The sequence below is a fragment of the Chelonia mydas genome, chromosome 18 (genome assembly GCF_015237465.2).
Source record: "Chelonia mydas isolate rCheMyd1 chromosome 18, rCheMyd1.pri.v2, whole genome shotgun sequence".
In the NCBI taxonomy this organism is placed as follows: domain Eukaryota; kingdom Metazoa; phylum Chordata; order Testudines; family Cheloniidae; genus Chelonia; species Chelonia mydas.
This window is the reverse complement of record NC_051258.2, coordinates 16182628-16252520: the sequence shown is the minus strand read 5'-3', so window position 1 is coordinate 16252520 and position 69893 is coordinate 16182628. Positions and strand designations below refer to the sequence as shown.

Here is a 69893-nt window from a genome sequence, read left to right as displayed (position 1 = left end):
AACTGATCATAGGTTTCGCTGCCCTGGGCATCCCAGAATGGAGCCCCTCCCCAGCTGTGGCCTATGCCAGGTTGCTTGTGTCTCCACTTTGCTCACTTTCTGGAAAGCCAATTGATGAGTAAAATCAAAGGAAGTGACTTGGTGGCCTGCCAAGAACAGATTTGTTAAAGCATCTTGATAGTCTTTGTAACTGACCACTCACTCACTCCCAGAGCTGATACCTGCCCCAGATTCCATCCCACCCCAGACTTTATCAGGGCTATTTACAGGCCCTGTGGATAAACTCCTAGGCATTGGGCATGGCAGGAGCAGAAGAGATCTCCAAGCCCTGGGCTCCATTCTGAACCTTCTCCCCTGGTGTATTGGTAGGGCCCTACCAAATTCACAGTCCATTTTGGTCAATTTCACAGTGACAGGATTAAAAAAAAAAAAAAAAGTAAATTTCATGATTTCAGCTATTTAAATCTGAAATTTCACAGTGTTGTAAGTGTAGGGGTCCTGACCCAAAAAGGAGTTGGGGTGGGGCGGGGGGGGTCACAAGGTTATTGTTGGGGGGTTGCAGTGTTGCCACCCTTACTTCTGCTCTGGCCACCAGCCACCACTCTCCAGCCACCATTCTCTGGCCACCCAGCTCTGAACGCAGTGCAGAAGTAAGGGTGGCAATACTGCGGCCCCCCCCTAAAATAGATTTGCAACCCCCCTGCATCTCCCTTTTGGGTCAGGACCCCCAATTTGAGAAATCTGGTCTCCCCCGTTAAATCTGTACAGTGTAGGGTAAAAGCACACAAAAGACCAGATTTCACAAGGGGAGACCAGATTTCACTGTCCGTGACACGTTTTTCATGGCCATGAATTTGGTAGGGTTCTGTGTATTGGTAAAGAAACAAGGAGTCGCGGGTTTCAGCGAAACGTTGTCACATCAACAACATCATAGAGGAAGATGGATTCAGTGTCATATTCAGCGTCCCTAACACTGCAGGCAGGACGTTCCAAATGGCTCCGATGCCCTGGGGGCTCATTGGAAGCACTGTTAGGCTAGTGCCGAGCCCTTTTGAATATCCCCCTGGGCTCGTCTCCAGATCTTTGTAGCCCTCGTCTTCCTGCTGCCACACTTCCTCGGAGAAACAGGCAGCGTCCGGCCACATTCCTCCCAGGTGACTGGTGTTCAAGCCACTGGTATAAACTCGAAGACGGACAAAGGAGGTTTAAAATTAATGGGCGGAACTGGTTGCTTTATCATCCATGTAATTAGCTCGTTCCATCCTGTTTTCTTTTATAGAGAGGTTTCACTGTATGTTAAGAAATGACTAATAACTTCCCCTGCTGTGCCCAGTAGCCATCATGGTGCCACCTTCTCCTCTCCCCCCGGCTCCTGAGGTTTTTGTTTTGCTTTGTAAGGACAGGTGGCCTCTGACAGCGACGCTCAGTAAGCGGCATTGTTCTGCGCAGATCAAATGTGCAGCCCCATCAAAGCCTCCCTGAGACAGGCTGACCTGTAAGGCAGCAGGTTAAGGCCCTTGGTCTAGGTAGCAGGAGGCCTGGGTTTAAACCCAGCTTGTGTGTTCTCAGCCCAGTTTCCATTGTCAAGGAGTGACAACCAGGGTCAGCTCAGGAGGAGCCTTGTGCAGGTGAAGATGGAAGCCCCTGGCCTAGCACCCACAACTGAATTGGCAGGGGGTGGGAGATGATGAGGACTGCGGTGTATTGGCAGAGCTGCTAAACATTTACCAAGAGGGTTGATGACGCTGGTGGGGGTGGAGAGGCTGGGGGTGGATGTGATGCATTAAATACCTATTCCCAGCACTGCTCACACCCGCTCTGCTACTAAACAGCCATTAGATGGTCTGTAAAGGATGATAAATAAAGAACAACCTCCACTGCATTCCTTACAGCACGGGAGAAAACAGACTTGGCTCTTCCACAGTTCTTGCCATCCGGATCTCCCAAGGGGCCTGGTAAATATCTTAATTCCCATTGCACAATTCGGAAAGCAAAGCCACCGTGAGCGGCACAAGTTGCCCGACAGGCCAGCCTTAGAGCTCGGTCTCCTGGACTGCAATGGTCCCCCTGCGGAGACCCCAGCTGGTCAGGCTGGGTTCATTCTGCTTTGGGTTTTGAACTCTGGAACCGTTTATTGTAACAGGCTTTGCAGCTGGATAGGTGAAAATTGAAGGGTGCCTCCCGCAGGACCCACTGAACTCACACTCCTGTAGGCATAGCTTCCAGTGACTAGCAACCTGGGTGCAGCAGGGTAAGCCCCCGAACGCTACCCGTTCTACCCGTCTCTGAATTCCGCTCTACCCTGATTGCTCCGACATTGATTTCTGAAGTGCTGGGCTGGGGGACCCACGTACGGTATTACAGCAAAGCTTCCTCTGCCTTTGTTTACGAGCATCTTTCCAGCCCTACTGCTGTCCCACTGCCTTGAACGGACTTCCCTGGGTTCTTTGTCAGGCCCGCTGCTTGCATACAAGAGGGCATCATGCGGAGAAGGGGGCGGGGGGGGGGGTTGGAATCGAGACGGGTGCACACAAAAGGTCGCAGCAACAAACTATTCAGCATCTGCAAAGTGGAAGGACACCTGCGCCCTCCAAATCAGTCCCTACACCTGGAGAGACAAGAGACTGCACTGGAGACAAAGGGCTTGTCTAGATGGACAATTAGTCCATGGCAAGCGGGGATGTCAATCTACCCCACACTAGCCTGTTTGCGTGGGCCTTGCTGCTCTTTGAGCTAGTCCAGATTAAAAAAATAAAAAGGGAGTACTTGTGACACCTTAGAGACTGATAAATAGAGACTAAGATGCCACAAGTCCTCCTTTTCTTTTTGCAGCTACAGACTAACACGGCTTCTCCTCTGAATCCAGTTTCAAAGAGGGCTAGATCCAAGCACTAACAAACCAGTAACGGGTGTCAGCAGGGTGCACCTGGACAGTCCGATGGCGGCAGGCTAGTGGCAGGTAGATTCATTCTCCAGTTTGCTGTGGTCTAATTGTTCGGATAGACAAGCCCAGTTCAGTGCAGTCAGAGAGTTGTACTTTACGCATAAGCATTTGTGAAGGGAAACCTGGTCTGCAGGAATAATCACAAGTTGCTCCAATCCTGGCTCTGCCACTGACTGCTGTGGCCTTGAACAAATCCCTTAACCTGCCCACATTTTCCCTTCCTCGGAAAGTGACAATGATACCTACCTGCTTTTTTCCAGCAGCGGGGCTGTTAGTTAATAACTGCAGATGTAAATTGTTGTGTAAATACTCCAGGCCTCCTTCTCATCTCAGATCCTTGGGGTTTACACCAGTATAATTCCATCAGTCTCAGCAGAGCTGCTCCTGATTTACACCAGCATAAGTGAAATCAGAATCAAACCTGGAGTGACCCAGCTTTCACTGGGACAGGAGCAAGAAAACAGAAACATTCTTACAGAAGAGCGTGCCATCAACTCCTTCTCAGTTTTATTAAAAGATGCTTTATCTCCCTTAATTCTGTTTTATTAAATTTCTCATTTGACCGGAAACCAGCATGAATCCCAGCAACTACAGGATGGAGGGGAAAACAAAATCATTAGGTCGACTAACAGGAGAGCAGGCAAAACACCTCGACAACTAGGACTAGCAGAAACTTTACAGGTTTCCAGTGTCTCTCAATAATTTATAAGCCCATTTATAATACATTAAAGTTACAATGCATGAGCAGAAATCACATCTGATTGTTTCCTACTAATTACACAAGGGTTTTCATCATGGTTATTTTTATCAACTTGTTCATTCCATTGTTTATTATGATCCGTGAAGCATTGTCAGTGGACTTGGTGCAGCCCAAGAAATAAAACCCAGACCACCCTTCAGAGCCTCTCATCTAACAGAGAAGGAGCAGACAGGTGGGTCTACCAAGGTTCTACACTACAGCGCTCACTAAGAGATCATAACACTGGGGTCAGGGAGCTGGCAGGACGGAAGGACGGGGCTGTATTAAGTGGCAGAGGCCTGTGTTGACATGCTGAAGGCTCTGCTGATGAACCATGAAGAGGCTTGTTACATATTTGCTCACTCCTTGGCCTGGCAGGAGGAGTGAGTCTTTATGGAGAGGGAAGTGGCTTGTGGAGCAGAGCAGACAGGGTGGTGCTCCATGCTGGGGGGGTAGGAAGGGGCAGAAAGATGGCTGTGGGAGAAATGGACAAGCAGAACATGGAGGGTGAGATCCTGGACAGCGCAGGACAGTGTGAGAGACAGAGTTTTGAGAGATCTTGGCCACATACCCCATAGCAGACCAAGCAATCTCTAGTTTCCCATCGCTTGCCCAGCTTCACAGGAGTGCTGGGAGACCCTTGGTGAAGGAGGAACACCAGCAATGTGCCCAGGCAGAGGAGACGGGAAGGGAGCCTTCACTGAAAGGGCTGGCATTGAGGGAGGCTCAGTCAGGCTCAGACTCTGAACAGCACTAGGCAGAGTTTTCAGCCAGTCCAAAGAGGGAAGAACACAGATGTGCTGGATGTCAGAGCTGGGCCTGATGGAGGCTGATTTCTGAGCGACGGGTCACTGGAGCGAGACTGAAATGAATCAGCACCTAGAGCCGTGGACCGAGCCTTAAGCCTGGTCAAGATCCCTGTTCATCTGCAGATGGCAAAGTAGCAAACTCATCATGGGCTCACACTGGCCAGGGGCCTCTCCCCTGCTGCTCCTTAATCTTCCCTTCCAGTACGGGCAGCCAGCCCGGGGACAGAGCCCTTTGCAGGCTACTCCTGACTGAACTGAGAACACCCCCCCCCCGCCATTGTAATGTGCTGCGGGGTGGGTATCTGAGCCAGTTATTGACTCGAGAAGCTGCTTACTTGAGAACCTAAGCAATGGCCTGAACTCTGCGTCACTGTCTACAGCACTGTGCACTTCTCTAGCCTCTTCTAGCAAAGGATCTCGGTGTGCTTTGCAAACTACAGTTACTGAAGCTTCGATACCTTGGCCTCCTCCCCCAGGAGCTGGTTGTTCTCACTATCCCTATTTCACATGTGGGCAAACTAGAGGCTATGATCATTAAGCGGCTTATCCCAGGTCAGCAGCAGACCTGGCCACAGAGCCCAGGAGTCCTGACACCCAGTCCTGTGTGCAATCACGACAATTTGTTGGCTTGGAGCCACCCCACGTATTTACCCAAATATTAGTTTGCAGAGGACACCCTGGCTAACAGCAGTCACGGGGGGAGAACTCCGTGCCAGAGCACCTCTGCCAGCCAGGACAGTGTTGTCGGAATTCTTCCTCTCCTGCACCGACGTGGCTCTCTAGCAGTTTACATCTTCCACGGTCCAGCCAGGTCACCTTTCCAGTTCAGGCAACAAAGTCCAACTGAAAACTGCAAAACCATCCAAACAAAGGGTTCTTCTGCTGCTCACAGGCGATGCTGAAGTTCTCTGCTCTAGGCCCTGCCAAGTTCTCCTTTGCTCCGTAAGCTGAGCACTATCCGCCAGGGCTTTTCCCCAGAGACTCTTTTCCTCCTGGCAAGTTTCCCACTGCCTCCCCTCCCTGGTTACTCCAGCAGTGTCTCCCAGCATCCTCCCTTGTTCTTACAGCCCCTACCTCAGGGCTCCCACGGGCCCCTAACCTGCTCTCTGCACCTTCTGTCACAAGTTCCTCCCAGCAGTCCTTTCAAGCCTTTATATGGGCCCAGGTGTTCCCCATGCTGTCACCTGACCTCATTGGTTCCACCCCTCTGGCTGGGAGGCAGTTCATTATGGCACAGGTGGGCCTGATTGAATAGGGCTGGCTAGCCCAGGGCCCACCTGGCCCTTGAAGGGGCAGGCTGCCCTCTCACACTAACCCCCTTACTTTCATGAAAACTTTTGTGGGAACTCTAATGATCGCAGGCGACCAGGGTCTGAGTGGTGCCTCTAACCCCGCAGATACCACCCGAAGGAATAGCGCAGCAGTCTCCGACCAAGGAAAGACTGTCCCCCCGGGTTCTTGCAGCACACACAGTTGCCGTGAGACGTCTTGGCTGAGATTTTCAAAAACAGGAGCCTAGAGTTAGACTCCCGGATACATGGCCTGATTTTCAAAAGTGCTGGCCATCCAATGGCCCCCAAGGACTTCAGAGGGAATTTTGGGTTGCTGAGCATGTCTGAAAATAAAACCCTTGTTTAGGAGCCTACACATGGATTTTGGAGCCTAACTTTGGGTTCGTGCTTTTAAATCACTTGGCCCTTCCCTCTGCATACCCATCAGGGTAGATGCTGCTTAGCTTGGGTGAGCCGGTATAAATCTCAGCCCAAGATGGCAGAGCATCTTCCCGAAGCTAACTTACAGCTTTCCTTGAAAAAGGTCCAGGGGAAACAATGAAGCGTGTCTCCTGGAGAAACTGGCAATTGCGCAGTATATTATTATTTGCTGAGTAACCCATTAAGTATCCATCCCAGCTGTTGTTTTTCTTCCCAAGTTATTGTTTCTGCTTTGCTTTGTAAACATTTTGATGCTATTTCTCCCTACACAACCAGATACCCACCCCTCTCTTTTGCAAACATGGCCAAATACCTGTTCAGTGCCCCTGCCCACTGAGAAGATCTGATTTATATCTAGATCTATCTCCATAGGAGGAAAAGCTCCTTTCTGAAAGGCACAAGGAGAATGTTGCAGTCTGCATCAAGTTCAAGGACATGCACAGAAGGAATGTCTTGGGGGTGATTTATTCCCTGCCACAATGTGTAAATCCCACTGGGTTAGTTATGTTTTCCCCACTTTCTATTCCCTGATTGCTTCTGTTATCCCTTGCCTTTGCGTGGAGGAGAATCTGGAGCTAAGCTGCATTGCACAAAACCATTGGCTATAAATCTTGCATAGAGGAGATGGCTGACATGATTAAAAGCGAGGCTAGTAGCTCCTATCTCCAGCAGATTGGCTGCAAGACTGCCTGGATCAGAGAGGCAGAACTTCTGCTGTGTTTTGGGTGGTTTCTTTCTTTCTTTCTTTCTTTCTTTCTTTCTTTCTTTCTTTCTTTCTTTCTTTCTTTCTTTCTTTCTTAAAAACCTTTGAAATTCATGCAGCAAAGACTAAACTCGGTGAAATGCCAGAGAATTTCTCAAAACACAAACCAACGTTTTCAGCGTGAAATTTGGCCCTCTTTCCATTACTCTTGAGCAATTGCTCTTTTCTTCCCATCCCACTCAGCAATATATTTGATGCAGAAGAGCAGAGGTGAGAGCACAAAAGGAAAATAACAGGGAAGGGAGAACGTTATCCAGCCCTTTCAGGGAAGGTTCCAGGAGAATGATGTTCTTGCTGGCTTTGAACCTTCCCTCTACTTACATTTAGAGAGGCAACAGCCACAAGCTGATTGAATTTAGCTTGCAAAGTTGTTCTCTCTCTATGAATTTTGCTCCTTCGGAGGGCCAGTGAGTGTCATGTGTTGCCTTGTGCCAGGATCAGCGCCATGGTTTGATCCCCAGGTCAGGGCAAAAATACATTGGTAGAATATGTCAACTTTAAGAAAAGTGTTTTTTTCTTCCAAGGTCTGTAATTTGGGAATTTCTGGGTCAAATGACCTATAGTACACCTGATGGTCCCCTATAATCTATGGTATTTATTGGCCCCTTTACTGAGCACCTCATAATCTTTAATGTATCTTCACAACCTGCCTGTGAGGCAGGGCAGTGCTGTCACCCCCATTTTACAGATGGGAAACTGAGGCACAGAGAGGCTAAGTGAGTTGGCCAGGGTGGTCTGTTGAAGAGCAGGGAATTGAACCCAAGTCCCAGGCTAGCGTTCCAACCACTTGACCTTCCTTTTTCTCGTGTTGCAGGCATCCCCTTCTCTCTTAAGTTTAAAGGAAAAACAAAACACAGGTGGCCCCTTGGAGTGCGAAGGGAGCTCGGAGCTGTACATTGCTACACCACCACACAGCACCAGCCGCTGCCCAAGTGTCTCTGGCCAAGAGGAGGACTGAAATCCAGACCCACTGGTCTGGCAGCCCCCAGGAGAATGTTCTAGCGCCATCTACCTAGCATCCGAGGAGTGACACTTGGTGACCAAAGCACCAGGATTCCTCTTCCCCTCTGCTCTGTAAGTGGGGTGTTGTCCAGGGGTTAGAGCAGGAGACTGGGATTCAGGGTTCCTGGAATCTGTTTTTGCAGGAAGAGAGTTGAAATGACCACTTCCACTGACCAGTGGCCGTGCTAGACCATCGGGGACCCTAAACAGGAATATCCCCCCCACCCCAACACATAATCAGAAGTGAATAGGGGGCCCCCTTGAGTTGCTTGGGGCCCTAAGTAATTGCTGAGATTGCTTATGCCTAGCGCCGGCTCTCTTCCCGTCTCTAATTTCTATCCCTCTCTGAGTACCAGGGTTTCAGAGAGAGGGTGAAAGTGAAAGTGACCTCTTTTCTGCTTCATGCCACTCTGCTGCCCCTGCGGGTTTCCACGGCCAGGGATGGATTTTGCCATCTTCTTGGCTACAGGGCTTATGTGCGGCTGGGATAAGAAGTTAGAGCAAAGGGGAATGAAGGGAGAAGGAGGGGAGGGAAACCTCAAGGCAGGATATGCCAATGTCCCTGCTCCTGAGAGCTGAGTCTCAAGCTGATGGCAAACAGGGCAGGGGAACATGAAGGTCAAGTTCCTCTTATAACAAGAGGGCAGGAATGGCCTGCCCCTGTGAAAAGAACACTTCCTCAAAATACAGCAGCACTAACCTCCCCTAAGGGAAATGCTGCACTTATCCTACAGAAACAACCGCCCTCTGGTAAAAATACTAAGGGACTGGATAGCAATGACCTCTTCCTCACAGATCAAAGTCTTGCAATCAAGTTGATAAGGAAAGCTGCATCGCTATAGCAACTGAGCCCTGTGTCACCCAGCCTGGGGTGCAAGGCTCCTTCGAGTTGAAAGGCAAGCACCCGCCCTGATTACATGAAACCTGATGAGCACAGTGGTTGATTATGCACTGACAAAATACATCAGAGCCACTTAGGGGTAGTGCAGGCCCTTGATAGTAAATAAGGGAGGGAGGAGCAGTGAGCTAAATGCTAATGGCTGGTAACCATAGCTACCGCCCGCTAGCCAGGCTAACCATTCTGAGACAGTCAAGGGGATTGATGGAAGCACTTTCTTACGTCTAAAAATAATCAGCTGGGCTAACTTTGGACCGACACCTGTCATGAACTGGGTCTGCTCTGTTTCCACTGAAGGCATGTCGAATACACCCAGCACCGTCACCGACTTGCAAATAGGATCAGCCCTTTGGAGAGCTGGGTATCCGGGCTAGTGGAGCCCGGCGAGCATGAATTGGCTGACCACCTACCACCAGGTATTCATTGGCGTCACCTTTGTAGCACCAATGCGAAGATTCCCTTTGACTTCAGCGGCTTTGAATCAGGCCCCTAGTTCTTTGTGAGACTCCAACTGCTGTGCTGGTCAAACCACCCAGACCCTGGGCTCAGGGCATCAGAGTTCCACCATGGTATGGCACTGTGACAAGATCCCACCCTACCTTACAGGGTCCAATCAGTCCAGCGGGGATGGGCGGTGCCTTGCAATCTTGTCTCTCTTCGTCATCCTTGGCTGGGAACTCAGCATAGTTTAATGACATTTGCAAGCGGTTGTGAATCAGGAGTGACTGAATTTTAATCTTGGCCCCAACGCTGTCTCAGCGTGTAGCCTTGGGCATGTCATTTAACCTCTGCATCTCAGTTTGCCCGCCTGTAAAACGGGGATCAGATGGATCTATTTCACAAGGGCCTTGTGGGGATATTAGCTAATGATGGTGCAGATCTTTGAAGATGCAAAGGGCTAAGGCTCATTAGAAAGGTCTGCAGTGCTCAGTTTTATGGCTTAAATTACAATAATAAATACATAATACAGTGAACGAAGCAGGCTTGAAAAGAAGACTCTACCTTGGGTTTTTCCACACAGTAGCCATCAGCACCTGGAAATAGCCTTTTTATAAATTTCCATTTGTCTGTGAGCAAAACCTAATCCAAAGAGGGAACATGGAATTTGCAAGAATAAAAAAATCAAGGGACACTGCTGGATAAAAATCCTACTGAGAAACAAAGCATCCTTATCTTTGTTATTATTAGCAACACCTGAGACAAATGAAAGTGAACATCATATTAAGTCTCATTTACTTTGTGTAATTTGTGTGTATATACACACGAATATTTCATTTTTGCAGTTTGCTTGGCCTGGACAGTGACCTGAGACTGGGCAATTTGACTTTTGTTTCTAGTCACTTTCTGTTTTTCATGCATTATCCCAATCCTGCAATTGTTGGGCTTCCCGTACTTCAGGGGAACGGTCGCATTTCAAAAGGGGGCAGCTGATTTAAAACAAAACCCAGGACAAACAGTACTCTCTTCATATTAGCTTTCAGCCACTCCCTTTTTCCCTGGTGAAAATCTAACTTTTAGGGGCTAAAATTAAACCAGCAGCGTCTGTTGAAGGAACTAGAATCCTGTTTCTATGAAACAAGGGCCTGATCCCAAACCCATTGAAGTCAGTGGGAGCCTTTCCAATCAAGTCAATGGGCTTTGGATCAGGCCGATATAGGAACAAAAGAGGAGAGGAAAAATACAAAAAATACATGAGAGATGTGAACAGAATCATTTCGGGGGCGGGGGAATGCATTTCAAAGTCTTCCATGGTGCGTCAGTGTCCCTCTAATGCTGTGACTCTGAATGACGTGCACGCTTTCATGTTGCAGGGAAATTCAATCCATGCCCAAGCTGCCTACGTGGGATTTTTAAAAGAGTGGCCAAAGAGCCCCCCAAATAGACGTCTCTCTTCTGATGCATTGGGAACGAGAGCGTAAGGCATGAGAAAGCCCTGCCCCAGTGCTTGCGCAGAAGACAGGCAGTACTGAGCTGAGAGTCCGTAGGGAGAGTGCAGGGCCCGGGACAAATCAGCCTGTATGGGTCCCCCTTAACATTTTTTATACAGGTGAAATCTGGTGTGGGGAGGGGACAGCGGCGCTGGGGGGCGAGGGACGATGGAGAGTCACAGGGTGGCACCTGTTCTCGGGGCAATAGGCACCCCTAACCCCACCCCTGGGCTGGCCTAGTGCCCCTGCACAACACACTGAAGCATGGGGCCCCCCAAAGCTTGGGGCCCGGAGCAGTCACCCTGATTTGCCATACCCAAGGGACGGAGCTGCCAACCCATGTGCTTTTAGAGCCTGCTCCAAAGCCCGCTGGAGTTAGCTGGAGTCACTGACTTCCATGAATTTTGGGTTAAGTCTGTAGGGAGAGATTTCCAGCCGCACTCATGGTTGACCCCACTCTGCTCCCATTGAAGTCAACGGTAAAAGTCTATCACAGCCCCCAGGTAAGAAGCCCTGACCCCTTAGCTCATTCTGTAGCAGCACCTGGCTTTTAGCTCTGGAGGCTCCTGGCCCAATCCTGGGCGTGTCGGCCGTCACACTTCCGCAGGAGCAGTTCACTGGCTTTTAAGAAAGCAGTGACAGCGCTTCCCTTGTATGAGCAGCCACTTCACGCACCAGTCGCCGGGATGGCTCTTCCTTGACGGGGATGGGCCCCCTCTAGGCATGAGAGGGGAGCTCAGTCTCCAGGGCGTAGTCAGTCATTGGCCTTTCTGCTGAGCCTGCCGCAAAAAGGCCAGCTGGTGCGGACTGTGACGGTGGCTTTGTGGTGGATGTTTTTCCCACTGAGACCTGGGCTGTGACCCTCCCCGAAGGCGTTCCTCAAAGGCCCACTGAACAGTCCCTCGGTCACAGCCATTTGTTTAAAGTGTCTTGAAACACGGCCTGAGCTTAAGCCCCATTCTGTCAATGGCGAGACTCCAGGGGGCTTTGGCTCAGTCAGGCCCATAGATACTCAGAGGTTTTCTACGTGTTTTTGTGGTTCTCTTGTGCCCAATGCCAGCCTGTCTCACTCCATCACCCATGGCCAGTGAGGTGGGGGTAGTCTGGTGGGAGCTCACCAGATAGTGACTCAGTTTCCCTGGGGTGGGAACTACGGGGGAGGGATGCACAATATCAGCCAGGAGGTGGCAGCTAGAGATTGGGCAGTCTGTAAAAATACCCTCCTTGCTGGTAAGGGGGCTCAATATGCTGGCTGAGACAGCTGGGTGCTCGGGAGTGAATTTCACCCACCTCTGTCGTCTTTGGAACCAGGCTGGTGAATCCCCGTTTGGCTGTCTGATGGGCTTCAACACCCTGTGTGAAATGAGCTGGGTGTGCTTCCACCCTCTTCTGAATGACACCCTGGTTCACGGCCTCCGCAGAGAGACCAGGGGCAGAACAGGCCAGGGGCTCTCCTCTCACTTAGAGGGCTGGCATCTGGGCAGCGATGGTGTGAGTGCCCCGCTGCTGTCTGCAGTGTACCTGCTAGGCAGCGGATTGCAGCCCGCAGAGCTGGGGGCTGAGTGGGTCACGCGGTGCAAACGAAGCGTGGCTGTGAGGAGCTTGACAGCCCCCATCAACCTCCACACTCACTCACATTCAGAAAGCAACAGTGTCTGCAATTCATCTTAACTTCGTCCATTCATCTCCGGGACGTGATGGGGCTGCGAGTGATAGCAGTTCCTGTTTGCTTTACGTGCATCTGCTGTCTAAGAGATTTATAACCCAGCTCTTTGAACCATCGCAGGGTTGGCACTTAATGCACAATGATAACTATGGTTGTCACTTACTATCTAGTACCTTTCATCTGAGCACCCCCCAAATGTCCGAAAAGCACAGTTAACCCTCAGATAACACCTGTGCGCCACCTAAGGGCTCACTGTCCACATTTTACAGACTGGGAAGCTCAGGTACCAAGCAATTTGCCAGAGGAGACACAGATCCACAAAGGGAGTTAGGCGCCTAAATATCTCTGAGGGTCCGTGCCTCAGTTTCCCCATGCCTCAATTTCCCCATCAGTAAATGGGGATAGTAGCACTTCCCTGCCTCACAGGGCTGCTGTGCAAATAAATGCATTAAAGAGCGGAGAAGTGTTCCCCTGCTACAGTAATGGAACCTTCGACAGATAGCCAGACAGTGACCCAGCTGGAAATAGAAGCCAGGAGGAGTACAGACTCCCAGTTCAGGTGCGCTAAGCATTGCACTGCATTGCCTACACAGGGAATGACTTCTTTTCGGCATTTTAAAGGAACAGCGACTGTACTTTAATTGTCTGCTTGGAACCTTGGCAGGGGGTGGGGCAAATCATTATTATTAATTACCACAGAATTTGCACCGGGGACATTTTTCCTGAAAACTCCAAGGCTGTTTATATTTAAGTGACCTTCTTTCTTTGGCTTAGAAATGGCATGAAGGTGCTTCCAGATTTCCCCTAGTTGTGGGCTTTGTGACTAATGAAAAACCATATAATCAAACTGGATGCTGTGCCAATAGCCCTTAAATGAACAAATTTATAATAATACTCGGCTCTCACGTATACCGTTTCATCAGTAGAGCTCAAAGTGCTTTCCAAAGGAGGTCAGTATCATTGTTCCCATTGTACAGATGGAGAAACTGAGGCACAGAGTGGTGACGTGACCTGCCCAAGATCACCCAGCAGACTAGTGGAAGAGCTGGGAATAGGATCCAGGACTCCTAAGTCCCAGTCCACTGCATTACCCACCAGGCACCAACACTACCAGAAGAGATTATTTTTATTTATTTGTATTGCAGTAGTCCCTAGGAGCCCCAGGTTTTGTCCAGGACCCTAATCACAGAATCATAGAACCAGAAGGGACCTTGAGAGGTCATTTAATCCAGTCCCCTGCACTCATGGCAGGACTAAGTATTATCTAGTCCACCCCGACAGGTCTTTGTCTAACTTGCTCTTTAAAATCTCCGATTATGGAGATTCCACAACCTCCCTAGGCAATTTATTCCACCCTGACTGTTAGGAAGTTTTTCCTAATGTCCAACCTAAACCTTCCTTGCTGCAATTTAAGCCTGTTTCTTCTTGTCCTGTCCTCAGAAGTTAAGGAGAATGATTTTTCTCCCACCTCCTTATAACAACCTTTTATGTACTTGAAAACCGTTATCACGTCCCCTTTCTCAGCCTAAACAAACCCCATTTTTTCAATCTTCCCTCAGAGGTCATGTTTTCTAGACCGTTAATCATTTTTGTTGCTCTTCTCTGGGCTTTCTCCAATTTGTCCACATCTTTCCTGAAATGTGGCTCTCAGAACTGGACACAATGTGCTAGACGCTGTACAAACACCAAACAAAGGAACAATCCCTGCCCCAGGGAGCTTACAATCTAATTGTTCACAAGTCCCCAGTGAGGAGTATCCAGTGTTGGCTCTGGCTCTCCTGTCATTATACCAATTTTACCTCAGTGTAACTCTTTCTGACTTCAGTGGAATCATTCCTGATTTATACTGGCACCAGGAGAATCCAATTCCCCCTGTCTATGAAAGAATACAATTTATTTCACTTAACAACATCCCTCCCATGCTGCAGAGAGATGGCTCGTGGTTTCTGATGGATTCATTTCCCCACTGATATTAAAACTCTCTATAAAATAAAACAGTAAATTAAATCAGAGTTGTTTTTATGAACAGGGCTATTTGTCAGGTAACTGCTAATTTATTCTGCATCGCCCAACTAGATTGAAGAATATTGTTTTATAAATCCAATTTGATTAAGTGGCAGGCGAGCAACTGACTCAATAAGCATGTGTTAGTTGCAGTCATTGATCACATACGTGTCTCAGGAACAGGGCCACGGAACACGCTGGGCTAGATCAGAGAACTAACTACAATGTCTGAAAACACACAGGTGCTCTGAGGATCCAGGAACTGATCCTGCTCTCTTGCCGACATTGATGGGTCTGATTCGTAGTTACTCAGGACCTGTGCTTGGGTTAGGAATGGAGAGGGGTAGGTGAAGCCACCTTTGCCATCCCCATATCCGGAGGCTCTCCAAAGCCCTGCTTGGCCGTGGGGGTGAATTAGTAGGTGTACACCATGAGACACAATGCTAGGGTCCAGGGATGTAATATTCCCTGTCATGCAAAGAAACATCCTTTTGTTCTCCCAGTTAGTAACTCTTTACTGCCTTTCTGTATCTAACAGCACCCGCTGTGTTAGTGATCAGTCTGTGTGTGATGGGCAGTCTGCATTGGGAGACTAGAGGGACGCCATGGGCAGGGAGGAAAAGGCTTCAGATGCCTGGTAGAATGGCTGCCGTTCTTGCATGTGTTAGGTGTTGTTTCACGTACCACGTGCTGGATAATAACAAGAGAGGGCTCCACGTTCCTAAAACTAAACTGACTCTTTATTAACTATTTACAGAGGTGATGCAACTGCAGCCAGCATTCCAGCCACGTGCACACAGACTGGCTTCATGGTACCTCCTCCAAACTCACCCCTCCTGCAGACTGTGCTTCTCCCTCCAAGTTCCATGCAGGTTGCTACAGACATGCATAATAGAGTCAAGAGCAAGGCTGCAATCAGCGTCTGAACGCAGGAAAGTCCTGCTGCCGAAAAACCACTTCCTGTTGCTCTGGGAATGTGTAATAACAGGAAGGAGAACCCCCGCAGATGGGGGCACATCTGCCAGGTGTGCTGTAGCAAACAGAACAGTCAGTTATGCTTCTTCCAGGCTGGATCCTGTGTTTAAATTAGAAACAGGCCAGAAATAGAAAATTCAGCTCTAGAGCTGGATTTCAGAAATCCCAGATTTCAGGACTGTAGGTCAGCTTCAGATCAGGTTGGGTCCCTTCCCTACTGCTTCCCGGACCAGTCTGCCCAGATGGTGTTAGCAAACCCTTTGCTGGATATTCACCTGAGTGGTTTATTGGGAACAACCAGCTTCAACGTGACATTTACCTTTGGCCATTCGGTTGAGTTGCAGGCCTTTTATTCCACGCCCAAAGACTGGGGCATCACAGAATATCAGAGTTGGAAGGGACCTCAGGAGATCATCTAGTCCAACCCCAATTTTTTTTTGCCCCAGATCCTTAAATGGCCCCCTCAAGGATTGAACTCACAACCCTGGGTTTAGCAGGCCAATGCACAAACCACTGAGCTATCCCTCCCCCCAGGAACCAGAGCACGGGAAAGCTATGTGAGCGTACCAGACAAATACCACATCACATACTTCAAGGAGGAAGGAAGGAGTGAGGATGTTTCACTATAGATTTTACTTAAACTCTTCCCAGGCTAGTGACGCTGGAAATCACTGTAAACATCTAACAAAAGAAAAGGCAAAGAGGAGATTCTGGCCAGGTGGGCTTCCCCGCCTCTCATAAATTCACTCCAGACCCACCCATCAATGGTGTGGCATAAGGTAGGATTCTTTTGGATAGTCTGTGAGCCCGCTAGTGGCCACTCCCATGTTCGGTGCTTTTAGAAGCCTCTAGAAAGCAGCCCAGACCGCACCAGGTATGTAACTAGGCCTGGCATGTTTGTGTGTCTTTAGTAAACGTGGTTATTTGGGACCCCCAACTGCGGCCTTGTCATTTTTCATGTTATGTTGCTACGTAAACACCAAATAGGCACAACAATGGGCTAATCCAATCCCTATGAACAATGCTTTGATGGAAAAGCAGCACCTAATCAACTGTTGTGCTCTGCTGAGGTTTGCAGCCATGCTTAATACATCTGCCAGCACCCAAGGAGTTAAGGGGCAGAAACCTTCCCCTCTTGTTGCTACTGAGAGCCTAAGGACATAATAATAACAGCTAATCCTGGGAGTTTTGGAACAAATGTGCTATTGTGCAAGGACAGGATGTCTCTAGTTCAAAGGAAACAGGCCTAAGGCAATTCTCCCTTCAGCAACTCTGGATTTGTTTTCCTTTTTTAGTCAGGGTGTCCCTCACCCAGGCTTAATGGTCCTGCGCAAACTCTGGTGCTGCTGAATATCGTGAGAATTATTAAATCAGCTCCTTTCACCCTGGAAGATCCTTCCCAATGTCCCTGAAAAGCATCTGGAAAATTCTTTACAAACTAGAGGCCTGATCCTTCATCTCATATACACCCAAGTCCATGATCACGTCAAAGAATCACTTTACCCATCACAGAAATGCACCCACCTCTGGAGTGGAACATAACTGCTCTTTAGCATTACACAGAAGCATTAAACAACAGTTAGGCCAGGAAGTGACAAATACCATGGCCAGCTGAGCCTGAGGGAGGTCTTTAGGGTGGCAGAATTTAAATACCCAGACAGGATGCTGGCATTAAAGTCCTTACTTGTGAGGAAAGTGTCATGGAAACGTTAGTGACCACAAGTGGTCAGGTTATCGATTTTACATTTCATGCAATAGACAGCATCTCCTGCAGCAGTGCCCCATACTACCCTGCTGAGGTGCTGTCTCAGTTTGATTCAGACAAGGGCATCCCCTGCCAGACTGATAGATTCCCAGATTCTAAGGCCAGTGTGATTAGGAGTCTGACCTCCTGTATAGTCCAAGCCATGGAACTTCCCTGAAGTAACTCCTGTTTGAAGCAGAGCAGTTCTTTCAGAAATGCATCTAATCTTGATTAAAGATTTCCAGTGGATTTCCATGGAGAAGCCACCATGACCCTTGGTAAGTTGTCCCAATTTTTAATTATTCTCACTAAAAAATTGTGCCTTACTTCTAGTCTGAGTTTATCTCGCTTCAAGCTTCCAGCGACTGCATCTGTTACACCTTTGTCTGCTAGTATAAAGAGCCTTCTAATATCGAAGATCCGTTCCCCACGTAAATACTGATAGACTGTGATCAAGTCACCTCTGAACCTTCTCCCTGATAGACTAAACAGACTGAGCGTCTGGAGTCTTTCTCTCTAAAGCGTGTTTTCCCATCCTTTAATCATTCTCACAGCTTCTCGCCAATTTTTCATCAGCCTTGTTGATATTGATCACCAGTATGCTGTTATTAACATCCTCTCCCCGGAGGAGAAGATACACGCAGACTAAGCCGCTGTGCACATTAGAGACACCCACCCCTGGACGGAGCTGTTGTTGAGTCTTCCAAACTCCTGCCGCGTGTATCTCTGGGGAAGCGTTGGTCAAGGACCAAACCACACAGCTGTGCAGCCTGCCCCTCCCCAGCGTGATGCTGTTCTCTGGAATACTGAGGTGACTGGAAAATTGACTGGCGACACCACACTGATCATTAGGAAACAAACTCTCCCTAAGTCGGGCACAAGTCGAGGCAGGATTTGGTGCTGCATATCTATTGTATTTTTTCATGGTTGTTGGTCCCCAAGAATTTTGGAGAAAAAGCTTCATGCCACTATTCGGCTACGTATTTCACTCAGAGAGGTAGGAGACTCTTGTGGTTTGTCATCAGAAACGCTGGACAGGAAAAAGAAAAGGAGTACTTGTGGCACCTTAGAGACTAACCAATTTATTTGAGCATAAGCTTTCATGAGCTACAGCTCACTTCATCAGAGCTTATGCTCAAATAAATTGGTTAGTCTCTAAGGTGCCACAAGTACTCCTTTTCTTTTTGCGAATACAGACTAACACGGTGCTACTCTGAAAGCTGGGTAGGAAATGCAGTCTTATGCTTCGTAGGCGGGGTTTGTTTATTCTCTAAGGGCCACATTCCGAAGCAGTGTTGCAAGATTCCTGGGGAGCGGCAGAGTGATGCCTTAGAAATTGCGTAACGAGGCAAATTTGAACTTGCCCCACAGGAGATGTCCTGAGAGGACCTGGAGGGGCGTGAATTGCACCCGGCTGCCTAACTGGCATGTTGGCTTGTGAGTCCCTCAGGGCCAGAGGCAAAACAACACTAGGAGGCTGTGTGCTGAGGGCAGGCCTAGGGCAGTTAACACCTGCAACTAGGTTCTGAAACATGCACCACCCACCTAGTGTGAAAGTTTTTAATTGTCCCTTTCAGCACAAACTGCGGGTCCTAGGGTCTGCCTCCCATGCGGTATGTGGGGTGGCTGCGACCCAGCGATCGCGGTAACAGATTTGGATAGACGCTGATTGATGTCTCTTTTATACCAATGCTCACTCCGAGGTCAGCCCAGCAGCATGGGCTCCCCCGGCCAGCCTGGCCTGGTATGGTGCAGTGGCTGACGGGGTCTTGCCTTGCGTTCCGCTGCCATGAATGAGACTGACCCACCCGACATGGTGTTACCCAGTTTATCACATTGTCTTCTACCTGCTCTGAGCGTGCCCCAGTCTGGCTGTGTCCAAGCCACACCCTCTTTCTTCAGCGCCACACCGTCCACAGGCTTTTTGCCAGTCCCTCCCTGGCACCCTCTCATGGTGTACATCCTCTCCCATCCGCAACGGCTGCTACCCCTCCTGCAACCAAGTTCTGTGGTGCTTTTAGCCCTTCCTTTCCCAGGGCAATGCTGTTGCTCTGGGCACCAGCAGCATGGAGTGTAGTTCTCTCTCTTCCCATCCTCCTCTGCCGTTTAATTCTGTTCCATGCTGTGGACCAGGTCTAGATGCAGCCAAGACAACAGAAGGGCCAGCCGGCCAGCAGAGGCTAACCCTTTGATCTGCCCTGTGTCTGCTACCATCTGGGCTAGATTGCCCAATTACTCAGTGGGTGTTTTGATTGGATCAGGTGTCCTAGAAATGCCAGAGCCGGCCCATCTCCGTTGACGCAATTAGGCATGGATTAAAGGATTACACCCGGGCTGCAGGATTGACGCTCAGCTGCCTGCAGTGATCTTGCTCTGCTGTGTGCATCTCTTTGGATTCAGGCAAGTAAATTGGAAGCTGGGTTAATAGCTATACAACTGGAGCCCGTGCTGAGTAGAGGGTTCAGGGTTATGGGGGCAACCTGCCTAGGCATTGGTTTAATGCAGCTGCCAGGGTGGGAGGAATCACAATAAAAGCTCGTGGAATGACTCAGCAGAGGAAATACAGAAGCAGCCAGCAAGGTCTTTCTCTCTAGGAATAATAGCTCAGAATGGGGAAGCAAAATAAGTTCACGCTACAAAAAGGAAAGCAGAAAACTCCTCTCCCCCTCCTAGCTAGGGGTTCCTCAGAGTTTTCTCTCCCTATGTGAGGAGCATAAACTTCCCAGGGACCCTCCCCTTTCTGCCATCCAGACAACCCCTCCTCCAGCCCTTCCCCTGAGCAAAAGCAGGAGGCAGCTGAGCTGAGATTAACCTTTGTTCACTGAGGACCCTGCCACCTTGGTGATGGGGAGAAGCATCACTGAAGCACTGACTCGCACAGGAATTGCCAGACTGATACAGCCAGGATCCAGTGTCCTGTCTCTGACAGTGGCCAGCACTGGCTGTTTCACAGTGTGTTCAAGAAACCCTGCAGTAGGCAATTATGGGATGACCTGAGCTCAGTGGAAATGTCCTCCTGACCACCAATAGTTAAAGGCTGGTTTATGCCCTGGAGCATGAGAATTCATAGCCCTTCTAAACCTCTTGTTTATTTGTAATATTAATTATTCTAACTATGGCTCTTCTTGTTTCCCATATCAATGTCCAATTCCATTTTGAATCCTGCTAAACTCTTGTCCTCAATATGTTGCACAGGCCAATGGTAAGAAAACGTATTTCCTTTTCTCTTCTCAATCTAATTGAATGTTCCCTTGTTTTCATACTATGAGCCAGGATTGAATGGAAAATCATGATCCACCTTCTTGATCCCATTCACTATTTGTACTGTTACACTGAAAGCTGCTAATGGCTGCCATCCGTTGGGTCTCTGATCCAAAAACAATTGCAATGGCTGTGCCAAGCACTCTTTCAGACTCCATAGAAGGAAAAATTAAGCCCCTTTATGTACTAGAGACAGCTACAAGCAATGGAGGGACCACTCAAGGCACATGGCAGGTCGCAGCTAAGCTGTGTGGACTGAGAGGGTTGCCCTGATAACCCTGATACAGGGGCTAGGATATTGGTTCTGCAGCCAGTGTGCATTAGAGGCAGAAAGCCAGAGAAAGCCATCAGAAAGCTAGGAGAAGCAGTTGTGAGTGTGACCCTGAGAGGAAGTGGAAAGACAGAGTTTCTTGGGCACAGAGCTCACTGGTGTAGCAGACTTGGGGATTCTGAGCAAGGAAACTTCCTGCTGTTGGTTGTTCCTACTGTGTTCAGGGAAACAGGACTTTGTGTGCATCTTGGGTAAATAAACAAGATCGCCCCAAGAACAGACCTGCCTCAGAGCATCAATTTCTCATCCTTTCATGGAAGCAACCCTGCAAGATCCCGCTTTGTCTAACCTCTGGGGCCAAAGGAGCAACAATTAAAGATAGCCAAAGAAACTTCAGCGGACCCATATTCCATCAGAATACACAGTTCCATTGAAATCAAACCACTTCACAAAATCAGGTCAATTTTACCAGCATTGTGTTTGGGGAAAAAACAGGGGGAAATGTGTTGACATTTTCTGAATGAACCGTTTTGATTGTTTGTTTTGCAACAATTTTCATTTCAAATTTGTAAAAATGTTGTCTGATCTACAAAATGAAACAGACAGAACTGAAAACGCAACATTTCAGCTGACCCAGAGCGGGTGTGTTGGGGGAATTTGCCTTCACGGAGAATTTTGAAAGCTTAAAAATCTCAAAACACTTCACGGAACAGACCTCACAGCCTCCACATTGCTCTCACAGTAATACTTTGATCACGTCCCCTCTTATTCGTCTCCTAAGATCGTCAGTGATCGCTCTTCACCGACAGTTGTTCCAGGCCCCTAGCCATTCTCCTGTAGTGTATTCCTCAGGCGGGACTGGGCCCGGTTGCTGCCCATCTGCTCACCGCCCACATTTGGGGAACTAAGCCTGAGTTTGCCAGGGAATTCCCAATGGCGCTCGCCTTCTCCTGCTGTCCAGTGTTCAGCTGCCACCCCCCTCAGCTTCCCATGGTTACTTTGCTTCCATGGCATTTCCAGGGATGGCCCCAGGGCCTTACGCCCTTAGAATGAAAACCAAAGCCCAGGGAAAATACATAAATTAGTCTTTAATATACAGCGAGGGCTCCAATGGCCCAGTGACATTACAATGGGCATCACACAGAACCACCGGTGCTCAGACAGCGAATGAAGAGCGGCCCCCACGGCAGAGCCCCCAGCATGGGGTTTATTTACACATCAGCAATTGAAATGGTTACAGTGGACAGAAGAACAACGGCGACTGGGGATACACAGCTTCCAGTGGTCAATGGCATCCAGCTCGGAAAGGCCCTCCTCAGGCCTGGTCCAAAGCCAGCTGAAGCCCAGGGAGAGACTCTCCTTGACGTTGCTGGGCAATGGACCAGGCCCTGTGTTAGTTCTCCGGTACCGGGTGAGGATGGGAACCCAGGCTGGATCTCTTGCAGGGGTAGGTTTAGAATGTGTGGCCCCCTCCCCCAGAAACAAACCCCTCGTACGGGTGAAAGGTGCCAGCCGGAGAGCCCTGGAGCATGAAACCCCTTGTGCCTATATGTGCATCTGGGATATCAGTGAGGGCCGCGTCCCTTGCACTGCCCTGCCGACGGGCCTCAGCTCTGCGCTGGGGCGGGGAATGTGGTCTCTGTGGCCCATTCAACCCTTGGCCTGTCTGTGGAGACTGGGCACGAGATGGGTCAGCGAGTGCCAGCTGCCGGAGTGGCTTTTGGCTGCCGAGCCCTGTCCACTAGACTAGTGGTTCCCAACTTTTTACTACGATGACCCGCCAACTGCGTTTTGTCTGTTTTTCAGACCCGCCATTGTGTCGACAAAAGGTCCAGATTCATGGGAGGGGCCCAAAATCAAAGGCAGGGTCCTCCTCCACTGCCGCTGTCTCCTCCCCTCCTCCCCCACCGAGGGGGCACAGACCACCCGCAGTAACCCCTGTCCCCCAGTCTCCCAAACCAAATCCCGGCTGCTTGCGGAGGGGAGGCCCCAAGGGGTGGGGGGCAACGGCTGCTATCCTGCAGGGCTGGGCCCAGCTCCCTGCTCCGGGCCCTGCGACCCTATCCGCCAGTTCGCAGCACCACTCAGGTTTGACTCAGCTGCCCCGCCATCAATGCCCAGAGCGGGGAGCCAGTCCCAGCCTCTGCGGGGTGAGTGTGGGGCGGGGTTTCTCTCCACACACACACACCCCCAAGCCCTCCCTCCGCACCAATCTAGAACCTTCCTGTGACCCAATGGCAGGTGGGGACCCACCGTCTGGGAAACACTGCACTGGACAATACCCAATGTCTAGCAGGCCACTGCGTGGCCATCAGATTTCAATAACCAGCATCAAAGCAGGCAGGGTTCAGGCCAGCACCCTGGGAGGAAGGTACCCACAGCCCGGTAGAGATCCCCCAAGCCACCTGGTCCCCACTAATCACAAAGGAACACAGTAACCATTATCACCTGCTACGAAAGCAGCTGTGCAAAGCGGGACGGACATAGTCAAAGTGCAACAAGGTGACGGCTCCTGAGTGTCGTATAGGCCCAGACTCACAGGTGCATTCGTGGGGCCAGAGACCTGTGTAGCCACAATAGGATTCTAAGTAGGGGGGGGCCACATCCTGGCTGAATGGTTTACAGGGGTCCACTTCTCTGGGACAAAGGACGGAGCTTTTTAAGCACACGGCTAATTTTCCCTTGTGCCTGTAGCACCATCAGCAGCCCCTTCCATCACTGCTCAGTCTAGTCCACGACATAAGGAGATCCCGTGTTCTGAGACCGAGCTGCACGAAGTTGGGAGCCAGGGAAAAGCACAGGGTCTGTCTGTGTCCAGCAGCCTCAATGAAGTATCCCCCTTTCTATGTCAGTGAGTCTTCTCTCTTCGGTACCAGCAGGGACATGACTGGCCCAGCATAAGTAGGAGGAGGGCGAGCCCCTTTGACACGCTTTTGTCCATCACAATGGGGAGAACCTGCTGAGGGTTACAGGCCTAGGTACAGCTACAGGAGAGGGGTTCATTCCAGACCCAGCTACATTCCTCTGGCCCTAGGGACCCTGAGAGCCTATGCCTACGGGGACTCCAGCTGGTGACTTTGTAGGTGCCAAGGGGGGATGTATTGGGGGGAGGGGGCTGGGGGAGCCGCTGCAGCGAGCTCATACCCAGGCCTTGACTTGAGTGCTCCACTCCTTGGCACAGTTGCACAGCCCCCCCTCCTCGTACCAGCGCCACTTCACCCCCTTGTAGACGGCCCGGGCGTAGGGCTGGAAGCACAGGAAGAGGCGAAGGCGCCGTGCCAGGCTGCAGTAGACGGCCATGGCCACCACGATGAGCGGGGACATGATGACGAAGCCGAGGATGATCAGGGCAGAGGAGCTGTTGTCGTCCAGGATGGTTTTGCAGTAGTCGGCGGAGGAGTGCAGCACCTGCAAGAGACGGGAGAAAGGGCAAAGCGGGTCAGAGGCCTGGGGCAGAAGCCAGGCTTCCTTAGCGCCATCGCACTCTTGTGTTCTCAGTCTCCTGGCAGGCTCCCAGTAGGTACTGGCACTGGCCTGAAGTAGGTCTGTCTGTTCTCAGCCGGACAGCTGCTGCCGGCAGCCAGACACTTGGATCGATGGGATTTTAATAGGAATTTCAGAAGATTGTTTGTAAACACAGCTAGCGCCCTTTGTACCAGATACGCAGCCGGAAAACTCAACAGCGAGGGCCCTCGGGACAGCACGATCCATGAAAGCGCTTCAGAAACCAGCACCGTGCCCCAAAGCTGAATAATACCACAACTGAAGGGGTGGAAAAGCACAGGGCTGGGAACCAGGAGATCCGGGCTCTGTGGCCTACATGTATTAGGGGCAAAATGCTCCCTGCAAAAAGCCCATCCCCACTGCAGGTGGGGTCCAACAGAATCCTGTTACTATTTGCAATGGCTCCAAGACGCCCGGCCAAGGTCAGGGTTCCACTGTGCTGAGTAGACACAGAATAAACATCCCTGCCCCAAAGACCTCCCAGGCTAGATAGCTAAAGGAAGTACAGTTAGCTCTGTTCCCAGAAGGGAGCTGAGACACAAGGTGGTGTCCACATTGTACAGTTAGCCCGGGCTGCCTGGGTGTTGCCCCTAAGCCTGCTCCTATCCACACACACAGCCCTTTCCCCTGAATGTTGGGGTGCCCAGCTAGCCTAGAGGTCACGTGCCACTTTATGGACAGAGGCTAACCCACTCCAGTGCTGATAGTCCTCCTGAGCCTTCCCACAATCCCGCCGTGTGTCCGGAAGGGCAGACAGGTTCTTCAGCAATTCACAGGGAAAGAATCCTAGGGGGGCCTCAGTTTACTGCAGCACAGAGCCCCATGGGATATATGCCCCCAGAAGTCCTTGCAACACACACGGGAGAGTGCAGCGCAAGGGAGGACACGGTAGCATAGCAGGGCTTTGCAGTGTGGCTGCTCATCCCCAAGCGAGGCTAACCCAGGTGCTGATCACCTGGACCAATTCTGCAGTGAAGACGCACCGCCCGGATGAAGGGACTTGCCCAAGGTCCCACAGACCAGTAACTGGACTCCTCCTGGGTCTCCATCCAGCGCCTTAGGCCCAAGACCAGCCTTCCTCTCTCTTCCAAGCCAGGCCTGGCAATTTCCAGGCTGCCTCACAGAACCTCTTTAATCAGGCGTTTAGTTAATCAACCATCATTACAAGGCCAGGGCATTGCATGCAGATAATGGAGCAGGAAATGTTAATTGTATTGACTCATCCCTAATAATATACTTTTGTATTTGCTAGTTTTTGGCTACAAAGATCCCTGATGCTACAGTGACGCGGGCTGCAAAAGCACATTGACAGTGATAGAAAAATAAAGAAAATACAGCTAGATCTTAGCTTCTAATGACAGAGAAAGAGGAGGCGGGAGGGGGGAATAGATGTGCTTGTGGTTAAGGCAGCGGTCTGGGACCCCCAGCCAAGCCATCCATTCAGTTCTCAGCCCTGGCACACACTGCCTGCACACATCAGCGCTACCCTAGCTCTCAATCTTCTGCTCACATATCAGATCCCTTTCTCCTACCCAGCACCTCCTCAGACTCGGAGATCTTCAGGGCAAGGACTGTCTCTCACCACGTATTTGTACAGTGCCTTGCACAATGGAACCTCCATCTCAGGGGCTCTAAGCACCATTACAACACTAATAAAAAGAACAGGCGTTCCAAGTGTAGCTACCCGTACACTCTGCATGAGCGGACCACAGCAGTTTCCCCCTGTCTCTTTCCCTTTTACAAGGCTTCTCTTTCTTTCTCAGTGTCCCCACAGCAAACACAACCCATCCGGTTTTAAACAATCCTTATTTGCTCCACGCAGCGTAAAGGGCAACCTATAAGTAAAGGAAAAGCACTGAAAAGCATCAACCCAAAGACAGAAGGAACGTGCTCGCCAAGCTGCTACTGCCTTGCCAGAGCACAGCTCCTTCCTGCACCCGTTCAAAGGCAGAAAATAATTGTGTTCTCCAGCTATGGAAAAGGCAGTCCCTGGCTTTCTCTTCTGATCCGACTGACATACTCACAAAGGGATACAGGGATATTCTCTCAGCTGGAAGCAATTCACTATGCTTACGAACTGGAACTCAAGGCCTTCTAAGCTAATGGTCCAGGCACCGCAGAGTTTAATGGGGGAGCTTAATGTTCCAGTCCTTGCTGTCTCATCTCTCGTGACTTGGGCTCAGTTTGTGGGCTAGGTTTATGATTTCACAGGGAGGCTGTCAAGTCACAGGAGACCCAACATTTAAGGTCAGCACAAAGACTCTTCTATAAAACCTAACTCACACTGCCCCGAAGGGGATGTTGCTCTGCTTATGAGCAGAAAGCGAAGCCATTTTGTTCTCAGAGCTGCTGCACCCGGTTACGGAGGGAACGCACATACTGTGCTCTCTCTCATGGAGACTTTATTATGGCTAATGTTTGTTGTCATTTTTCTTTAATCTAAAACAAAAGTCATTTTGGGTCCGGACCTACCTGATTACCATTTGTATGTAAAAAAACATGACACCCTCCAGCCTAGATGGTTTCAACTAGGCATAATTAATGCATGGCACATACATATTTAGCCAATGGACATTTCTTTATAACTCATACATCTGGAAGAAGGGGCTGTTAGATACCACAGAGGGGTATAGGAAGGAGAGATAGAGAGATAGATACAGAGAGTTTTTCTGCTGCCTTCTCTCCCTAGCATTATTTCGGCAGGGAGTTACAGGGGAGAGGCGGGTTTATCTTTATCAGATTTTTGTATGCATTGTTGCTAACCCATGGTTGGTGCAATTCATCCCTGCTGCACCACCATTAGTGCTCACTCACTTCCCTAGCTCACAAGGGTGTCTTGGCACTTACTCACGCAAAGCACTTTGAAAATGCAAAGTGCTTCATCTGTGCCAAGTAATACCTGCACCGGAGGCTGAACTGCAGCCGAGCAAAGCCCTCTGTCCCTTGCCTTTGCTGCAGCCTGTCCGCACGGCGCTGCCACTCGGGCCCCTAAACTGAGGCAAACACAACAAACAAACAAACAAACAAACGGCAGCCATGCAATCCAACCTCAGCAAAAGCATTCCCCAAAGCTCCCGGAACGAGCGAGGTTTCAATCTGGAGGAAGTCTTGACTGGTCAGTTACAAGCTGTGGGTTTTGTCTGAAAAGCCTTCTTTGGTGCAGACCCTTTGGTTTCAACCTCTGCAGCGCTGACCTCTTTCAATCACTCTCCTAGCTGAGAGCTCATTTTCAAGGGTGTGCCATTTCAAAATGGTTCTCTCTCCCTCCTCCCCGATGCACTGAGCTGAATGGCTGATTTTATGTTTTTAATCTCGCGCCCCCTCCCCCGGCTGGCAACTCTCTTGTACAATTAATGCAGAATTAATAGGAGGTAAGGAGGGGAGCGAGGATGTTTTCTGAGAATAGCTAATGGGGTTGATGTCAAGGTCATTTGATTACTGGTGATGGAAGCAAATGAAAGCTCATGGATATGTTCCCCCTCCCCATCCCACCCCAGCTCGAAAGCGGCTGGCCGCTAGAAAGATCTTAGACCCAGCCAAGCAAGAAATTAAAACTCAACCCAAACTGATTCAGTCAAATGAAGCCATCTCTCAAAAAGGTAAAGCGCCCTGAACTGTTTCACCGGCTGGCTGGTTTTCTGCCAGCTGCCTTTGATGCAGTTTCCACACCTTCCCTCTGGGTTCACATTCCTCCTTCAGGGCCTTTGCATTTCATTTCACACCGGACCCCATTCAGCCCTGGGCTGACCAGGCTTATTTAGAGTATCTCTTGGGCTAGAGAAAAGACAGAATTTGGTGATGGTGAATACAAAGGCGATTGGGGCTGTGGGATATTGACAGACCCTGTGGTTCTCCTGGGCTCCTTAGCTCCCACACTGACTAACACAGTCAATATATAGGCTCTCCCAAAGTTCTGGCCTGGAATAGCCAGTCAGAGAATGCATTACGGAGTAGACAACAGATGTAAATAGAGTCAGTGGAGAGCTCTGTTTTCAATGGAATTGTAACCATTTATACCACGAGCAGAATCTGGAGCAGAACTTGTTAAGCTCACAGTTAAAAGAGTTTCCCACCATGGCAAGTGCACTCCCATGTCCCTAAAGTTGTGAGAATGGGGCCAAAACGAGCCATTCATCCAAACCCAATGAGCTGTGGGTGTCTGGAAAAAACAGGAACAAGTCTAAACAACCTTGCTTTTGATTTTGCTAACATCAAATTCCCACCAGTGAGGTTTTGCAAAACGTAGGCCAAAGCCATCTCTGGTTCTGCCTGTCTCTGATCATTATTAACCAGCCTTCGCCTGGTTGCTTCACGGGTTTAAAACTTAGAATCTTTTACGACACGTTGATTGTCAGAAATTTGTCAATTTCACCAACAAACCTCTCAGGTTTATTAAGAATAAAACCTTAATGTTAAGTACTAAGAAGTTTACTTATTTTTTTGTGCAGTTCATGGCCTTGGGATCAAACTAAACTGCACAATTCAGGCAGCTTTAGCCATAATGAGGAGAAGCAAAATGCAAACAGCAAACCTCTGAAACCTCCTAGGGCAGCCAAAAAAGCTATTTAGAAGCAGGCAGCTTCCCACCACCACAAGTAAATCAGAAGCGTTTATAAAAATCTCATTCAGCATCCTTCTTCCCAAATTTCACTATCTTTGGATTCCCCCCCATACCTCCCGATGGATCCAGCTGCTAAAAGGCAAATGACCTTGTCCAACTTTGTAACCTCATTGTTTTGAAGTTGGAATAAAATCTCTTCAAGCAGAGAAAGGTTCATGCCAGGTTCTCAGCAGAGGGCATGTCAACTTGTTGTGTTGTCTGCCTTCCTACTGGGCCTTTTCCCTTTAGCACAAAGAAAAAGGGTTCTCAGTACATGACACAAGCAATAGATCAGATGCAGAGCCCCCCAACCCATCCTTTTAAGAGAAGAGACCTTGAGGGGTATAAATGCATTTGTACTGTAGCCTGCAAATTAGGTAGGTCTCCTCTCCATCTGTATTCTGTAGTAGTGTGGCTGGGTTCCAGCTAACTTGAAATCCCTGCTGCGGGATGTTTAACATTAACAGTCCATCTTTTAACAATATTTACACGAGCCAGTGCCAGACAAACCTCAGAAGAGAAGAGGCAAATATTTCTGGTAATAACCCCACTGTCATAAGCGCCTGCAAACCCTTCTGTTTCCAGCAGGGAGCTGAAACTGGATGGGTCTGGGCTGCATAGTTTGGCTCTGTGGTTTTGTCTACACGCAACTGCGCAGACGCTTCCACTGCAGCGACGGGAGAGGCAGAGCTTGGTGGACAGAGTCTACACTGGGGGTTAGGCTGGCTTACCTACGTTGCTCAGAGATGTGGATTTTTCACACCCCTGAGCTACATTGCTGGGGCAAACTTATGTTTTAGCGTAGACCTGTCCTGAGTCTGAGCTTTCAAGGAATTTGAGCCCTACTTAGACTGTGAGATCTTTGGAGCAAAGACCGTCTTTTCCTTGTACGTGGGTGGGGCACCTAGCACAATGGGGGTGTGATATCTGCCTGGGGTCTCTAGATGCTATCGCAATGCAAACAAGATGACAATAATGTATTCCGATCCCAGGCTGGGGTTCAGCCCTTTACAGACACAAGCCAGCTGTAAAGTTTGCATTCAGACCTGACAACCTGTTCTAAGAGCTTGTCTTCACTGCAAAGTTAACTCAGGTTCTTACGGTTGGCCCTACCCCGATTCCCGTCTACTCCCCAAAACCTCTCCCTCACTGGTTTGTCCAGGGGTAGAGGCTAATGCCTGAGAGCTACCAACACTTGAGCTGGTAACCCGACAAATCTGCAATGTGGATGTGGACCTAGGCCACTTGAGGGCTGACAGTCCTCTAAGGCTTTCCCACAATTCCACCTGGGAACTATTTTCTCGCCATCTACTTACTCTTTGCCTCCCATTCAACCAGAAGTCACCTGCCCGTTCACAAAGTCTGGTTTGGCCTTTGCACCCCAATTCACATGTGCCCTGCTGTACATGCAATGTTTCTAGCACTTGTACAACTGGTGGTGAACAGATGGCATCTGGGGCACCATCCCCCACCATGCTGCCAGCTGGCTTGAAGCTGTAACTAGGGTGCTAGTGGATCTTCACTGCAAGGCCAGTAAAATCTCAGATTTTGGGACCAGGACCCCAAATCTATAATGCTATGATGCCGTCTCCAAGAAGCTGACAGAGGAAGGGACCCACTGGATGGGATGTTAGTGTGGGGAGAAAATTAACCTCTGAAGAATCTATACTGGCAGACCCTGGGCCACAATGCCTAGTCTGGTGATGCCCCGAGACTGTGCCCACTCTGCCAGAAGCTGGACGGGGTGGAGTTCCTCCCGTGCAGCACTCGGAACCATGGAACACGGAGCCAGGAGGTCTAGAGCGCCTCACACTATTGATTGTCAACCCAACGTGGATGCAGTCACTTGGACAACCTCAAGTCTGACTTTGTGGTGTGGCCGTTATCCCCTGGGCTAAGCCTCCTCCAGTGCTCACACCTGAGCACCAATGATCCAAGTGAACTCAGCAGCGAAGACACCCTGAAGAGCTCTTTGGGTTCAGGCAGCTCAAGTAGAACTTTATGTGAAAATGTCAGTTCTTCCCACCTTCCCACTCGCTACCCGGTGCCTGCCACACAGCAGGGGGGCTGCCTTTGTTGCATCTGAGTCCTAAATCTGCGCCTCTCTTACGTTATTTTATCTCTTTGTCTCTTATCTCATTAGACACCAGAACTAGGGTTTGTTTTGTAGTGTTGGGCTGTGAACAAACTGTGCGGCTTCATGTCACTTTGATTAAAGTCTGACTCAGTTCCTAGTGTGTGCACCAGCGGGGGCGGAATAAGCATGTGTGATGGGAGAGAGGGCACCCAAACCAGTGGTTAAGGCTGTAAGCATGTCAGTTTTCTTTTCAGGATGAAACATTTCTTTGCTTAGCCCTCTCCTCCCACCCCCACCCCGCCAAGTGACGGTAGTTCTCGTGATTGATGCTGAATGGAGAGCCCTAGACCGTGAGATCTTCGGTTTATTCCTGGTCACTGGAGGTTTTTAAGAACAGGCTGGACAAACCCCTGTCAAGGATGGTCTAGGTTTACTTGATCCTGCCACAGTGCAGGGGGCTGGACTTGATGACTTCTTGGGGTCCCTTCCAGCCCTACATTCCTGTGATTCTATGATGCTGTACTATGGAACCAAGGAGGCGTCTTTCTGTTACCTGCCGAGGAGTTTGGATCAGGCCCTAAAGACATTGCCTACTTCCCGCTATGTGGGAACTGACTGTGCTGTGGGAAACCCTGGAAGCTTCTCCCCCAGGAGCTGGACTGAGATCCCTTCCTACCCACCCCTCCATCAAACCAACCTCCTTTCACAGGGGCCTTGTAAAATGACCCAACCTGTCAGATGGCAAAAAATACGTGTTTACCTAAGCAATGGACAGGTCTGCAGAATTACAAGCGAGGGACATGGACATAATGGTCTAATTAAACGTGTAATCTGACAGGTGTTATATCCTTAATAAAACAGGCTCAGCCTGCAGTCTGGAGACTAAATACATCCCCCGATAGGCGGCCTGCTACGAATCAGGAGCATGCTGATACTTTATATTCTTCAATAAAAAACAATAGCGTGTTAATCAGATACTATTAGCCACACCAGTGGTGGGGATGCTGGAGGTTTTGGCACATTCACATTGTGCTTTTCCTGCCAAAAAATGCTTGTCAAGCAGAAATAGGAGCCACAGCTGGAGCAGACCGTGGAAGCTGTTCAGAAAGTGAGCTGGAGTGTTACACAGCCATTTAGGATAGGAAGTAAAGAAGGACATTGTATCAAATTGGAACAGTCAGGGGATGAGCAGAACAGAGTCACCCAGCATGGAATTTGCTCAAGACTGTCTATCTTGGTTTCTAAAAGGTCCCCCACCCCTATGGTATTTGAGACACGTGGGGATAACACCCCTCGTCTTGCCAAAAAAAACGTGTCCTGGAGTTTTTCATGACATGTCATGGCTGGAAAAGGGCCACCAATAAGTCACCAATAGCATGTGCTGTGGACCGAGATCTTGCATGCAAATCATTGATCTACCTCAAGACTGCTTAACCGTGTGAAGCTGAGCAAAACTGCAGCACCGGGAAATAGTCACATCAGGCTGGGCCTCCTTAGCCCTTCCCACACATACGTGATCTCCGCTCGGAAAACAGGCCGAGAGACCAAGCCAGACCCACAACAGAACTTCAGCGTAATCCCCCCAGCACTGCAGCAGCATTTCAAAGAGCATCGCTATCACGAGGGGCGGAAGGAGTGCTCGAAATGTGCGATATTGCCATTGACATGACTGGGAAATGACTCTGACTTGGTGAGAACAGCTGACCCCACTGGAGGATATAATAGTATCCCCGTTAGACAGCCCTGCTCCGCTATTTTCCCCTCTGGTTTTTGAACTCTTCACTCTTCTCCCTCCTCAGCTAGTGTAATGTACTCGCTTCACATCCCAAGCACAGTCTGATTATCCTATTTGAATGTAAGTGATAAATATGCAAATGATCATTCGCTGACTCCTACTGCAGAATGTTTTCAGCTGATTCATCTTAGGGTCTGTAGGTCTAATAGGAATTGGCTTTTAATGTCTCTGTATTAATTCCACGCAGTTCAGAACCCTCTGCGGAAGAAACAGGGAAAGCTATGGACAATGCTTCCTGGATACTTTTTATTGTAGCTAAATGATTCCCTATTGCTGAGATCCGGGGTCTGAATAGCAGAGTAGGTCAGTGCCCCACTCCTTCACCGCTTGGTGACCTGGATTCAAATCCTGCCTGGTGGATCACAATGTGGGGAACAGTCCTGATGTTTCCAGCCTAGTCTTTGAGGTAGCTTCCAGTGCATGGCGGCCGAGTGAGAAGTTTAGATGTAGGTACACAGGGATGTGTACAGGGAACTGTGGGAATGGCAGTGCCGGCGAGGCTTGACCCATACCCTTGCTACCAGCCGGCTGCAAAGTGGGTGAGGAGGGGGCGGGTCGCAGCTCAACCTGCACCTCTACCCACATGAGCTCACCAGCTCAGGACCTTCTTGCCCTGAGGTGCACGGTGAAAGGCTCTGAGTGTGGACCATACGAAGGTCTGGGCACCTTTGCGCACGGTCACACTTGGAGAGCCTGCAGGGTAGACATACCCTTAGAGATGCTGGGCACATGCTGCAGTGACAACTGCTAACCTGTGCTCCAGAGAGCCCCGACTGCTGTCACAAGTCAGAAATGAGGGGCTTTGGCAGAGCTACATGGGCCTTTTGGGGATTGTGAGGAGAGCACGAGGAGCAGAGGCAGGCCAGGATCGAGGGGCATTGGCAGAGCTGGGTGGGGGCACAGGACTGGATTAGCAGTGAGCATTGCTGGTCAGGCATGCATTGTTGTGTGGGAATCGCAGTGCTGGACCAGCAGGGGTGCTGCCGAACAGGCTTGAGGTGCTTTGGCAAAGCTGGGGAGCGGTGCCTAGGACTGGAAGAGCAGCGAGCCCTGCAGTTCATGCCCATCATATATGTGAGTCAGTAAAGACCTGTAATATGCAAGGGTCTAACTGGTGCCCTGGTGTGGCACAAATTCACCTACCATTATAAACACATTGAAAGCGGAAACTGCCTCTGCACAGACCGTTCTGCGGGTCATCAGTGCCCCATGCCTGCCACCCCATGCCAGCAAAGGGGAGCATTCCAAAAGCATGCTGTGCCCCTAAGTCATGCCCCCACATAGCCACGTCAATCACACCGTCTCCAGGAACGGTTCGTCGCATGGGGATTTGCATGAAATGATGCTGTGTTAAAGACACAGGCTACATTAGCCCTGGGCTGTACAAGTCCCCTGTAACCTATAGATCAAAGATATAAGGCAGTAATGCAAGAGACCTACCGGGCGGGCCCAAACCTATAAGATGTTAGCTGAGTTCTTAGTATAAGGATATGAAGCCTACAAGCCTTAGCCTAAGTAAGTTAACAAGAAGTGACCTTAAGTCACAAGACATCAGGCATAACACTGTGATAAACAAGTCAGCCCAACTGCTGACAGGTCACCACAAGAAATCAGTTCATGCCAGTTCGGGTGTTTTACGACAGGAACATCAGCAAATGTTCAACCACAAAATGGCTATAGCAACCAATTGACATATATGCTAATGAGTTTGCAATAAGTCATATCCGAACTTATAGGATAAGGACATACCAACATTACCAGGGTGAGAAAGTTTAGATCTGGATGGAGGAGGCTGGACATTTTATGAATATTCATGGTGGACATTGAACCCTATAACAGAGCTAGCCACAGCCTAGACTGTCGGGACCTGTGGCATGCCAGAGCTAGGATCGGACCCTCGCGGGTCACCATCCATCTCATCGCTTCTAGTTCACCCCAAGGCTGGGGTGCCTCTACGTTTGTTATGACACTGGACTTCAACCAATTTTCTGTTATTGCTACCAACTCGTTTGGGTTGGAGGGTTTATGCGTTTATCAGTCATGCTACTAAAACGATTGCCGGTTCAAAGGGTTTGTCCTGAGTGTGAATAATTCTAATATCTCTGGGCCTCACCTTGGGACTAGACCCCACAAAGCCTCAGAGTGAGAACTGGGCATTGAGTAATCAATATAATTACTATACAGTCATAGATCAGGGAAGAAGCCCTGTGTGTCTGCGGGGACAGAAGCACCCAGGAAAGAGGGGTGGAGAGTTTGTTTTAAAGGGGTTCATGTTGCTTTAGGCAGGCAGTGACTAGAGGGGGAGCGTTCTTTAAAAGAGACCCAGGCAGATGGGGTTTGCTCAGGAAGCAGTCAGCACATTGCACTTCATGACGGCCTCTGGGCGGAAATAATCCTCCATTAGGCCACAGAACAGGTGCAGCACAAGCACCAGCAAAGCAACCTTGCTCTCCCCCAGCATGGCTCTGCCCTGCCCCATCCTGAGCAGGCAGGGCTCTCGCCAGGGCCAGGTCACAGCCAGGCAGCCTCTCTGCTGAGATTGCCCAGGAGGGGGACGGTCAGTGAGGAGGTGGATTCTGTGCCACTGCAAACCGAGACCAGACTCAGCCCTGTCAGACAGTAGCAGCCTTCAGTCGCTACCACGCAGGGCTGGGTTCACACAAGGCTCAATAGGTTCTGGATCCTATTAGCAATGCCCTGAACCACCCCCAACCCCTTGGTTTCGCCCCATTGCTGACCATGTGAAACAATCCCTTGAACAGTCTCTCGGGGCATCTGCAACTAACAGGAGACCTTCCACCACCGACAAAATGCTGCTGATTTTTAAGCACAGGGCAGACCCTAACAGCCCAGCCAGCCCCCGCCTCACTCTGCTTTAGAGCCGCCCTCGGAGGAAGTGGGGCTTAATGTCCCCCATGTGGATTGTGATGAGCCATTAGCCCTAATTAGTTGACTGCAGGCAGTCGTGCTCACTGGTGGCCCCATTTCCATTCCACCGCAAGCCTAATGGGGTCCCTGGTGAGGCAGGATTTTTAACCCCTGCAGAACCAGATCAACGTCCCCTATCACAGACTCAGTCCATTTGTTTTGCAGGTCCAAGCTTGGGAAAGGATTTTGGGGGAGGGGGTTGTGGGGTGGCCTCTGTAATCTCAGCAGGGTTTGCAGAAGGCAAGTGGCATGAGCCAAAATGGAAAGGCAGCCCCGATGCGGGGTTGGGGGGGGTGTCACTAAATGCCGCTGCCCAGATGCTTCAACTACATATCCCCTGAGGTAGGTCTGAAACTTTGTCAAAGATAAACTCAGAGATGGGCACAAACTGGAACCTCAAACCCAACCTCCCGCCCGACCCCAGAGTATGGAGAGAGCTGGGTGTTGGATTTGAATCCCCAGGTGTGAACCATCCCCTGCTGTTTTGGCCCTGGGGTGGGAGAACAGGGGGTGTTTTGGGCCAGCTCAGGAGAAAGGTGCAATGGGGGAGAGGCAGGGGAAGTAAAACAGCAGTAGGTGCATCAGGACTGAGATGAACTGACAGAAAGGTGGGGCATGAGGGGCAAGAGTGGAATAGGGGGGGGTGCAGGTCAGGACTGAGGGGTGTCGTCAGGGCTGTTGGTGGGGAGCCCAGGGCTGGAATAGTGGGGGGGCTGCAGGTCAGGACTGAGGGGTCTCAGCAGGGCTGTCTGTGGGGAGACTACAGCTGGAATCATGGGGGGCTGCAGGTCAGGACAGAGGGGCATCGGCAGGGCTGTTTGTGGGGAGCGCAGGGCTGGAATCGTGGGGGGCTGCAGGTCAGGACTGAGGGGTGTCGTCAGGGCTGTTTGTGGGGAGCCCAGGGCTGGAATAGCGGGGGGCTGCAGGTCAGGACTGAGGGGTGTCGTCAGGGCTGTTTGTGGGGAGCCCAGGGCTGGAATAGCGGGGGGCTGCAGGTCAGGACTGAGGGGTGTCATCAGGGCTGTTTGTGGGGAGCGCAGGGCTGGAATCGTGGGGGGCTGCAGGTCAGGACTGAGGGGTGTCGTCAGGGCTGTTTGTGGGGAGCCCAGGGCTGGAATCGTGGGGGGCTGCAGGTCAGGACTGAGGTGTCTCAGCAGGGCTGTTTGTGGGGAGCGCAGGGCTGGAATCGTGGGGGGCTGCAGGTCAGGACTGAGGGGTGTCGTCAGGGCTGTTGGTGGGGAGCCCAGGGCTGGAATAGCGGGGGGCTGCAGGTCAGGACTGAGGGGTCTCAGCAGGGCTGTTTGTGGGGAGCGCAGGGCTGGAATCGTGGGGGGCTGCAGGTCAGGACTGAGGGGTGTCGTCAGGGCTGTTTGTGGGGAGCCCAGGGCTGGAATAGCGGGGGGCTGCAGGTCAGGACTGAGGGGTGTCGTCAGGGCTGTTTGTGGGGAGCGCAGGGCTGGAATCGTGGGGGGCTGCAGGTCAGGACTGAGGGGTGTCGTCAGGGCTGTTTGTGGGGAGCCCAGGGCTGGAATAGCGGGGGGCTGCAGGTCAGGACTGAGGGGCGTCGTCAGGGCTGTTTGTGGGGAGCCCAGGGCTGGAATAGCGGGGGGCTGCAGGTCAGGACTGAGGGGTGTCGTCAGGGCTGTTTGTGGGGAGCCCAGGGCTGGAATAGCGGGGGGGCTGCAGGTCAGGACTGAGGGGTGTCGTCAGGGCTGTTTGTGGGGAGCCCAGGGCTGGAATAGCGGGGGGCTGCAGGTCAGGACAGAGGGGCATCGGCAGGGCTGTTTGTGGGGAGCCCAGGGCTGGAATAGCGGGGGGCTGCAGGTCAGGACTGAGGGGTGTCGTCAGGGCTGTTTGTGGGGAGCCCAGGGCTGGAATAGCGGGGGGCTGCAGGTCAGGACAGAGGGGCATCGGCAGGGCCATGTGAGGGGCCAGCACAGGAAAGCTAGGCCGTGCTGCAGCTCAGTGGTCATTACTGCAGCACGCTGGGAAGGCTGTGGGTGCAGTGACGTTTGGATAGTGCCGGCCCCTGAAATAGTCCACATCTCGCGCTTTCATCTCTCATTAAGTTCACCCATAAATGGACTAAAAGCCTTATCAGAGGGCAAATTTCAATCCTTAAAAAGCCAAGTGGGAGCCAGGAGAGAACTGGTAACACTTCTCTGAGCCCCTGGCTCCTCCTGACCCCCGGAGCAAGCGGGGAGCAGGGCAGGAGTTGTCACTTTGGATCACAGCCAGTCTCTGACTCACTCTTGGGGGCAACCCCTTACTCAGGCCCACCTCTAGCTCTCCAGAAAGCAGGCTAGAAAGAGCAGGAGCCCTGTGCTGCACCTGAACCTGGGGGCAGTGAGGACAGGTGCTTTGACGGCCACGTCAGAGAAATCCCAAAGGTCATTTCCCCCCTTTCCTAAGCAGGGGTTTCCGTGTGCGATGCCCCCAACACCACTGGGACAATCCACTCCAGACTCTCCTCAGACTATGTGCCAGAACCGCCGGGGGGCGTCAAGGCCTTAGAGTGTGACAAGGAGTAAAGCTAGGACCTGGGCGGTATGTGCCAGGTTGTTGGGGGTTATTTATTTTTACCCACTGCGTAGATTCATTGCTGAGAAGGTCAGAAGAAACTTTTGTGATCATCTAATCTGAGCTGGGCCTCACACAGGACCTGGAGTTTTGCAGCTCACGCTATTAGACTCCCGCAGTGACTGGCAGGTGACCGGGCGATGGACGCTGAGCAGGATTTCAGGACTCCCTCGCCAAGCCGCACCTGCTCTCCAGAATGAAGCCACCCGCTGCTGTGCAAGGGGCAAAGATAAGGCCAGATCTGGGTCCCTTCACTCATGCCTTACTCCAGAAGGATTTCTGTAGCGTTACTTGAATAAGTAAGGCATTATGTGCACTACTCTGCATGAGTAAGGGTGCCAAAATCTGTCCCATACATATTGCTATGCCGAAAGGTGTTAACAGCACCAGTCTGAGATCCAAAGACAAACACAAAGCCAACGGGGGAGGAGGGGAGGGACAAATACTTTTAAAAACTCAGCAGAAGGCACAATTTATGCAGCAAAAACACCTGCAGACAGTGATGGTAGCCACCAAGGCACTGAGCCGCACGGCAAGGCCAGAGCTAGCCCAGGTAGATTTGCAAACACAGGGGCTCGGGTATCGGTTGCAGGTTGTGTGTTAGAGGCAAAAAGCGACGAGGGGCACTTGTGAGTGTGACATGGAGAAGAAGCAGAGACAGAGCTTCTTGGGCACAGCTCACTGGAGTGGCGGACTTGGGGGTTTCTGCTGTGGTTTGTGTCTACTGCATTCAGGGAAGCAGGACTTTGTGTAAATCAACACAATTATACAAGACCAGACCAGAGTCGTCTCACTGATTTCTCCACTTAATGGGAAGAACCCTGCAAAAGCCCTAGAATTTGGCTAACTGCTCAGGCCAAAGGGCAACAATATGCTAAAAGTCGCTACTGTGTCTTTCATCCAGGAGCATCACAAAGGACTTGACAGCAGCCGCTTTTGCTTTGCCACTCATGCAAGTGGGCTGCTTCTCCCTCCATGCTCCTGGCTGCTGCTCACGTTTGACATGTTTGACACCTGATGTCCAGGATTGCAGCGCAGACGTACCCCGAGCCCCGCACACAGCCTGCTGCACTGCTTCCCGCTTCCCACGCACTCTGCCTGGCCTCTGCTGCTCGGCGTACGGCTTAGGGCTTTGGTAGTGCTCACGCCAAGCGGATGCCACCGACGCTGTCAGAAGGAAAATGCTAATGAGGTGAGCGGAGGAAGAATATTGGGTGAAGGAGGATGAAAACAGCGGAGTAGAGATCACCCTGCACTTCATTACACACTGACACAAGAAGGGCAATTTTCCGAAGCCTGGGCCTGAAAAGAAAATGTACTGGCCTAATTAGGACGTGCAACATTGGTATCGGAGGGCAAAGGTCAATACTTAAGCAGGCGTGGGATTGCTAAGGCCTGGGGCATGAAGGACCCTCTGCTCTTCTTTCCGAAAGCCTTGTGTCCCTGGAAGAGAAGCACAGCAGCGGAAGCACTGGCTATGGTTCATTACTGGAATGGAGCGGCTGAAGTCCAGCCCCGTACAAGAAACTAATTTCCAACCAGGCTACGGTGATGGATGAACTTCAAAAGGATCAGTGTTCGGGTTCAGAGAAACACCACCGAGTTTGGATGCTTTTATGAACTTCTTGGGGCTGCAGATTTAGGCGGGGGGGTGAGGGGGGGTTGGGGGATCCCCTGAGGCTTGCAGTACCAATCCCAGGAGGAAATGCCATGGGAAATGCTTTGCTCAGGAATGCTTCCAGCTCCTTTTTCAGATGGAATCAGGAAGTGCAGGAGCAGCCAGGAACATTGAAAATGAGGAGAAAAAAGACAGTTGGACTTTGATCCTCACAGGAGTTAGGTGCCTAATCTGGACCTTGAGTCCTATGAGAGACGCGAGGTGTAAGAGCCTGTATAGAACAGAATGGAACAGAGAAAAAAGAAAAGGTTCCTGGAGCATTTCAGAAACAGGCTCATCTCAGCGCATCTTCTGTCCTAAAATCATGCAAAGGCTCAACAGGGTTTCTGCATTTTTCCTGAAACAATTTGCCTCTCCCCAGAATAGAAGGTCAGAAAAAAAAACCAAACAGCCCCAAAGATGGATCTGCAACTAGTGTCTGTATTGGGACCAGCCTAGGCTGGATCCAGCAGCCCGAGTATAATGAGTCAATCCCCTAGGATACTCAACCTTTGGCTAATCGTGTTTCTGCTTTAATAATTGACAACCTAACCCATTTAGAAGTCTAAAGAGAAGCACTCAGCAAGGCTGCTGGTCTAGTGAGCCAGCTGCATGAGACAGAGCATCCATTCAGTCCCACGTCCCTAATGAAAGACTAGTTCAACGGGGCTAGAAGCATGTACTTAAACACTTTGGTGGACTCGTGTCAACCTCTTAGATTCTGGTATAAGCAGTGAAACTAAATGGCAATTTGTTCTTGACGTTCAGACTCTTGTTCCTCTTGTACACATCAGGGACCTCTGCCTCTGAGCTGCACCCTCTGCCTCTTACCTCCTCATCTTGCCATTATAAAATGGCTTTACGCCATTAAAGCTTTCAACCAAAGGCCATTAAAACCAAGCACTCTTCTGAAGGGAACAATTCGAATATTTGCTTTCACTTCCCCGGCTTCCAAGGTGAATGTTTAGTGACCAATCAGATCCTTGCTTTCCCCCCCGTCACACTTTATGTAATATTGCCACTTAGAGTTCATTGGATTGAATGTTGAAGGAAAATGACGGTTTGTTTGCTGTTGTTATGCCCATTAAGTGATTACTTGGGCGGTGCGTGCCCGCCCCTACTCTATTATGTCCCCAGAGGACTGCGAGCGTTGGTGCCCAATAAATGAAATTGCTGGCACCTTTCGCTTTAGTAGCAAAACACCAGCAAGATCTTCAGAAGAGCAGAGAAATTAGTAGGGCAACCAAACAAAGACCGGGGACCCCAAGGAAAAGCAGGTTCCACTTCACGGGCACCTTAGCTCATGCAGCTCCCGGCTGGGCTTCGCCAGCAATCATTTCTTATCCTTTCATCAAGGTTGCCAATTCATTGTTTTTGTACGTGTTTGTGCGTGCATGATTAAATGTCATTCCCATGAAAGGGCCTGGGCTCAGAATATTTCCTGGCAGAAATAAAGCAGTGAATAACAAAGGCCCAGCATTCTGTTGGGAAAATCCCTTTGCAACCCAAAAGCCTGTCTGGCTTATGCATTAGCAGCAGAAGCACCAGCCGCCGCAAGCGTGGTTAGAAAGCTTTCAGTGCATATTTGGCTGCTAAGTACGGAGCTCTAGCTCGCCTGCAGCCTCTTGCAAGAGCTTTGCAGTCCGTTCTGTAGACATTGCTGAACCAAACTCTGAACAGTCCCAGTTACCCCAGAGACCCATCTTTCTTTACACTTACCACCACCCTTGCTATGCTCCACAGCGACAGTTTATCTCCTGGAAACCTCGAGCTAGCCACCCAAGTCCAAGCCCACCCAATCTCCTGAGTCCGAGCTCGAGTGGCTAGACCAAGCTGCTGCCCACGCCCCTACGTCCACACTGCTGGTTTTAAGCGCTCTAGCTAAAGCAGTGCGAGCAGGCATCCGTCTACCCAGGCTGGGAATCCCGTCTCCTCCCTGCAGTGTAGGCATACCAGCTGTGTTCTGCTCAGCGGGGTGTGCTCCCTTGTGGGGACTTTGCATTGGTTCCTTTTGGTTTTGGCGTCCACTTCACCAAAGCTAATGCAAGCCACACCCACTCGACGTGGCACTCTATCCCCTTCTAGTCGTGGCTGGGCCCCACAGCAGTTGAGGAGCCCGCTACAGGCTCACCTAAGAGAGTTGTACCTGGTAGCTCAGGCAGTAGCAACTCCTGCTTTAAGAGCCAGAAATCCCAGGTTCGATCCCTGTTGCCAATGCCCCAACCAGGGAAAAGATGTTACCACACACACACACACAACTGCCCTTTGGAGCATCATACCCAGTCTTCCCCCCAAAGTCCCCTCTGACTCCAGCGTAGCAAAGATTTCCTAAGTAACCCTTCCCCCTATGGCTTCCCTGGTCCCTTTGGGGGGTGGTTCTCTGTGCCCTGGGGCATGGACCCCCAGGGATCTCCGGAGTGCACAGACTGGGTATTCAGAGCGTGCACCAAGCCCTGAATAAGGTGGCCATGATTTGGTCCTTGATGAACACCTGTGTCCATCTAGAGGCACTTCTCCATATTCCCCTTAAAGGTGCATTCACAGACACCCTTCCAATAATGCCCTCAGCTAGTCTAGCCTTGCAGAGCACCAGGTTCTCAGCACTTTCTACCAAGCTGCTGTGTGGCCCAGGGTCGTTTTAAAAACACAAGCACACCCCAGGCTGTGGACAGGGTGGTCTCTTCTGCAGACTGCAGAGGCTGAAGAACAAAGACAACAGCACGTATATGGTACTTTACACTACTAGGGGGATTCATACCCACCAGCTAATGAGTGACAATTGCAACTTGCCTTGTCTACACTAATTTTAACACATTACTTACCACGAGTTAACTAACACATGTTAAAAACCACACACCTTCTTTCCTAGCAGACAAGGCCAGAGAGGTTAAGTGATTGTCCCAAGGTCATGCAGGTCAGTAGCAGAGCTAGGAACAGAAGACAGGTCTATTGGATGGAAGGTGCTATGGAAGCAAGATAATTATTATGGCTGAGTTTCGTGAAGGCGCCTAAAAGTGGTAAGCACCCCACTCCCACTGAATTCAAAGGGATTGGGATGGTTCCAAACTACAGCTGGTCAGAGAAAGATAAGCATTTTTATCAATCGGTGGTGGGGGTGAAATTCTCTAGTTTTTCCATGAAACCCCCAAACTTTCTGGTTTTTGAACATCAAAGCCAACTAAAGCTCAAAAATGATTTGCTCTTTTGTTGAAAAAAACTGAAATTGTTGAAAGAAACTAAAATTTTCTGCAAAAACTTTTGTTCTTTTTTTTTAAAAGGCCATTTTTTAAAAAATCAGTTTTTTCCACCTCGTCCTCCCTTTTCCCGATGGTTGGGTTCCAGCTAATGCTGCGTCTGGTTCATTCATTCCTGCCACACACATCTGTCCCCTCAGTGGTGAGGCTTGTGGGACCCAGCCCATTTTGCTGTAGCCTCTCAGCTCCCTGCCAGAGGATCCAGAGACTAGAGTATGTAGTTTGCTCTGAATATTATCCAGCCATTTCCCTCAGTGAGAGTATCACATTGACCCTCATTAGTTTCCTGCAATAACCAGCCACTCCGCTCCTAATTTCCAAGCCCTGATCTTTATTTCTCATGCTGGCTGTTAACTTTGATTTTTTTTTAAGCAGATTAATTTGCCACTGTTTGATCCTGCAATTTAAAGCACAGAAAAAGCAGGGAGGGTTGGGTTTTTTTGTTAGAACCTTGGTTTTCGGTAACTTTCTGTGGCTTTTCCCCCCAAAGCCAGCAGCATTCTGCCCATGACCTCTGAGATTGGGAGAACCATTGACTGCAACGCTATCCTCCTGATGTGCTCTCCTCAGTCACCCCTGCCAGATGCTGTCAATTCTATGCCACTCACTCCAGACAGCAGGGGAGCCTTTCCCAGCTGCAAGTGCCTTGTTGTTAGCTTCATGCAGCGCTCTATAAAAGAAAGGGGCTGAGAGCATCTGAAGCCACTTCATGATTCTTTTAAAGCCTTTGGGTCAAAACTATTTACACTAATTACCATTAGGCTGGATCAAAAGCCAAAGCCAAGATGGGAAAGGCCAGCAACAGCAGTAATTTCCAGGGGCACTTAACCTTCAGTCTTTGTGGCTGTGATGGCAGTTCAAAGAGTGACCTCGATAAATTAACAGACGGTATTCAGCCTTTGAAAAGGAAAGGGCCAGATCCCCAGCTGATGTAAATCGGCATAGCTCTACTGAAGCCAATGGAGTGATGCTGCTTTGCATTAGCTGGGCATCTGCCCTGTTGATTTCATTAGAGTGATATCAGTTTATAGCAGCTGCAGAGCTGTTAGCTCAGCCTCTCTGTTTCTGATGTTCATGTTCCCTCCCCTGCTGTCCTAGCCATCTCTTCCTAATAGAGCTTTTAATCCCCCCACAAGTCCTCCCTTCTACCTCCCTTCTCCTCACTGTGGACAATCCCACCAACCTGCCTATATCCTGCCCATCATCTTTGACTCAGGCCTCTCTCTAGGTCTTCCCATCTAGGCTATATCTAAGTCTGGCAGCTTCTTTCGGCAGAACGTCTCTAAGGTACAGCCTTTCCTGCCCATCCATGCAGCTACCCCTCTTGTCCAGGCGCTTATGGTCTCAATTACTGCAATATTCTTTTCTCTGGCCCTGACAAATGCAGTCTTGCCCCATTCAGATCCAGTCAGAATGCTGCTGTTGCAAAGGTAACTTTCCTAGCCAGATATTTTGACCATGGCACCCCTCTACACAAGCTGCTTGTATTCACTTTCAAGGCTCTTCATGGCCTATCTCCATTGACCCTATCATCTCTCATTCACTACTGAGAGGTCGACTCCCGCCTCCGATTGGCCCATGACCCCAGCCTCCATTGCCCCCTTCTTAAATTTTCAAACAAGCACCTTCTTGCTTTCTCCCATGCTACCTCTCCCATGGAGCGCCCCATAAACATCCACAAAATTAATGCATTATCCACCTTCCAAACCTGTCTTAAGGCTCTCCTTTTCCAGGATCCCTAAGAAAAGCTTAACAATGGTTAGGCTGCTGGTGTGCTGAGACCACAGCCTGTCATACTGACCAACACTGTCTCATTGTTCCTTGGTACTTGCCCGTCTTGTGTCCATCTGTTGTCTCTTCTTCTTCGAGTGTAAGGTCTGTGGGAGAAGGGACCTCTCTTTGTTCTGGATTTGGACAGTGCCTCAGTGGTGCCCTGCTTCATAACTGGTACTTCTAAGCTCTGCGGCAATATAAACAATAATAAATAATAGCCCCTTCACTTGTCTCCTGCCAGCCCAGGCCACTTCCCTTTCAACCATCTTTCTTCTTTCTCCTGCAGGTCTCTAGCACCTGATCTGCTCGGTATTTCCAATGGCTAGAAGGAATAACAAAGCCTAAACTTCCAAAAACTGTCGGTAGCTTTTGCATCAAATTCCAGACCAGCCTTTTGTCCTTTCTCAATATCATCCTGGCCTAAGGGCTAAATTCTGTGCTTGTTAATCAACCAAAGCTCCTCTTATTATCTGTATTACAGTAACATGTTCAGGACCCAACCAAGAGTGAAGCCCCAATGCACTAGGTCTGTACATACCCATAATGAGATACAGGCCCTGCCCAGAGCGCTTATAGCCAAACAGACAAGACAAAGGATGGGAGAGGAACTGCCTTGCCTGAAGTCACCCAGTAGCTCAGGGGCAGAGCCAGGTCTCATGAGCCATGGTCTAGTGCCCTTAGCCACCAGAGGGGATGTTGTCGAGTTAAGGATGACAGAAATTTCCCCTAACGCAGAACTTTCAAGGACAAGCAGCAGCTGTTTCTGCAAAGAGCAATTTTTTTGCAACCTACCCAATGAGATGCTCAAAATCCCTTTGCGGACAATGAGTGAGCCCTGCATGGTGCAGAGGCCTTGGGCTGGTTCTCTGAACAGGGGTGAGGGTCACACAATAGACAACATGCTTCACAGAATGGCTGCCACAGTCCTCGGAAGGATGGCCCAGCGGCTAGGGCAATTCATTGCTTGGCCACGGACTACCCGTGGGGCATTGAGCAAGTCACATAATCTCTCTCCGCTTCACTCCCTGATTTGTAAAATGAGGTCCTTCCCTCCCTCCTTGGCTAGGGAGAAGGCTGTGGGGTACCATGGTAATGGGGCTGCACAGGTGCATAGGGAGCTATTGTGGCCTATCTCTGCAAGGGGCTATTTAAACAGGATGCTCTGAAATGGGTTGCAAAGCTGCAGAAAGCATCCCAGCTCCTTCCTGCACTCCTGGGGCTCAGTTCTGATGTAATGGGCATGCCTGCTGTGTGTTCTCCCTTCTGGGCTTGGGGAGGAGGGAGGAGTGACTGTCACAGTGACATGCTGCACTCGCCTTCCTTCTCTGTTTTCACTTCTATTGTTTTCCTCCCTATGGGTTTGTCGCCTGTTTCTTTTTACTCCTGTGTTGGCAAGTTTACTCCTGTGCTGGCCTAAAATAGTCAGCGGCGTCAAAAGTTCTCTTCCTGGATCTCATGCCGGACAGGCATAGCACATGGCACGGCTTGTTACGAGACTTGCGCCATTGCAAGGACAAGCAAACATCTCGTGAGGTTCCAGCTAAACCTCAGATGGTTACCCACTGTTAAAAGGAGACTTCCCAGTGGACTTCAGCCCTATACTAGATCTCTAGGCTCCCATCCATCTAGCAATTTTACTGGACGTGCACTATTACAGCTCTTTTAAGAGATGGCCCCAAGCCAGAAGCAGGGTTCCAAACTCCAGATTTGGAACTGGATTCAATATAACTCTATCATAGGCAGCACCAGACTCCAGGGCCTGAACAGAGGGATTTGAAATCTGAATCTGAACCTTCCCAGCAGTTGGGTGCGGTCTTTGTGGTCTTCCAGTTGAAGCTCAGCCAGGGTTTGCTTCAGGCTTGTCTGGTTTTTGTTAAGCTCTACAGATACAGTTACCACTTCAGCTTGTGCCAATCAAGACACACAATAGACGGACAGTCTCTGAACTCTTTGGGACAATTCTTTTCCAATAGATATAGCTAGCTAACTGTAGATCCATTTATCTACTAAACACTTCCTTATAACTCAGATCTAAAGACTGTCCTAATGTTTTTCTCTGCTAAACTATTCAAGTGACCAGCCAGCACAAAGTGCTGTTTTATGTGTTGCATTTTACTCTCGCTTTCCTAACCAGCCATTTGTAGTAGGTGAGTGGCATTTCATTACAGCTGTCTCCACTGTTCAGTCCCTGGATTACTATTCATCTTGTTAAAAAATGTTCGTGGTTTACATTGTTGTGGACAGTATAAGTGTTTCTAGAGGACTCCTACTATTATTTAATTAGACAATGTCCATACATTGTGTAGTCTTATCTTCTCTGGTGGACCTGCCAGAAGCTTGTGAGGAAACAACCGAGAGCACAGATACGAGCACTGAATAAATGGCATCAGACAAGTCTTTCATGAGCTCGGCTCTTCCCCTGTAAAGACTTCACAGCTATGGATCCTGCCTGAATTTAAGGAAGGCCGCTGAAAACATGTTTGGTTGTAGCTGGCTTTGTGACTTACAAAGTCTTTGCATATGTAGGCAAAGCTAGAACCAAACAATCGGTAATAACGAATTTCCAAAAGACTCCTCTGAGATAGAGAGATCATTTTATACATATAATTCGGAAAGAGAGGAGCAAAAAATCTTTTAATGCATTCAGTGTGTTGTACTTTTATTATCTCCAACTGAGACAGCAATCCGGGAAGATGCTCCTCTCTCATTATTTCAAACCTTGGGGGCTTTGCCTCTGATTCCAGAGTGGGATCAACAATAATTGGTGATTATTAATGTGTAACGCACAAGAGTGATCTCCTCCAGCACATGGCTTTTCCTTCTCCTCACATGTCCTCTTTCAGCCCTACCACCAGGCAAAGATTCAGAACTTCATCCTTCCTTTCTCTTTCTCTCTTTCTCCAATCTGTGTGACAGCGGGTACTACTGTGATTATAGCAGTCCTACCATCAGAAGGTAGATCAGATCAGACTAGCATGGAAGTTGCCAGATGTGTGCAGAGGGCCTCAAAGTGGTTGCTTTGGAGCTCCAAAGAGCAGGGAAAGCTGAAGCAGATGCCTTCACGGTTTATAGAATCACAGGACTGGAAGGGTCCTTGAGAGGTCATCTAGTCCAGTCCCCTGCACTCAAGGCAGGACTAAGTATTATCTAGACCATTCCTGACAGGTGCTTGTCTAACCTGCTCTTAAAAATCTCCAGTGATGGAGATTCTACATCCTCCCAAACACCAGTCCTGGCCTGCTATATCGCAACCCTGCACATATGTTGGTCTCCTCCTGAGATATCTCTAAAGATAAACTCGGCCTTTGGGTACTTATGTTTGAACACAGTTTGAAGCCACATTAAGAAAGTGATTCTTGTCTCATTGGTTTCATTGAGCTGGTTCCGATGCAAATTCTTTAAATGACTGTGGCACTTGATAAATATCCTTTCTTGGCTGTTAAAGGCAAGAGCGATAAGCTATAGAAAGTCGCTTTGTGGTTTATTCCGAGAGGCTGTATTCTCCAGCCCCTAGGGAGCCATCAGTGGAAATCTGCCCATCATCCTCTGTTAACTCGGAACAAATTCACAGGGAGGTCTTTAAACTTCCAGTGAAGTTTTAGAGACAATCCCCTAATCACCACAAATTGCTGGGAAGAGCTGCTTTAAAGTCACTGCCATCAATCCTGGCTCTTATCAAGACAACTCAAAGAGCTAAAATCACCTGGGATCATTTAGCAACACTTCAAAGAAGGCTGGCATGTTGCGTTACGTAAAAAAGGCCTCATTTCCAAATATATATCAGTTATATCTCGTGCAGGCAGGGCCCGATCCTGAGTCACCCTGCCCGTGTGCACTCGTTTGCACCAGTGTCAAGTGCATGTAAAACTCTGTGGTTCTGCTTTGGCAGCACTTCACATCCCCTGCTGCACTCATGTTACATAGGAGCACAAGGTGCAGGGCATCAGAGAACCAGGCCCACAATAGCCATGTCTGGAGAGCAATTGAATCCAGATCTTGATGGACAAATATGCCATGAAAGATCTAAAGCAGGGGAATTCAAATTCCTGTTCCATTTCTAGTCCCAACATTGCCATTCCAGAGGGGCAAGTTGGTTTATTCAGGACCCCAAGGTTGTATTCTTGCCTGTGCCATTGACTTCAGGCTTATTTCTCAATAACTTTCCCATGTAGAAAAGCCCTCAGTTTCCCCTTCTGCAAAGCAGGGGTTAGAGATACCTATCTCCCCCACAGAGGGTTGCAGTGTACATTGGGCCTGGCTCTGAACTCGCACCAGTGCAAATCAGGAGTGACTCTGACATCCATGGAGACACCCAGTGTGCAAAGTGTGCAAGCTCAGTTGTAAGCTCTTCATGATCACTGCGTGAAAGGCACAACCGAAGCACAGTGATCATTTCATCTCTAGAGCAGCCACCACAGCTTGCTTGTGACCAGAGCACAGCTGTGTGAGAAACCAAGGGCTGATTTCTCCCTGTCAAGGGATGTTCGTCTAACCCAGTGGCCCATGTCCCCCTTTCAGCAAGGGCCGTGATACCAGAACCGTTGTGGGCTAATGTTTTTCCTTTTGGAAAGCAACAGGAGACATCAGGAGCAACAAGGTTTTGCCTTGTTCAGTAGCATGCACATCACAGGCTTTCAATTTGGGGGACTTGCTCTTTGGGGAGAGTGCACCCCTTTCACTCGCTCACTGCAAAGAGAACAAGCCACGGGGATGGTACAGGACCTCTGGCTCCGGGGAGCCAACATGTAGCGTCTGACCCAGCCACATGCACGGCAGGATAGAATGACCCAGTGGTTCCCACGGGCTCCATTTGCAGAGGGGCTGAGCATCCCCAGCTCCGACTGACTTCGAGCGGAATTGTGGGCGGAAATCAGGAGGCAGCCGGGCACCCAATATTCACGGCCCCGCTTGAGCGTTTCAGCCTGAGGCTGTTGCCTGGTGATAATAATAACAACAGCAGACTTACTGAACGACTACTGATCGTGAGCCTCTGCGACAATCAGTGCCCGGGCTCTGTGGGGCTGAGGGTTATTCATCGCTGCAGCAGGCCTGCAGGAAGCTGTTTTTCCTGGGGAGTGGGGCTGACGTGGCATGTTCACAAGCCATCCGCTGAGTTAAAGAAAAACTCCAAATAGCCTCCTTGGGACTGGAATTTAAACAAATCAACACGCATGTGAATATAATGTCTTCATGGCAACCTATTTGCTCTCCTTAACGGCCACACCTCTGCCTCTCCCTGACGGGGTGGTGGGAACAAAGAACTGGCGGGAATGTATGACTCACCTTTTCATGGTAACAACAGCCCCCCTGGGGGTGAAATTCATCCCCATGCAGCAGGGGGTCTGTGCAATGTTTGAGTCCCACCTACGCCCTGTGATGAGGGGGACATAGGCCTTTCACTGGGTGAATTTCAGCCTTTCAGCAGCCATTGCGGAACTGAAAGAGGTTCCCCAGTCTTGGAGCTGGCTGACAAGGAAGGCGCACCCTGGCTGGTAGGGAGCCAGCCCCAGGTCTGACAGGTTCATGGCTGCACTGAACAGGACGTAATGAGGCCAAAGGCTCCCCTCTTGGTTCTTAGCCTCCAGCTGAGAGATCAGCTTAGTACGGCTTCTCTGGAGAAAGCCAGAAGGGGGTGGGTGCCTCCAGGGGTCCGGGATAGAGCAGCCACCGCCTGGGGACTGTGAAGGTCCCAGGTCAGGCCTTGGCTGTGATCACAGGCAGGCTACACTTCCACATGAGTCTGACTGACAAATGGGATGCTCTGTAATAGCTAATGGCCTGCTCCTGCTGTGGGAATTGAGGGCACTTAGGAACAGCAGGACAGACCCCTTATGCCCCCCCACTCCCTGCTGAATGGCCACGGAGGGATCGGGACTGTCTCGGTCACATGGAACTGCTGGGAAGTAGAGACACCAACTGGGTGGGTAGGTGGGGGGAGACACAGGCACACACCACCAGCAGCAATAGCCACACACGGTATTCAGGAGAAAAGAGGGGGGCAGCGCGTCTAGGCAGCAGCTCCCCATCCCTGGGCAACCTCAGGGTGTTTGGGTCCCTGTCGGGGCCAGAAGTCCGCAATGAAGAGGCAGGAGCAACAACTGGAATGAATGATTGCGGGGCTGGCTTAGCATTTCAGAACCTCTGCTAGGTTCAGTTGGATTCAGTTCTGGTCAGGTGGGAGGGGAGCCTTCACCCCAGATTTGCCCATCCATAGCATGGATGTGGGGAGTGGATCCCGGGGAGAGGATCCCTGTCTGAACCTGGAAAAGGGGCTGAGGCCACTGGGGAAGGGTTTGGGCTGGTACTGGTGGCTGTTGGGGACAGGACAGTGGACCAAATGGACCACGAGTCTGATCTGGGGTGGCAGTTCCTACTTTGCCATCTATAATGAAATTACCCTTTGTATGAACATCAAGCCCATTTCCTGGTCCCTGCAGCAGCCACAGAAAGCCGCTTTGCATTTCTACCCGGCTGAATTTCACATCTAATTTTGTTCTTTTCTTTTTATAATTGAGGTCAAAACGTCAGAGGAGTGTTATTCATCCAACATTTTGTCTATTAGCAGGAGAAGAACCAATACAGAGCTGGGACTTCATCTGCCTTGGAGCTTTCAGAAATAGCTCCTGCCATAATGGCTGCAAGAGAAACTCCCTTTGAAGTGAGGTTTCACAGAGGCTGGTTCACGGCTTCTATCTAGCTTTTCTCATGCTTAGAACAAAACAGCCTGTATTTATGAATATACAACAATAATAAAAGGCCGGACCCTTTCATTCTCAAAGGAATCTTCCCTGAGTAAGGACTTACTAAGAAAAGCAGGCTTTGTCCCACTCATAATGATTCCGCAATTAAAAATATTAATTCTTTGCACTCCTACAGCTCCTCAGCTTTCAAAGCATTTCACAAGCATGAATTAAGCCCCACCACATTCCTGTAACATAACTGAATCTGATGATGTATTATCCCCATTGTACTGATGGGGAAACTGAGGCGCGGAGGTGTTTAGTGACTTGCCCCGGGTCACACAGTCATTCCATGGCTCCTCTAAGGAGCAAGTTCTGTTTCCAGCTTTGTTGAATTGATTGGCAATGGTGGATCTTGGAATGAAATCCAGTGCAAATCAGGAGTGATTCTGATGTCCGTGGTGACACCCCAATGTGCAAAGTGTGCAAGCTCAGTTGTCGTGAGCTCTTCGCGATCACTGCGTGAAAGGCATCACCGAAGCGCAGTTCATCATTTCATCTCTAGAGCAGCCTCACAGCTCAGCCACCCAGCTCGATTCTTGATAGCTCTCCAAAGCCATTCCACCTCTGTGACTTAAAGCATGTTCCTTAAAGATGGATTTTCACAGGGGAGCAAACCGGAGGTTAGACAATGTTTGGGCCGACAGAAGTGTGAGCAGCCATTGTTCCCTGTGCTCTTATGGAAAAAGTTAGGGCTTGGAATAAGGGGCTGAATTTTGCTTTGTTACACCAATGTGAATCCAGGGTAACTTGATTGACCTTAGAGAGACAAGGTGGGTGAGGTCATATCTTTGATTGGATCCACTTCTCTTGGAGAAAGAGACAAGCTTTCAAGCTTACACAGAGCTCTTCTTCAGGTCTGGAGGTAAGATCTTACCTCACCCGCCTTGTCTCTCTAATATCCTGGCACCAACACGGCTACAGCAACACTGCAAACAATCTATTGACTGGAGTGGTCCAGGGTATGTGGGAGCAGAATCTGAGTCACACTTCCCCCCTGTCTGGCCTGCGGGGAAGTCATTCTCCTGACACATCCAGCCATGTGGCCTTCCAGTGGGATGATGCGAAGGAAGCCAATTGGCTGGGAACAAGGGAGCCTATCGTCTCAGAGGGGGGGAAGCCCTCGTTTGAACACAAATAGCCTCTGCCCTAAGCAAATGGGGTAAGATAAGAACAATTGGTGCACGGACTTTTTGTTCTCTGAGTTCACAGCACTACCACAAAGGGGTCCTGGTCCAAGACGGTGGCCCCGGGTTCTACTGTAATTATTAATATGAAAAAAGCCAGTGGTGAATGGGCTGGAGCGTGACATCTGGGAACGCTTTTTCCCACAAGGAATTCCCTAAGACAAACATGCCAAGGCACTTTGCAGGCAAAGCGAGGAGCTTTCAGTATCGGCTGGCAAGTGGAGCGGACCCGACGGCACCAGCTGGGAGATGGATCGTCCCCGCAGCTAAGGTGAAAAAATGCCTTCTCCAAATTGTTTCCATTTTTAAACAATAACGATTGAGAGTGGAAAGAAGAACCTGTGGGTAATGACTAGGCATCAAAGGATCAGGTGGGAAGTAGGTCAGGCCTAGAGGGAACCATCAACTGGAAGCTCACCAATGCGATTGGACATGTAACGGGAGGTTTAATGGGCTGTCAGTGCAAGGGTCCTGCGCCGCGAGGCAGGATCTCAGCTCAGGCGACGGGGAACTGGCTGATGCAGTAAACACGCTGCAAATCACTCCATCCACCTCTCGCTCCACCTCTCCTGACCAGAACCAAATCCCCGAGCTAGCAGTCATGGGGCTTCATTAGCCCAGCAAAATGCTAGAGTCGATGCAAGACGCTGTCAAGACGCAGCGTGGGAGACTGTACTGGTATTTGGAAAGTATGACATGTAATTAGGGGCTGTAACTGACTAGGAAGCTCACACCTGATTTGGATTGCTCATGGTAAACAGAGCCTGGGAGCATCCGCAGCACCTGCATTAGGAAAATGTCAGCACAAAGGAATGTCTGCCAATGAAACCTCCTGAGGAGGCAGGGAGAGATCCCCATCCAGGCTATCTCCACAGAGAATCTCCTGTCTGGGTCTGAGATGTCAATAGACTCCTCCGTGTAGGACCCACGCCACCTGCAAGAAGTCACGGGTACCTGGCATGCCTGATGTGCCAGGGCTTTGAAGAGGCAAGTGTGACGTTCTCTGATTAAAATATGACCATACAGATCATTGCTGCAACCGCTGTTATGTATTTGCAGCAAATCTTGTACAAAGGTTGTCAAGTGAGGTGTCTATGAAAAGGTTAGCGTTTGCTGGTTATGACTGTGCTATCTGCATGCATGAATCACTTTTGTATTTGAAGTTATAAGTATTGGCTCTAGACTTGGATTTCAAATGTTTGCTCCTGGGATACAGCCCACAAGGTAGCTAGGCTGCACATCTTGGAGGGACTATTCAAATGGAATGGCCCATCGAGAGAACATTTAACTGACAATGGACCATGGGAAACACCCCTCTACACTTAGTGGAATTTCCTGCTGTGACAAGCCGAAATGCGTGGACATGGGACTTGCCCATGGGACTCCAGACTCCATCTTGTTGCTGTAATTTTCCACAGTAAGAACAACAGGGGAAAAGATAAAAGGCCCTGGAAACTCCTCCATTTTGCCTCTATCCTGCTCCAGCCTCTATTCTTCCCAACCCTCTGGTCTATGAACTTATACTAATGGGAGCATTCTAACCAATCGACTGAGGACCATCCAATGATTTGGAAGCAACCAGAGACTTATCAAACCAGCAGTTTATTCCATCACTGCTACAAGCCTGAACCAAGAACTTTGCAATTATTATATGTATTTGATTCCTTTGACCAATTTTAACTCTCACCTTTCTTTCTTTTTTTTTATGAATAAATCTTTAGATTTTAGATACTAAAGGATTGGCAACAGTGTGATTTTTGGGTAAGATCTAAGCTATATATTGACCTGGGTGTGTGGCTGGTCCTTTGGGATCAGAAGAACTCTTTATTTGTTGAGACTGGTTGTAAAGAACCACTAAACTTTAAATCCGGTGTTTTTGGTGATAATACAAGGACTGGTATGCCCAAGGTGTAACCATGCCTCAGTGAGTCACAACTCAGGATGCCAAATTCAGGACCAACTGTTGAGAAATAGGGCAGATACACCCCCAAGACTGGTGGCTAATCCCCCTTAGGCTATACCAGACCAGCAACAAAAGTAAACTCCTGTTTCACCACACTGGCTAACAAGAAGTCATAAAAGCAGTTTCCTTGGGCATTCCTGCACTGGCAGCGGGATGGACTGGCTCACCAAAGAGATCCTGCCCATCTCTGGACTCTGAGTTTATGAACCTCTCAGCCGTCACGCTACGTGTCAGACAATAGCAGAGAGTCATCTATTTCAAGAGGGCCCTGGGGCACAAGGGAAGGCCAGGGACACTGAAGGTCCGGAGTGGCGAGAGAGCCATGGGAGTATGGGAGGATTGTGCGGAGTTAGGGAAAAGAGGGACGATGCACGTACAGACTCTGACAGTTATTACTGCAGAAGTTTCTGAGACATATTGAATGCTGATGTGAGGAGCTGCAACTCCATTCCCTTCAGTGGAGCTGCAAATGCTCATACCAGTGGAGCATTTTCAGTGGAGATCAATAACGTTCCCGTGCTGCTTTATCCATAAAGCATCCTGTCCCAGCTACCAGGAGCTCTTCAGTTTGCTAAAGTGGGCTGCAAACCTCAGGAGAACAGGCTTGCTGGTGAGATTGCCAGCTCTTCTGCTTTGAGTCCTGTACTGATATTTGGAAAGCATGACAGGGAATAAGTTTTCTCACGGAAGCCAGTCTCTTCCAGATTTATTTGGATCTGGGCAGCACCAGGGCATTAAGAAGTGAAAGAGGAGAAACCTTTTCAGATCCTCCAGAACTGCACTGGTTTGATTCTAGGAAGGGACAATTGTTCAGGACAGGGCAGAGTTTTTATCTGCTCCAAACCCACTGGCCCATCTCTAATGGGGATCAACATCTAGGCAAATGAGATTCTCTCCCTTTAAAAAGTCACCAAAGGAAATTAAGGTAAGGGGAATAAAGATAAACTTCCATATCTCTGCAGGGAAATCAATGTCGCGAGCCAGACGCCTCCGTGTTTACAAGGCAAATGCACACTGCACCAAAGAAAATATGATGCACCCGGCTGCAATCGCTGTTCTGCAGAGACTCATTCTGACAAAGCCTGGGTGATTTGTTCATTTCGTTACTAGGTAGCGCTCCCCTTGGATGCCCAGTTTAGCAATTTACCTCCTCTAAGGAGCTACTGAGTGGCAGAAGGAAAATAATTCCAACAATCCCAGGCAGGGAGTGGTAGGAAATCAATTCGTACCTCATGTCTCCAGTGACAGAGGCTTTGGGGAAAGCTACAGAAGGCTGGGTTTGGCCATTCAGCCGGTTTGGGGCCAGAGTGTGGTAGCTCTGTGCATAGCCAGTAATGCCTTGCTCCACAGGTCTTCCCGATGGAGACTCGCAGCGCCAGGACTGTTCGGTGAGAGGCAGGGTACTGCAGCCCAGCCCTTGGGGGGTGTATTTTTTATACAATGGAGCAGCCGTGAAGGCTAATGAATCTGAGACTGCTCACTAGAGATGTCAAGAAACCTACAGCTGGATTGCCTCCCCCTCTTCCCCTTCACACACACTCAGGAATACCATAGATCCCTTAGGGGCAGCTTGTCTCCTGCAGGAGGAAGCGTTCTAGCAGGAGGGGTAAGGAGACAGGTGAGAGATTGGGGAGCTGCTGGACAATTCAATGGCACATCTGGCTCTGTGCCAGAGCTGGCTATTAGGTTTATGTCTGTTAGCAGTGATTACCACGACAAAGGCCTCTCTCTTCATGAGCTAGCAAGATCTACGGATGCGCTGGGTAATAACAGCAGCTCGCCGCTTTGTCATAACATTCCAGGGCTGTAAACGTGACGAGCTAAAACGCCCGGAACCGTGCATATGTCAGCTACTGAAAGAGCAAAACCATCTCAGGGAAAGCGCGAGGCAGGGGGAGCTGGCCACTTTCAGTCCTTGGTGCACTAGCTGCATACTACACCACGAGGCTTTATCGCCCCTCGGGCACGGTGATAAATGCCTGCAGTCAACAGTATGCTCTCTGCGTGTCGGAGCGTCTCGAAGAGAGACGAATGAATGCACTAAGGCTCTGTGTGACGAACTAGCTGCTTCACGGAACGTACGTCTGCTCTGGCTGGATGTCTGCATGGCATTCACTGAACACGGCCAAACGCATCCTGTCGCAGCATACCCTGGGACTTGGGGAAACCCTGGGCTGGTGTATTCAGGGGCTGGACTTCCACTGTTTCAATGCCCACAGGAGATCCTCTTGGGGCATTAAGGACAGCATGTGGTTTGGGGCATATACTGTTATTACAACAGCACCTGGAAGCTCCAACCAAGATCAGGGCCCTAAGTGTTGGACACACACCTAGTAAGAGGCAGTCCCTGCCCCAAAGAGCTTGTCTGAATAGACAAGGAGGGGAGACAGGAAGTACTATTATCTTTGCTTTACAGGTGTGCTCTGTGGATTGAGTGACTGGCCTGGGGTCACACAGGGAGCCTGTAGCAGAGTCCCACCCCAGTGCCCAAACCACAAAGTCCACCTTTCTTGCTTTGCTAAGCACCAGCAACGGCCCACCCCCACCCTCCAGGAGGTCAAGGGCATTATACAGACCTTAGCTAAGCTTCACAGCATGCCAGTGAGGTACGTGAGTAAATAGGGAAAATAAGGTAGGCTGGAATTATGTGACTTGCCCAAGATCACAAGTGGCAGAGCTGAGAAGAGAACCAGGAGTTCTGATTCCCACGCCCATACACTAAGGAGGGAAGGCTGGCTGACTGGCTACATGACATCCTACATTTAGCATTGTAATGTGCAAAACCCTGAGGCTTTGTCTAGACTCAGGGAAAAGGCATTATTTACGATCCTGTTCACTAACTCCTCCTAAACCAGACTTTGCACCTAGCGCAGACACAGTTTAACGCCTTTTACCCTATGGTAGCTGGCCAGGGTCAGGGGTCCGCAATGTGTCCGTACACAGGGTGGTAAAAATTTTGAGGTCTATGATAATTTTTCACAAAATTGAATGACTGAATGACATGACCACCCCCACATGTCCGTCCCTAAGTACAGTAATTTTGTCAAGTGTCCGTCGCTCAACATGGTGGTGTCGACCCCTAGCCAGGGTTGACCCTGGGGGGGTGGCAGAAATCTGTTAGATCAGTGGTTTTCAAACTTTTTTCATTTGAAAACCCCTAAAAAATTTCAAATGGAGATGCGGACGCCATTGGAAATCTTCAGACATAGTCTGTGGATACCCAGGGGTCCACGGACCACAGGTTGAGTGTCCCTGTGTTAGCTGTATTTACAACCAAAGCTTTAGATCCTTTAGCCACATTAGTTTCCACTGGCGGTGAGTGTCTCTTTGCTGAACAAAAGCATTGATTCGTGCGGGTGGGAGGGGTTATTATTTCAGCGATAGATTCTCAACCAACCAGTGGCCGTTTGTTTACTGAAATGGGTGTTACTGATCAACGCCTCCCGTTAAGAACAGTGGTGGCTTCCCCGGGGCTGAAGGAAGACAAGACCCTTAGCTTCTGTGCTTTCAGGTCCTGTCAGTCTGCATCGGGGTCCTGAACCTTTGTGTTCAGAGCAACGGATTGAGAGTATTTTGTGTTGGATTAAGATTCACTTACTCAGTAGTAACAGATCTCTATTAAGGCAATATTCTCAGCACGTAGTGATCAATTACTTGCAAGTGGGAAGCTCATAAGGTTGATCCTGTCACAGTCACCTCCAGCACCGGACAGTACAGCTTCGACCTCCCTTTGTTACACAAACTTATTGATAACTTTTTGTTATCTTTTTTTATTCCTGTGTATTGGCCTCTCATTTCCATGTTAACTCTCCCCCTGTCAGTACAGGTTTAGTGCAATTCAAACCGCCTTTCTAGACTTTTAGTTACTTTATCTCTTCTTTTTCTTTCTCTCTCATGATTGCTCTGCAATTTCCTACATCTGTGCAGTTCTACGTACACTCACACTGTTAAATAGCATCAGAACAGACTCTTAACATTCACAGCAGGCTTCTATCAGGGTGAAATATGCCTTCACTCCCAACTCTTTGCCGTGGGCAAAGTAATAGGAAGGTGCAAAGCAAAGGTCCAGAGCCTGGAAAGAAGCACATCACCTTGTGTCCTCTTGCCCTCTGTATGCTAAGGGCCAAATGTGTGTAGCAGAGGCACAAGCTCAATGGTCAGAGCGGAGAGAAGCGGGCAGGTAACTCCCCTCTCACTAACCTTGGTGTAAATCAGGAGTAACGCTGTTCATTTCAATGGAGTTATGCTGGTGCAAACTGGAGGCTAACCAGATGCAGACTTTTCGGGCAGAGAGCCGCAGGGATTTAACTCGATGCCATATTTTAATTAAGGGCAAGTTTAATCTTTTGAAGGTGATTTATTTCCATGTTGAGATTGCCTGAATTTTGCCAGCACTAACTCCATCCAGCCCTCACCTCTGGCTAGCAGATGTTCCTGACCATACTAGGAATTTCGTAGAGGTGCTTCTGAGGATAATAGGTGATGAGGTAAACTCCCAGGCTCAGTGTTTCTGAAGGTAAATCTTGGGCCAAGTCTCGGCTGTTGTTAATCTGCATTCTCCACTGAGGTCAATAAAACTGTACTGATTTGCACCAGCTATTTGGCCCAGGGGTGTCTTTTTATTTAATAATAAGAGCTTCTAATTCTCTCTTGTTATTTAAGCCCTCCTCTAAAGTCACCCTGCTGCATGGATTGGATCATTTCTCATGCCCTGCTCCCAGGTGCTTTGTGAAACTGGACTAAGATGGGATGCAATGGGAGGCAGCAGATCAAGTAGGAGATGCAGTTTATGTTATTAAAAGGGAAAAAACTTATTTTCAATATTTTTCAGTGCAGTGAGCTGAGTAAATCAGGCTGAGGTGGGTGCTCTTAGCTTAGGATCTGTTGGACAGGGAGCAAATGAGAGGCTGGGACATACTTGAAATTGACAATACTTAAGGGCCCAGTCCTGCAGGGAAAACTCACAGTGAAGTCAATGGGCGTTTTCCCTGAGTAAGCCGTTCAGGATCCGTCCCTAATATTGAGAGAGAGAGAGAAGAAATGAGTTCCTACACAGCTTATTTCTAACAATGACTGATTGGTGATTACATCCCAGGCTTGCAAACACAGTATTCCTGGGTGGTTTCAATGGATTAGTCACGGTAATAAGCACTATATTAGGTCATGCATATGTGCAGAATCGGACCCCCGAGACTGGATCCTAAATTGAGCACATTATACAGACTGATCCAGCTACTAGTCAAATCAATGGAAAGACTTGTCTTTGGGAGCCGGATAAGGCTCTTTATGAATTACAATATATTTAATAATTTAGACCCTAACCCACCTCTATTGAAGTCAAATGAGAGCCTTGCCATTGATTTCAGAGTGTGCTGGGTCAGGGTCATAGAGAGAGAAAACACTGGAGGTTGCAGGTTTCCTCACTGGACGTATCCGGGGACACTGGTCACACAATGACTTCATCTTGTTTGTGTATCTTGAATCGTTATTACAGTTATTGCTATCTTTAAGCATCTGACCAATTGTGGAGTTCAGGCTAGTAGCAAAAACCAGAGCAGCGTTTGGTAGGTTCTGACTTTTTATCAGCTCTTGTGACTTTAATCCCTTCCACACTACAGAGTGACACAGCCTGGCTTCCATTAGCCTTGCAGCATCATTAGATTTTGTCCTCTGATTTGAGGTTTACTTTCGTCTTCAGGCTGGATCAGTATTTGGATGGAAACCTTCTCAGAGGATGGGTGCTGAGCACTGACTGAAGTCCAGCTCCTTTTCAGGTGTTTTAAGATGGGCACCCCAAGAATGGAGATGCCCAGAATCACTAGTGCCTTTTGAAAATGTAAGCCATACACTGCCCTGATCCTGCTTTGAGATTGGCATTTGTGACCCCCTCTGCCCACATGGTACCCCATTCATATCAGGGGAGCTCTGCATAGACTCCAGACCGTGCCCCGCCACTTCTCAAAGCAGGATAGGAGCATTAGCCCCAGATCCTCAAATGTACTTAGGTGCCTAGCTCCCATTGATTTGAACAGGAGTTAGCTCCCTAAATACCTTTGAAGGTTTGGGCGTTAGTCTTTATTTGCCAAGATATTCTTTTGTCTCCTTTCACCCAGACAGGAAAACAAATGTGTGATGGCACAAGGACAGAGAGGTTCATATCATATCCCCACATCGGACAAATGATGCTGGAGCAAAACAGGGAAATACGACGAGAAATGGAAAGCCATAAACATTCTTTAAAAATCCCCCAAAACACTCAGAGCAGAGCATCCAAATGAAACTGACACGCACAGAGACAGAGTACTAAATGGGGACAAAATGAGTTTTTCAACGGGAATAAATAAAAAACTGCAGCCCATGCATCTGGGAAGCCGGCCCAGATCTGCAAGACGGGAGCGTGTGTGTGTGTGTGTGCATCTTTTATTAGATCTTGTTCTTATCATTAGATAGATCACAGAGAATGATACTTGCAGGAAGAGGGCTTAGTTAAAATGAAATTAACAAAACAAATTAAAGTCCATGGGGGGGGAGGCTGCAAATCACAGGGGAGGACTGTGAGCCCTCTGCTATCGCTGCCTCTGTAGTGTAGATGCTGCAGGGGAGTTGCAGAGAAATATTGTGACATTAAAATGCAAACTGCAGTGAGTAACTGAAGCTACACAGAATTCTCTGTCGACCCAGGCAGTGTATTTACTTGATCTGTGTCACAGCTGCTTGTTAATTAAAACAGGAATAAAAAATGACGCCTGACAGACCTACAGCTCCCGAGCATACCGGGGAGTGTCAGAATGAATCCAGAGCACTCCTGCCAGCATACAAGGGGTTAAACCCTTCCTATGTGGAGCAAAGCACAGGTCCCCTATAACTGGCATCTTGCAGAGCCTGATTCTGATCTCACATGGGAGGAACTCCAGTGAAGTCAATGGAGTTACACTGGGGTAAAACTGGTGCAAAAGCTCCTTGAATAACAAGGAGCCAAATCTTGGAGTGCTTTCTCACTCCTTGAGCAAAATTCCCACGGACTTCAAAGGGAATTTTGCCTAAGCAAGCGGAGAGTAGACACTAACTGACGTCTTCAGATTTGGGCCCTCAGAGAAATCAGCAATACTGAAACCTGCCTTTCCTCCAGATCTGCCCAAATACTGCTGACACACATAAAATATACGAGACAGATTGGAAGCTGACCCAATTTCTTCTCACTATATGAAACCCCACACAATTAAAGACAAGACAGACCCGAGCTTTGAACCTGGCTCTGGATTTGCATCGGAAGCTGAACTCCTTCAGAATTTCAGATCTGGAGTTCTGGTCTCCAATGTATTTCACAGAGGGCACATCAATGTAGCCTGCTCTAGGAAGGTGAGTTGGAATTTTCCCATAAAAAACAGGACCAGGCTGGGTAAAAAGAACTTCCGTGCGGAATACGGTTGGTTTGCTGTAGACCCGTGTGTCAAGGTGAGATGAGAAGAGATGGGAAGTGCAGCAGATGTAGCTGTCATGTGCTCAGCAAGAGCTCAACTTGCAACCTGCCAGTGTCCCAGGAGGGAAGAACACTATATGGGGGGGCATGTGTGGTTCACCCACATGAGCCCCCCCAGCACCTGAGGGCCATGGGAGCTGTGCAGGGGTCAGCTCACACCAGGAAGGACAAGCTGAGCCGAGCTGTTCGGGTCACAGGGGCTGGAGACTTCCAGGTTCATTTGGATGTTTGAGGGGGACAAACAGACTTGCCAGGGGATCTCCCCACAAGCTCCAGGGAATCCCCTTAGTATCCTGAAGGCTGCTGGGGGAAGGATCTTGTGAGTGTCAGGACTCGGGGATGCTGTTGTTGGGGCTGGGGGATGAGGGTGTGACACGGGGGATGGCATGCTTGCCGGCTTCTTCTCTGGGTGAACAAAGCTCAGCCCAGCCGCATTCCCATTCCCCAAGCAGGGGCTGAAGTTTGCAAACACATCTGGCCTTGACCCCACAGCTCAGAGACGGGAAGCTTCACACAGCTCTAGGGAAAAGCCCTGTGTCCAGGTCACTGGGGCTATTGCAAACCTCTCCTCAAATGCCACAGAGAGGGGATCTTTCACTTCCCCCTTTTCAGCCCCAAAGGGACCTCCATGTTAACATCTCATCCAAAGGCTAGCACCCGTCTAGTCCTGCACTGAGTGCCAGGGCTGGGTAGGAGCCCAACCTCTGAGGCAGGGGTGAGACCCCCTGCGGCACTGCGGGGGAAGTCCTATCAGCTACTGAGTCCTAATAGGAGAGAGCATCCCAGAGAACTGCTTTAACTCTTTCACTGAGGGCATTTTGCAGATGGCCAGACAAAGGAATCCACAGGACAAGTGCCATGTGTGTGAGCCCAGGACTGCCTCATCATGCAACCTGCACACACGGCCTCTGTTAAATCTGCATGTCAGAGAAGAAATCAGCACTGAAAGAAGCAACGGTTATGTATGCTGAATAAATGGTAAAGAGCGTCATGCATCCCCCTTGGCCTGGCCCTTTTACACCAGTGTGCACCGGGTGTAAAACGCAGCCCTTTAGACAGAGGACCCCTGTGCGCTCGCGCCAATGACAACACAAGGCGAAAAGCCACAGAGGCTCAGGCCTCTACATTCGCACCTTGGCTCTTCGCTGGCTCACTGGGCGACACGTGTAACTTGGGTGCTGCCTGACCTGGAAGGTGGGTGCACGGGATGTCTGTCAGGTGCTTGGCGGAGCCGTAGATCAAAGGACATATGGAATTCTGGTGCACTATGTTTCTCTATCATGCCCTATGAATGGGAGTCACCCCACATGCATCCAGCAGAGGGGACCCCCTCGAATGCACAACAGGCTGCAGGGCAATGTAAACCCCAAAGGTCCACCCGTGTGTCAGCTGTGTGCCCCAAATTGCCATGATCTTCTATGGGAGCTTTGCCCGAGTGGGGAGTGCTTTGCTGTAAAATCTCTTTATGAATCAGTACGGCCAGCTTGTCAGCCCGCTGTCCACGGAACAGAATCCTGCAGCTGGGGACGGACGGGGTAAAGGTGAGATTTCTTTGTCAAGATTCAAGTATTGGTGTAGAGGGAACTTGAAATCTCAAGCCGCAGAGGCTGGATCTAAACTCTCTGCATGCAGGAGAGGGGATGCTTGCTTGCCCCAGCGCACAGGGTTTATCTAATCCCACGCCTCACGCCAGGCTTGGAGGGGCCTGGCCCAACAGTACAACCAGGTTTTTTTTTGCCTAGGAAATATTTTACTAGTGGGGAAAAAAAATCTGTTGTTTCTATCCTAGGAATCGACTTAAAACCAAGCCAGCTCAAGCGAGGACTCTGGGGTGGGACTGGTTATTCTAGAAAGTTGGTCTCCAGCTTTTTTTATTCCTTAGGTTCTTACCAACCCCGTGGCTCCCACCCGTGAATCCCAGCTTAGTGGCCTCTGCTCAGAGGAGAAGGCAAGGAGCACCTGGCAAGGGTTCAAATAAGGACCTGATCCAACACCCAGCGAAGTCAAAGGACAGACTCCCAGAGATTTGGATGGGCTTTGGATCAGGCCCTACAGGGGACCTGTTGCTAAAGGCAGTTCTCCTGGGCGACTTGGAAGCAGTTACAATGGCTAGTGTGCAAAGGTGTCACACCCCAGAGCACATTCTGTCTGTCTGTCCATTTGTCCCTCACCTCCACTGACTCAGACACACACACTCCCTCCCCCTCCTCAACCACGTCTTTGGAAAACTACGCTAAAGCTCAGCAATCCCAACCTGGTTTTTAAAGCCACTGTCCCGCCCTCTTTCCTCAGAGGAGCTCAGTCAAGAATCCCAGGGAAGCCAGGGCCCTGTCCTGGCTCGGGGTGCCAAGGCCCACGCAGGGGCCAGGCCACGCTCACTTACCCGGGAGTGGCACTGGAAGCCGAAGTACACCACCACGATCGTCGGCAGCAGCACGACTGCAAAGATGGTGACCACCAGGAGCAAGTTCACGAGGAAGACCAGAGAGTTCGTGGCGACGATCAGCAGGGTCCAAGCCCAGCAGCAGCAGGTGCTCCGGGGCTCCAAGGGAAGAAGCTGGTCGTCCATGTCGTAAGGAGGGAGGCCGGGGATCATCCGGGACGTGTCGGACAGATTGTCCACTTCAAAGTCCTCGATCTCCTGGTCGGACATTCTCAGAGGAGTTTCTTTACCCCTCCTTCCCTTGTTCTTTTTTCCTGCCTTTGCTGTTGGCCACGAACCCGAGCGTGGAGCTCTGGGGCTTTCCTTTCTCAGCCGGAAGCCAGCAGAGAAGGGCTAGCCAGCCACCAGCAAGGACCCTAGAGATGGAATGGCCCTACTGGGCCACCTGGTGCACCCCAGCCTGGCCAGGGCAGGATCATGCCCTGCAGTATATTCCCCAGCACTGCCTCTCCTCCAGTCTGAGAACAGAGCTGCACCTGCTGGAAGTTTGGTCCGGAACCAGCTACGGGCTATCGCTTTGCTTTTGAATCCACGGTGTTTCCTTATTTTCTCTTGCACGCTCTCTCTGTCTTCGGGGGCTCTTCCTTATGGGGATACGGTCCCAAGGAGTTCCCAAGAGTTTCTGCCCTAGCTTGGATATGCTGCACGGCTCTGGAGATAGCCTAGTAGTCCTGCTGGCTAAGAGTGTCAAGCTCAGGCCCTCTCAGAGACTGTTCCTTGACTTTGAATCATCAAAGTCATTGTGGCCAGTATCCCAGAACCAAGTAATTACCCAACTTTCTTCCAATTGGCGTGCCTGGTTAAAAGAACAAGCGGGAGCAGCTTCTCCCTCGTCCTGTTGGAAACTCTGCCTGCGCTGTGCAGTGCTGAAAGCAAAGAGACACAAGCTGACTGGAGCAGCGTGTGTGGTTTCGGTGCACACAGCTGTCTGCATTCACAGGCACTCAGACAGGAGCAGCGTCTTCCCTTCTGAGCTGGCTCTGGAGCTGTGCAATGCTGCACTGTTCATACTGCTGGCTCTCGAGTGGCTTTATCAGATTTCCTTCCTGTGCTAGCCAATCCTTTGCAGCTTGTTTCTCCACCCCAGCCACTTAGCACGCAGTGCCTGGGTACCACGCTCTCCCCACCTTCCCAGGTTAGGATGGTCTTTTTTGACACTGAAATTGCTCTGTTCTCAACTCTCCGGCCACAATTTCTTTGCAGATAAAAGACTAGGATACTGTAACAGACGATAATCATTGCACTTCCTAGACAGGGATCTCAGCATGCTCTGCAAACGGTAACTCTCTTTTAAGGCAACAAGAACTGCAATGAATGGAGGTCTTTTTGCTTGGCTCATGATCAACCCCATGTAAAGAAATGGAGATTGTCTCTCCTGATGATCTTTAGCACTTATATTGCACTTTACATACATGCTATCAGCACGCCGGGAGCAAGGAAACATCCCCACTGAACAGATGGGGAAACTGAGGCAAACACCAGTTGCATATCTGGCCCAAGGTGAACTGCTAATCAGTGGCATAGCAGGGAGTGGAATTCAGCAGTGCTGGAGTGCAGCTCGATGCTCGTTCCTTTGAACCACTTTGCACTGGACCGAGCAGACAATGCAAAGCTTGTGTGAGATCAACCATTACATACAATGCTTCAAAAATAAATGTGGTTTCTAAGATACAGACTAAAGTTCGTCAGGAAATGATTATTTTTCCTCCAGGAAAAATGTCAAAATTCCTGCGGTGATTTCCAGCCTTTGATATAAACTCAAACATTTTTCAACAAAAACAAACGTTTTGCGTGGAAATTTCCATGCTGGCAAAAAAGCCTTTTTCTGTTGGAAATAAACATTCTGATGACAAATCTTTGACCCGCTCCCACACAGGTGTCTTTGACCCTGAGAACTCTCTTCGTCTTTTCGTTGGTACTCTGAGCCCCTGTGGCATTTCCAGCGGCTATGGTGATGAGTGTCACATATTAGGACTGGATAGAGTAGCCAGAGTTTGCTGGGAGGTGCTGGCCAGAGAGCCTTATCAGCCAGCTGGAAGCCTGAGAAGTGGCTGCAGGACCCTTTGGGGATGGGGACACTGGAAAGCTCAGGGAGGGAATGGGGAATAACAGTTTGATTGGCACAGGGGAGAAAAGGAAAACCAGGCTGTAGCGTGCGTGGGCTCAGAAATGGGTTGTGCCTCACACAGCTAAGCTGTGGGAGCAGAGAAGTGTGTAGCCTTCTGTCTCAACTTCCTAGAGTCCTCGGTCTTTTCGGCACTCACGTGTGTGAACGCAGACGAAGGACATGATATCGGGTTCTCGGAACAAGTGCTGTCTCCCCAGCAGAAGCACCCCTTTGACTTTCCTTGCTCCTCATGCTGAGGACTTGTCTTGGGCATGATTCTTACAGGAAAGCACCTTGCATTCCTGGGAGGCTCCCCTCGAACGGCTCAATGCTTGAAATCCGGGCCAGACGAGGACTGCCCGAGCGTGAGTCGGAGCCACGCTCAGAAGGAGAAGCGCCCTGCCACGGAGCGTTCTGCACACCCAGGCTTCCGCCTGGAGAGTTCCAGGGAGCAGCAGCATACCCAGAGAGCAGCTAAATTGCAACAGCTGGGTTATCCCAACGGCAGGGCTGCTAGAGAGAGGCAGGGTTTGAGCCACCCCAGTGCAAAGTGCCGGCTTTGCATTCTCACCACTTACCTGTGGTACTCTTCGTTACTTGTATTAACGAAAATCAGGGCCCCTCTGTGCTAGGTGCTGTACGTACACATAGTGGGACAGGCCCCGCCCCCAAAGAACTTGCCTCCTAGACAAGTCAGCCAAAGGAAGGATCATTATCCCCCTTTTACAGGTGGGGACGGAGGTGCGGAGAGATTAGTGACTTGCCCAAGGCCACGCAGAGCTAAGCATTGAACTCCCATCTCCTAGTCGAGTGCCTGGATCACAAGGCCATAGATTTCCCCCGTTAAATGTTGCAATTACAGGGCCAAATGTGTGTAACACCCTTCCTGTGCAGCCAGGAAAGGACCTTGGTTATTCCCACTGTGTTTGTACGGCTCCTAACACAACCCTGCCCCGATTCCAACGGGGGCCTTTGGATGTTACCGCGAAAGACCATCTGGCTCCCACTCTGCTGCCATTAAGGCAGGAAACGGGTTATTTTGAAGAGAGGATGATTTTTTCTCACTGCTCATTTCAGTTGTTGGTGCTGAAGACACCGAATGATTCAGAGACCCCCTCACTTCCTGCTATGGATGCGACTGTTAACGGCTAAGTTGACCATAACATATACTGCACCCAGCAGGCCTCCAGCTCATCTGCTTGCAGCAGAAGTCGAATTACAGTCGTGCCCTGGTGACAGCACTTGCCCTCTTGTGGAACTGAGGGTTCCTCTGAGACGTTTTGTGCTGGATACATTTTGGGTGAGAGTATTTTGGAAACTGGGCCCGGGGCCTGATGGGGATCTGACTGTCTGGGCATAGAGCAAACTGACCTAGCTAATGCATCTTCACTAGCCATTTCCAGATTGCACAGATCTGTGCTGCACGACTGAGGCTATTGTCGGGTGAACTCGGCTACTCCGAGCTCCTGGCTCTTTTGGTAGAGAAGGGCCCTGGATGGGAGATCTGGAGCTGGATTCAGGATGTGGGGATGTTCTGAGCCCATGGTAGGGAGCAGATTTCATACCCAACCTTCCAGGGGCTGGTGTAAATGACAGCAAAGGGAAAGGGCGCTAAAATTCCATGATGGCGCCTTTGCGACTCGACAGCAGGTAACCGAGCCAAGCAGCTGCACGTGCCCTGTGAGTGCTCTAAAGGGACGGGCAACTCACTCAGAAACCCTATCAGAGACCGCTGTTTTGCTGCAGAAGGTAGCTTCTTTCCCTGTGCTCGGGGGGACGCTGGGACGCACACATACAAGGAGGCCCACCAAGCCTACTGCGCCTGTTTACAGCAGGTGGGATTTAATTATATCCCTATGGAGTCCTTTTAAAAAAAAAAAAAAAGCTTTAAGGGCTTCTTAGGAAAACGCTGAGCCTGATTCTGCTTTAGTACGTGGGTATAAATCCGGCATAACTCCATTGAGCTGTGAACCTTCTGAGCCATCTCACTTTCTATGGTGACAATATAAATAACTATTTTTGAACACATCCCAGCAATGCCCATGTTGGCGGAGCGGATCACCTGGGTGTGGATCCCTCTGACTGATCCCACGCACCCTGACCAGGGCAGGCTGCTGGTAAATCCATTGGACTTGCTATGCCAGATCATCCCATTGGTCCATCTTACAGTTCATTTTGGAAAGAGCCACGGCAGAGGGTCTCATCAGCTCTCCGTTTTCTGTCTAGAAACCCAGATGTTGGTGAGACTGTTTGTGCTACAGAAAACATCTCTCTCTTTCACAAGCCACTGCCAGCCAGCTCCTTGGGGAGCCACGCTATAGAATCGCTTTTAATGAGCTTGAAGGCAGGGAGAGGTGTGGGAGGAGATATGTCAATATCTAATTACTGTGCAGTGATCTGCATAAGTGCCTGGGAAAGTTACAAAGCTGAGCTAGTCTTCTGCAGTGTCTTCAGTTAATGGCTTTGCTGTGAAGTTAATTGTGCCTGTGGAGGGAAGGATGGTAACACTCACCAGGAGCACAGAGCTGACTTCCCAGCTTCGTCTTCTCTTTGGTGGATGGTGTTCGAGAGGCAGTTCTCTTGTGAGCAGCTGCAGAGGCTATGCTTTGGCAAAGGTGATGCAGGATCAAATGTGGTTATTAGGGCTTCCCAGATAGTCGAACCAGCCACATCCAGACTACAGGGCTCCATCCCCCAATCCCAAAGGAGCAGTGGGGGAAGGCAATTTCAAAGGCTGCAGTAACCTGCTTTCCTCCTGAGAGCAAGAGCTGGGCAGAGGAGCCATTGTACCTTGGCGGGGTAACTGCTGGGGCCGATCCTGAAGAGGTGCTGTTTATGCAACCCCCCTTGCTTAGGGCTGTAGCTAAGGGGCCAGGCTAGTCCTCTCTCCACAGACAATCCCTGATTCTTTCAGTCTCCTCTCGCCTCAGCCCTGCAGGTGACACTGCAGCTAATTCAGCTGTTTTGCTTGTGATTATTTATCTTCGGTGTCAAGTTCTCTTCGGATAAAACAGGTGCAACCGCTCAAGGGATGGATTAAAAGCAGATGCTCAGACTAGCAGCACTGACACCAGCCTGAGACTCGATTC

The 69893-nt window shown here is 49.8% G+C and overlaps 1 protein-coding gene across 1 annotated transcript; it reads right to left on the bottom strand.

The window, feature by feature from the left end:
- Positions 1 to 21786: 21786 nt before the first annotated feature.
- On the bottom strand, positions 21787 to 65879 carry TMEM88B (transmembrane protein 88B). Its single transcript, XM_037881464.2, has 2 exons — positions 64638 to 65879; positions 21787 to 24124 (listed from the first exon to the last, which is right to left on the bottom strand). Exons 1-2 carry the CDS (start codon positions 64905 to 64907, stop codon positions 23855 to 23857), a joined length of 540 nt encoding a protein of 179 aa, XP_037737392.1. The 5' UTR covers positions 64908 to 65879; the 3' UTR covers positions 21787 to 23854.
- Between the last annotated feature and the right edge of the window lie 4014 nt (positions 65880 to 69893).

What these genes read in the sequence shown, in the direction of transcription:
- TMEM88B (XM_037881464.2), bottom strand. Translation starts at nt 64,907, where the DNA reads ATGTCCGACCAGGAGATCGAGGACTTTGAAGTGGACAATCTGTCCGAC. An exon ending in GCTTCCAGTGCCACTCCCGG is followed by an intron (nt 24,125 to 64,637) that starts GTAAGTGAGCGT and finishes CGTCTCTTGCAG; the next exon opens with GTGCTGCACTCCTCCGCCGA.